The sequence below is a fragment of the Cryptomeria japonica genome, chromosome 1 (assembly GCF_030272615.1).
Source record: "Cryptomeria japonica chromosome 1, Sugi_1.0, whole genome shotgun sequence".
In the NCBI taxonomy this organism is placed as follows: domain Eukaryota; kingdom Viridiplantae; phylum Streptophyta; class Pinopsida; order Cupressales; family Cupressaceae; genus Cryptomeria; species Cryptomeria japonica.
The window spans coordinates 337223478-337295566 of NC_081405.1; the positions used below are offsets into that span (position 1 = coordinate 337223478).

Sequence of the window (72089 nt, forward strand, 5' to 3'; positions counted from 1 at the left end):
ACCCTTTGTGTTACCCCTAGTCATGCTCAATGTGAGTTGTGTCGGTCATCCGTAAGTTCTCTTTTTATTTGGTTTGTGGGTTATGTGCCTAATTAGGTTACTTAAGTTCATATTATGCAATGGGTGAAATGATTTAATTAATGTTAAGCATTTTAATTGGTTAAATGTGTTTATTGCTCATTCATAACTAAATCAAATTAATTATTACAACCCCTTTTAAATGATTAGTCGATAAATCAAATCGTTAAATTCAATTAACTATTGAGTTGATCAATTTAAATTGTGAAATGTAATTGTATTATGCATTTTGAATTTATAAAAATAAACTTTTTAAGAAAATTAAAATATCTCCAAAATATTTTACCATTGACTTTGAATATGTAAATTTGAAGTTTAATATAAAATTAAAAAAATCAAATTTTGGAGAGGAAAAAGCATTTCTGAATATTAAATTTGTGGAAATGATTTATTTGGTCAAAAATAATTTCAACCTAAAATGGAGTTTTAGGTCAAAAAGTTTCCTTTTAACCTATATTTTTCATGAAATTTGGGGGAAGTTGTTTTTGGGGATTGAAAATTTTTGGGGAAAGTTTTGGAGGAAATTTGGGCATCCTTGTTTGAAGAAATCTTCTAGGTTGTAGGTTGGGCTCTTCTTCAACTACTTCCAGGATTGCATATTGAGGTTGGATTCTTATTTAAATTCCTTTGTTTTTCTTTTAAAAGAAATTTTATTTGATCTGAAAGAAATCTGTGTGTGTGTTTTGGTTGAAAAATCTCTTAAATTTGTGGAATAAGAAGAGTTGTAATTAAAATTTGAATTTAGATCCTCATTGATTTCATTTCCAATTTCAAAATCAATTTCTTGTTTGATCAAAATTGGTTTCAAAATTGAAATTGGGTGTGGCTATTCACAGTGGGTTTTTGTCAAAAATAACATATGGATGCTTTCAAATTTTGTTTTCAATTGAGAAATTAGTTTTTGGATGACAAAATTAGAGTGGGGAATATTTGGAAATTGTTGAATTCACCCCTGTATGGGGTTATGCTAGTAAATTTTTTTCAATTTTTAGTTTTTGGGACTCATACTTTTCAGAATTGAAAACTATATTCCTTTCCTTTTTCTCAGAAAATTTTCCGAATATATTTGGTATTGGGAGGGATTGTTTTTTTTTAAATATAGAGAAGGAAATTAAATTTTGTTAGTTGTTAATTTTTGTTTTAGAACTCAAAAAAATGAGTTTGCTGTGAAGACTCAGAAAAAATTTCTGAGTATTCACATGTCTCTGTAAATGCTTAAAAAAAAAAAGGTATTTAATTTATGTGGTTGTGGGGGAGCCCGAAGGCTCGACCCCACCACCACATGTGGAACCCCCATGTTTTGGGGAGCGCTATCCCCAATGCATGGGAAGCATTGTCCCCATTTATGGGCAACGCTATCCCCATGCATTGGGGAGCGCTCAACCCTCATGGGTGGGCCAACCCCTCCTCCCCCCACATAGTGCACATCACTTTATAGTGCTTAAAAATTTGTTTTTAATAAAGTTTTTATTTATTTATTTATTTTTTAAATTTATTTATTTTTAATTATTTTGTAATTAATAAATTTTTTTGATTAAGGAAAATTAGGTCTTAAGGGACCCAAAACCCGCTTACATATCGAAAAGAAAATCAATTAGAGAAACTAGAGAAGACGAAACAAAGAGAGAAAGGTTGCAAAAGAACAACACAAAAGACAATAGCCAAAGTAAAGAACATCAAAAGGCTAGTGAGAGACTAGCACACCTAAAACAAAATTACATTTTAGGTGAAAATCTTTATAGTCTCTTCCACATCCTTGACCAGCATCATCATCACATTTGCTACCTCTTTCAGGTCTTTATTTTCCCGCATCTGTTGATTGCCTTTGGTCTTCAGCTCCAGCTCACTTGCATTTTGCCTAGTTCTGCATCTGGAGAAGTGTTGAACAGAACTAGAAGCCGGCTCATCATCAATATTCATAGTTTCTTTATTCTGCTTATCCTTCTCTAGGAAAGCAACCAACACATTCATGTTTTGAGAGGACACCTTCAACACAGCCAAACTATGCTCCATGAATTTCCTCAAAGCACTCTCGGTTTTTTGAATTCGATTGTTTATCAAACCATTATCAGACTCACCCTTTTCTTTGAAATTCCTCACCACATCCTCTAGGTGCTTCAAATCTCCCTTTATAATCTCACTTTCTGGCCAGTCCGGAATTTCTTTTTCATCCTCTGTAGCACTAGTATCCTCCGCATTATCCTCTTTACCTTTAATGTTGATATCCTTAACCAATTTGTCAATTTTAAAATCCCACTCTCTTTGTTTTTCTTGAATGATAGTGATGTTATCAACCACCCACTTTTGGAAAAAGGAAAATTTCCAGAGTGTTGTTTCTAGCAGCATTCATAATGGAATCCGCATTCTCCATATCTGGGGCAGAATCCTCAGAGCTAGGGTTTCCCTCCTCCATGTTATGTTGAGCATCATCCCTATTCTCTGAAAAATAGGGATTATCCTTCGCCTCTGACTCTTCAACATCCTCTTCTCTCTCCTCATTAACTTTGTCCCCTTCCTCACCCTCAACCTCCTTCTCTTGCTCATTCTCCACCTCTTCTTCCACCTCCTTCTCCCGCTCTTGCTCAGAACCAACATTCTCTTCAGTGTCTTCTTTAGCTTTTTCACTAACCCTCAATTTATTTCTAGGAGGAATATTAGAAGAATCCTCATCAGAGTCAGAGCTGTCATAATCCTTAGAAATATGGGCATTCTCCACAAAGGGATCATCCTTATTATCCTTAGCTTTACCATTAAGATGCTCATATATTAAGAAAATAAGGCCTTGGTGAGCAATGGGGTAGGAATTAGGTTTCTTAGCATGGTCAGCCAGACTATCATTAAGGGAGGAGGCCAAGTAGAAGGGCGGAGATATCTTAGAGCCATGACAAAAATGGTTAAGGATAACAAAGTGGTAATTGTAGAATTTTGAAAACCTACCATCAACCGTAAGATACTCCATTAACACTTTCAACATTTTCTACCAGAAAGATTTTACCTGGTTAGGGAGATAATAGGAAGCATTATCCTTTTTGGTGAGCAGAGCCCTTTCTTCTTCATTTTTTGGGAAATTCTTGATGGCTTCCACCGAGAACTTGTGATCTCTGTAAAACTTAATGCCATCCTTCTGCAAACCAATAACCTCAGCCATCAAATCTTCATCCACTTTCCAGGTCTAACCAAACAGAGTAACTTTATTATTTTTTCAGCCCTTGGCAAAACCACGGGAAATGGACTTCTTGCTCCCATGCAATTTATCCATATAATCAGTGAAGCCATATCTGTGCAACCTTCTCCAAATTTTCCTTTCACCTTTCTAGCTATCACAACTGGTAGGCTCATTACTGTTGAGATTTCCTCCCATAATGTGATAGTTGTTCAAGAAACCCTCAAAGGAGCACAAACTGACCAAATGCTGAAGAACAAAGACACTGGAATCGAAAACCAAGGTGATTTTATTGTTTTTCAAGTAGCCTTTTAAAACATGCAAATTAACCCAATACTTAATATGATAAGGCCCTTCACACCAATACTCATTATCGCGACGCCTGAGATAGGTAATCAACTGATAATCCACCTCACTCCAAAATCTATCATTGAAGTCCAAACCCAGAAAGGTAATAATGAAATTAATATGTACCATGGACTCTGTCATAAAATAATTGCTCTCGGACTCCATTCTTACATGATGATTCTCCCATATAATTAGCATCCTCTGCTAAAATGACCCCCTCATTGGCTAACAAATCGGCTACCTTGTTACCTTCCCTAAACGTATGGGTAATAATCACACTATCATAGGTGTCTAACAAATTTTTTGCATTATCAATGATATTTTGGATATTCCAAGAAGGGGAACTAATACCTTTAATAGCCTGAATTATATTAAGGGAGTCCCCCTCCAGCCAAATTATTTTAAAATTAAATCTCTGAACAAGTTGAAGACATTTTAACACTGCCAGAGCTTTTGCCACATGGTTGTTTTGAACTGCAAAGGGAGAGACAATCATAGCAACACAAAAGCCATAAGAGTTTTCGATGACCCCTCCCCCTCTAGCATTCCCTAGATTTCCTTTAGCTGAACCATCAAAGTTCACCTTAACCTAATCATGAGGAGGGAACCTCCACACAACATTATCTCTTCTACTCTTCATATTGGACTTCTAGACCTTGTGTATCAAATTCCATTCAGTTAGAAGTCTTTTCTCATTATCAGTCATCTCAATATAACTACACTACTTGTTACTTTTGTGAATGGTATTGATGTTTTCTTTAATAGCCCTATAAATCTTTTCAAAAACCACCTGAGAAGAACACTTAGTCTCCCTAAAAATTATATTGTTTCTCTCCTTCCAAATATGCCAACAGGTCATAGGAAGGACAAAGAACCAGAGGGTCTTAATCATGGGAAGCTTGGTAGGGAAAATCCAGTGCCAAAGGACTTCCTTAAAACTATTCTGCATTACCCAATCAACTTTCCATTGCGTCCACACTTTACCCAAGATCTCCTAGGTAAAAGAATAGTGAATGAACAAATGATCCATAGACTCAGCCTCTTTTTGACATAACTCACACCTATTAGGAATCATGAATCCTCTTCAAACCAGGTTATCAATGGTAAGTATCTTGTTGTGAGTTGCAAGCCAAAAAAACATATTAACTTTAGGAATGAGGAATCTATTCCAAAATTTAGTCCATATAGGGTTGCAGGCCTGAGTAGCTATTTTTTTATAAGCAGAGGAAACAGTAAACTTACCCCTAGGATTACTCTTCCATAAGAAGACATCATCAGAATCTTTGCTGATAGAAAAAGATAGCAAATCATGCTGGAGCAAAGAAAATCCAGCATAAACCGCATCAAGTCTAACCCATTTATTCTCCTCCCAATAATTACAGACCATAGAACCAAACCTCCTTTTATAGTCTTCAATTAAATGGTTACAATCCTGATTAAAAAGAGGCTCATCTTTGATCCAGGCATCCTCCCAAAATCTGATTTTGTTACTGTTGACTCTGAATTTTACTTTGGAAACAAATAGCCTTATGGGAAATTCAGTGATGGGGGACTGATTGCGCAGGGTTCACTGAATGACCTCCAGAATTGAGAAACCGACTCTTGGTGTTTCGAAGAAAGGGGAAGAAAGAAACACTTTAAAACAGTAAAAACTAGACTACTGATGTGATGCACCAGAGCATATTTTAAGAAGATATGAGTACATAAAAACCAACTACATATGATTTTTCTGAGCCCATTCAACAATATACAAGTCCGGATTAGAAACACAACCAAGGTTCAATCAGATCTTTCTGTAACATAAAGAAATACCTATCATGCATTCACCAGATAACAAGTGCTACACATAGTTCAATCGACAAAATCTTAGATATATATATTTATGAAGTCTTTAAAATTATAATAGAAGAGCACATAAAAGACCATTAATGCATACTAAGATTAAAGTCTCACAAAGGCCATATGCACAGTCTGATTGAAATTCTCCAGAAAACAATTAAATAGTTCTTCAGGCTGAAAAAACTACTAAGAAACTTAATTGTCCTTGCAAAGTTCTGAACCTCTTCAACAGGGAAAAAACTAAACTAAATAGAGCCTCAACTCCTAACAACCTTGGACTCCACCGCCTTTCTTTTTGCACATCGTGATCCACCTGTCTGATTTACCAGACAAATCGCCCTTGAAGTCATTAGTCCTTGAAGTTGTTAGTCCCACGACGCTCTGCTCTGCTCGCGCATGATGAAAGAGTCGCGATCAAAACAACAGGTGGAGGGACCAAAAAAGATGTTGCTATGTGAACAACCCACACCACGTGGTAGCCCGATGCTACTACAAAAAGAAAAAGGGAAAAGAAAGTGCACAGAACCCCCACCGAGCTGCCATCTATCTCACCTGATGCATGCAAGAGGGAGGAACAAAAGAGGTGGGGCCACAAAAAAAAAAGCAAAATGCCACCCACAGACTAATCTCAAAATAATGTTAACATTTCTTGGCGACTAAAAGGGGAATTCTACCTGCAGAAAGCTTAGAACCCAAAAACTCTAGTTTGCAGACCAGGCCTTATGGTAAAACAGGGCGGAGCGAGTTGAAGGCCTGTTGTATTTGCAACCATTCATCTTTAGGGGGAAACACCTGCGCTTCTAAATTCTGGAAATGCTGCTCCAGACAAATCACTTCATCAAAAGGAAAGGATGCTGACTTGTCCTGGACTATCTTTAGGAGAGGAAAGAGTTGGGCCAGAGGGTGTAAAAGATCATCAACCTCATCTGCTGAAATAGGATTGCCTAGACCTTGGAGGAAAGTTCTATCTTGTTGCAAATGCTCAATCTGGCTTAATATTTGCTCAATCCCTAGCACAGTACTATATGTGGGAAAAGGAGAAGGTAGGCCCAATAAAACAAACCTCTCTATGTGCTGCTTGATGTCCAGAACCAAAATTTATAGAGGTGCAAGAGCTTCTGAAGCCTGCATGATTTCCCTATGTCGGTTGATGAAAACATTTGTCCTTCTGATCAATTGCCAATGGTCCACAATCCCTTTTTCCTTTAATTCTTCATCTTGAGTAGAGTGCAACAAATCGACAAGATCTTGGGCCACTGGGAGCTTAGGACCGATGACAAGCATAGAGCTGCTTATGAGCGCACTGGCTTTGGTACAGAGGGATTGTGCGTCATTAAGGAATCTTAGCACAGGTTGCAGTGAAGGGCACTACTACTTCACCTTTTCCCAATGAGAAACATATAAATTTGTTAAAATAAGGGAAACTAGTTGCAAAGAATAGACTCTCTTTCTCTTCACTAAAATGAGTTTGCAGGTGTGGGCGGGCTGGACTAGCGCCTTCCTTTTCTTTTCTTTTGAATGTTTTGCCAACACAGGCGGTCTTGGAATAAGTAACTTGCTGTTGGTATGTTGGCATATGCACACTCCAATGAGACATTGTAGGTGATTGAAGGTTTTTTCATTGATGGCAACCTTACAATCCTATGGCACTGGCAAGGCGTTACACCGGTAAGGCATTACACCGGTAAGACATTACATTATACCGGCACAGAGAAAGGAAGCATACCAGCACAGAGGCCGACAAGATTTTTGATATATTATATTTTGTTTATTTTTGTAAAAACTTTGTAAGCCGACTTGGCAAGTTGTAAAATAACTCTTATATACAAGAGAGATCATTGTAGATATTTTGGAGGAGATAAGAAAAAGATATTAGGCAGACCTATTATGTGAAATATAGGTTAAAGGTTCTATGTAAAGAACAAAGCAGAAACTAGTACTGGATCTGACATTATAGATGCTATTGTAAAGCAGTACAAGATATTGGATTTGTATAATCCACATTGTAAGTCAGTGAGACTTCCCATTGAGCAGTGAGCTCTAGACAGTTGGCCTTCCTGCGTGTGCAGGCCCCTCTTGTAGTCGTAATATTCTCTTATTGGCCAGTAAGTGAATATTGTGGGTCACAAATCCCATCGAGGTTTTTCCCACATCGGTTTTCCTCGTTAAAACATTGTATTATGGTGTGTTTCTTATGTGGTTACTTTCATTTCTGTTTATTGCATTATTTCTTGCATACCGGTACACTGTTATAATGTTTTGTATATTTTAAGTTAAGAAATTCACCTCACCGGTTAGATACTGATTCACCCCCGTCCCTCTCAGTATCTGTGGGAATCCTAACAATTTTTTGCTATTCAATTTCTACCTTATTCTTCAAAGTCTCTTCCTTTATTTGCTCGATAGTCACTATGTTCTCAGAGATGTATTTACACAAAGTATCAAGTTATTTTAAAAAATCCTTATTGTCTATGTTATAGTTAGGAGCAATTACCTTCAAAATTGGGATTGTGTCATCTATAGCTTTATAAGCCTATGAACTACAATCTGTTATCTGAGAACACAGTGACTGTCGAGCAAATAAAGGAAGAGACTTTGAAGAATAAGGTAGAAATTGAAAAACAAAAATTCTTTGAATATCAGATAAAGAAGTGTACAAGGGAATTTGACACACTTCTACTAGAACTATGTAACTTATTGAAAGAATACAAAACTTTGTACAAAGATACCTGCAAGACAAACTTTTTGATAGTAGACATAGATAAGAAAATGAGCAAGGTACAAGATGAAATCAATAAACTTGCTGATAATTTTGTTAACTCACCTGATACATTATCAGTTTTTGAGCAAAGGATAACAAATTTTGACGAAGAGTTACTTAAGTTAGAAAGAGAAAATGAGAGAATAGTAAATAAGGCAAAGAATTTGAGACTAAAACTGAGTCCAACATTGGACTATCTAGCATCATTGTGGAAGGAAATATCTGAGGCACTGATACAGGGACAAAAAACACCAGCAGAGCATATGCAGCACCTCATCGGTACAACTAAAAGAACAGAGATAGCAATAAGAGATAGTAAGAAGTTTATGGAGAGTATAAACTTGATTTTGGCGGATCTATTTCAAATTGTAACTACCCAGTTACAAAGTCGAGACTACAACTCTACTGACATCTTGACAACCTTTGTCATTGATGCCAAAGGGGGAGTAGTATTATGAGAAAATAACCGGCAAAAGACTTATCTACTCAGGGGGATTTCTTATATTTTTGGTAACATATTTTTGGAAACATTTTTGGATTAAAGTTTTGGATACACTTTTGAATTTTCTCATGAGTGTTGCCATCAATGCCAAAGGGGGAGATTGTTGACATATGCACACTCCAATGAGACATTATAGGTGATTGAAGGTTTTGTCATTGATGGCAACCTTACAATCCTATGGCACCGTTAAGGCATTACACCGACAAGACATTACATTACACTGGCACAGAGAAAGGAAGCATACCGACATAGAGGCCGATATAATTTTTGATATATTATATTTTGTTTATTATTGTAAAAAATTTGTAAGCTGACTTGGTAAGCTGTAAAATGACTCTTATATATAAGAGAGATCATTGTAGAAATTTTGAAGGAGATAAGAAAAAGATATTAGACAGACCTATTATGCGAAATATAGGTTAAAGTTTTTATGTAAAGAACAGAGTAGAAACTGGTACTCGATCTGGCATTATAGATGCTATTGTAAAGCAGCACAAGATATTGGATTTGTATAATCCAAATTGTAAGTCAGTGAGACTTCCAATTGAGCAGTGAGCTCTAGGCAGTTGGCCTTCCTGCATATGCATGCCCCTCTTGTAGCAGTAATATTCTCTTATTGGCCAGTAAGTGAATATTATGGGTCACAAATCCCACCGAGGTTTTTCCCACACTGGGTTTCCTCATTAAAACATTGTGTTATGGTGTGTTTCTTATGTGGTTACTTTCATTTTTATTTATTGCATTATTTCTTGCATACCGGTACACTATTATAATATTTTCCTGTATGTTTTAAGTTAAGAAATTCACCTCATCGGTTAAATACTGATTCACCCCCCCCTCTCAGTATCTGTGGGAATCCTAACATGGTAGGCATCTGGGTTGGTAATAGCTTGACCTACAAATGCAGCACCAGGGGGAATTGCAAAGGGAAACTGGGAAATAGGGCTGTCAAAAGTGGTTTGGATAGGACACGACAACATCATGGGAGAAAATAATGGGATGAAGGGAGAGGCTCCTGGGAGAAATGGATCAGCAGGCACTGTTCCAACAATTGGGGGAGGAGTGGACTCTCTAAAACCAAGTCTGCGTGAGACGGTGGCTGCTTCTGACATCTGAGCGAAAAAAGTTGGGGATACGAAAGCTGGGGCTTGAAATGGGACTGGAACTTGAGAAAAGGTATCAAATGGGCCAATCGGTGTTTTGGCTAGTGCTAAGATAAGGGCAGTGGGAATTTGAGCATGCATATCTGCAATATGGGCAGCAAAAGAAATATTAGCTTGAGAAGAGGAAAATGGTGAGGAAGATTGTACTTGGGCTACGTGGGTCATCGACCTCAAAAGATCCAAGGGCTTGTTTGGGACTTGAGAGGATGAACCCTTCATTTGAGAGCCCAAATACTACCTTTTGCTGGGAGGGTCCTCCTGAAATTTCTTCTCAGCTTGCCTTTTACTAGTTTGGGAGTGGGACCTATGAGCAGAAACATCGAGAGGGGGGAGAGTACTAAGCTCGCTATCCCTCTCTTCAATATTTATAATTTCAACCTCTCACTGTTGGGCGACCTCGGGAGATGAATACCCATGTGGCGAGCTATCGCCTATTCCCTCATCAGATCCATTTTCCTAGCACCATTCAAGATCAAAATGTTCATCTGAAGGAACATTCCCAATGTTTTCTCTGGGCTGATTTATTTCCTGCTAGTAGATCCAAAAATCTTCCCACTTTCTCCATGGCCAAGCGTTTGTCGCCATGGTTTCACGCGTAGCTTGAGGAATGGGCTTCGCAGGGTTGTACCTTTTTTAAAATAGAGTAAAAACTCAACCAGGGGGGGTGCTTGAGCATGGTAAAATCATTGAGACCCACATACAAGCTTGGGTCATCCACCCATGGATTAGCGCATTATTCCATTACACTCCACAACTCATGCTTAACTGCATTCCTATGAGACATGCACCCATCTAGGTCATAGCTCCAAAAATCATCAATCACCTACAATGCTTTTTGAGTAGGGGCCGAAGAGGTAGCTTGAGTTTCCATCTCTTACTCGTGAAAAATCCATTTCTCAATTCTCTGCCCAGCTCTGACTGAAGGATGAGTTGATAGAATGAAAGAAAAACTAGTGGATCTCTCTCTTTAATGCATGGCATGCCTAGATCGCCGTGAAATAAAAGAACTTAGGAAAGGGCACTCGTTTCGCATGTATGCTAGCTCATTTTTTAGGGTTGAGAAAACTTATGAGGAAGACTGGCACCGCCATTTGCAATTACCAAGAAAGCGTTGGCGCTGCCTGTTGTTAGTTGAGCCACTTGTGATGATTTGCTTATACGAAGGACTTTTCCCCTTAATTAAGAAAATCTCATGCCCACCAGGGTGGCACGAGGTGAAGCGGTCTTGCAGGGATTTTTCTTTAAAAGCAATGTACCTTTAACAAAATGCGAGGCACTCAGGTACATGTCCACTCCAAATGAGGTACCAGCCTGGTAGCTTGCCATTTATGAAAACTTGTCAGCAGGTATCATTTCCCTTGTGCCAATTTATGCAGATTGGCTAGTGCAGCTTGGGGTTGGGAGTACTGGCATTGTCATCATTTGTCACCTGGAGTCAAGAAATCCTATAAATATGCCTTTTCGAACAAACCTTCTTATATCACCAACTTTAATGATGGGGTTTTTTCTGAAAGATGGATACTCTTATCTGGCTCGTCAGTAGTAAGGCACATGTTGCTTTCATTGGCAACATTTCTGATCAGAGGCTATGGAGGATGACGAAGAGGAAGAATCCTTTGATCATCGCCACCATCAAATGGGTGCTCAAAGAGGATTTCATAGATAATGCTGACCACTATCGAGTTAACTCGGACATTTTCTCACACTTCATGGCTTCTCTGCTCGATGCTGCGACTAGTGGGTACGAGTCCTCTGAGCTTACGAGAGCTCTCTTCTTAGGAGACTATCTTAGAGGTTTGGAGGAGGTTATAGCCTACTACATTCCTTTTCAAGGCTTACCTTTGGCGACAGACCTGCAGCTGTCCATTACATCTGGGGAAGAAGTGCCTTGGTATCCGCTCATTGGTGGACTGCGGACCATGATGCTATCTGCTCATCGCTTATAGATAGAGCTTTCCACTGAATTCCTTCTTTGTATTTATCTGATTGTCCCCATCCCAGCTGGTACCGACTGGTATACCAGCTTCAAGGACTATATATTTTCGCGGGTCCTGACTCTGGACGTTCTCCCTGACTTGGTCTTCATCATCACGACCGAAGCTTCTAGAATTGTAAGTGGTTGGGAGAGGAGGACATAGAAGATGAAACCGAAGACTTTGATTCCCTCATGGAGGAGCAGGAAGATGAAGATGATTCTGCTACGACATAGCCCCCACTCTTCTTGTTCTTCTCTCTGTTTTGATTTTTGCCAAATGCGGCCAGAGGCCTTTCTCAATATTTGTAAATCTTCGTATACATACTCAGAATATGATAATCTTATTTTTCTTTAGTAATGGAATATTTGAGTGTCTCTTTCTATTTATTAATAATAGCATTTTGAGTGGCAACATTACCCAAAGAGAAAGCAATAAATAAAAACACACACAAAAGTACTAATTACATTATGTACAATAGAGGCGTAGTTTTAAATGGAAACCGTTAACCAGGATCGTAAGAAGATCTCCCTGCATATCTTCTAGATCAAAAGTGTTGTGACCTTTACAATTTTTTATACGGAAAGGACCCTCCCATAGTGCATCAAATTTTGCATGCTGGTGGGGTTTGACAGCCCTTTCGTTGAATTTAAGGACCAAGTCACTCTGCAAGAATTGCGGGGGATAACTTTTCTTGTTGTCAAACCACCTTTTAATGGTTTGTTGACGTGTCTGGAGGGAGGTGACATCGCTTCCCTTGCTTCCTCTAGCTCCATAATTTCAGCCAACCTCACGTCCATAGGGCCATTCTCTGCTATTTCAAAAGACTTAAGTAGTTGCAAAGCTAGGATTTCCAGGGATATGGGGAAAAAAACATCTTTCCCATAAACCAGTTTATATAGGGAGGTCTTCAAAACTTGCTTTGGTGTTATCTAATCTATCCACAATGCGCTCCTTAGATGGTGATGCCAATCCCTTTTGTGCTCTGAGCCAATCCGCTTGATGAGCCTAATGAGATTCTTATTGGTAGACTCTGCGAGCCCGTTTCCTTGTGGATAGTAGTTTGAGGAGGTCTTTAGGTAAATACCTTTGCTAAGGGAAAACTGGGTGAGTCATGAGCCCATGAATGCACGCACGTTATCTAAAATTATGGTCTTCGGGGACCATAACGACACACTAGATCTTCCAAGAAAGGCAGGATTTCAAACTTGAATGAACTTTTCAAAGGGACAGCCTCAGACCATCAAGTGAAATAATCCGTAGCGGTTAAGATCTATTTGTGCCTAGCCAAGCTCGGGGGATTGATCATCCCTATGAAGTCGAGTCCCCATTGTGCAAAAGGTTCCTCCACCACTATGGGTTAAAGTGGCATTGCTGCTTTCCTGCACCTGCCAGTAAAATATTGGCATTCCTTGCACGCTCTCACCATGGCGTGCGCCTCCTTAAACATGGATGGCCAGAAATATCTGACATGTGTGATTTTGATGATGGTGGTTGGCACCAAGAAGTGACCTCCAGATGAACTGTGATGAAATTCATGAAGAATCTTGTCAGCTTGGGTTCGATTCACACAGCGGATCTGGACTCCGTCAAAATTTCTTTTGAAAAGGACATCAGTTATCAGTTTAAAACCGCTATTTTGTAACCTATAGAACCTCCTCTTTCCTAGGGAAAGACTCTCAAGAAAATTCCTGTCTTCATAAAACATTTGTGCTCTTCCACCCAACATGCCTCTGCTGGCTCTGAAATGGCCATGCTAGATTCGCTTGCGGCTACCTTGGGGTCTCGAGGTGCGAGATTCTGTGCTAAGTATTCACATAAACCTTTTCCACGGACTATCTTGGTAGGTTTGACATCAATGTCATACCCCAATATTTTGGTAATCCAATTAACTCTCTTCTCAATGATGTCGTCCTCCATGATATATTCTCTGATTGAAGGGTGAGCGACATACACTGTGATCTTGTTGTAGGCAATGAAATGCTTAAACTTCTTGAGGCCCTTGACTACTACCAGAGCTTATTTTTTGATGAAGTTGTACTTCACCTTATAATCCTTAAGAGTCTTGGAGTGGAAAGCTATTGGGTGCTCTCCATTTGTTTTTGCCTCCTTCTTGGTTAAGACCCCGACAATGCTATAAGGGCCAGAGAAAACATTCATAATCAAATCTTTGGCCATATCAGGATTGGACAACACAGGAGCTGAACAAATAGCTTCTTTGATTTTCTCGAAGGTGTCCTTCCCATCAAAAGTCAATTTAAAATGCATTTCTTTTTTAAGCATCAGGGTGATGGGCCTCACCATCCCTACAAAATTTGCAGTAAAGTGGCTAACAAAGTTAACCTTGCCTAGGAAGGATTGGACTCCTTTCTTATTTATAGGAAAGGGGATCTGTTTTATCACTTTGACTTGATCAGGGTCAGTGGAGACTCCTTCCTTAGATACAACATGTCCAAGCAATTTGCCTTTTGGGATGCCAAAAATGAACTTCTTTGGGTTCATAGAGATTCCAAATTCTAGACATTTTTGGAAAACCAAGCTCCAAATGATCAAAATGATCCTCCTTGTTTTTCGAAAACACAATGAGATCATCCAAATAAATGAGGATGATTTTTTTAGCAAACTATTTGAAAGCTAGGTCCATAGCCCTCTGGAAAGTTGCACTGGCATTTGACAACTCGAATGACATTTTTTGATAGGCGAATGTTCCCCATTTAGTTGTGAAGGCTATCTTATGCTGGTCTTCTCCTTTCACCAGAACCTGATGTAACCTAAGAAACCATCCAGCATTGAGAACATCTTCAATCCTACCACTATGCTTAACAACTATTCCATTGATGGCAGAGGGTAGTGGTCTTTTAGGGATGCTTGGTTTAAGTCCCTAAAATCCACACATAGTCAGATATCTCCATTCTTTTTCCTCACGGGCACCAAATTGGACACCCATGTGCTATGTTTGATGGGATAGATAATTTTTGACTCTATCAGCTTTCTTAGCTCTTGGGCCATGAGTAACTCAACTTTTGAATTAACAGGTCTCTGCTTCTATCGGACTGGTTTGGCTCCATCGGTAAGTTCGATAGTATGCTAAATGATATCAAGGTTGTATCCTTTCAAATCCTCATAGGACCATGCTAGCACACCCATGTATTTATCATAATATCAGACCAATTTCTACCAGTTTTGGAGTGAAATCTCCTTCCCGACTTTCAGGATTTTACCATAACCTACCGACATTTCGGTATAGTCTCCTTTATCAGCTGTGAGCTTCCTCTTATCACGTTTGGCATCATCCTTGTCAAAAAGATTCTCTAAGGTGATTAGCCCATTAGGGAGCTTGTTTGACTTCAACTGCATGATTTGATCCCCGTACGCCTCCTTAACCATGGGCTGTAATTGATGTGCAAACTCTCCTGAATTCTGAATGAACAGAGCAATTTGTTCATCATTCTCAAAAACCTGCCAGTGGGTATCATTATCTGGGATAGATAGTCGAATGATGATGCCAACTACTTGGGGGTTGACTAGGAAATCCATAGTGGGGTCAAAATTTGACCCAATAGTGGCCATCCGGTCAGCGGATGCATTTGCTTTGCGGGGGATTCTTTGGATGTTAAAAGAATCAAAGCTTTCGATCAAATCCCAAGTTCTGTGGTGGTAAGACCTCATATGGACATGCTTTGCACTGGAGATTCCCCAAATCTAATTGACAACAAGTTCAGAGTCCCCTAAAACTTTCAATTTCTTTATACCCATGTTTTCCGCCAACATCAGGCCCTGAATCAGTCCCTCGTACTTTGCTTCATTGTTGGAACATGTGAACTGTAAGTGAAAAGACTTTGGAATCTGCTCGCTCGAAGGTGAAGTAAAACAAATTCCAGCTCCTGAACCTACTTTACATCTTGCACCATCAAAATGTAGGGTACAAAGTAAAGAGGATAAATCTCCTTGGGTAAAGGGTTCTTTAACTAGTTTTGGGACAACTTGATCTTCATAAAAAATGCAGTAAGTACCAAGACCCATGGCATGATAATTTGAATAGGGGTCAGAGTCAATGAATTCTTCAAGAAAAACCTCTTGATTTGGAGAAGCATCTCCTATTATTTCTTCATCCTTGATGAATTCTACTATCCTTCTTTCTTTGCCGGAGATTGAGGTGTGGATTGGCTCAAAATTGAGGATAGCTTGATCTGCAACATACTCAGCATGAAGGGGTTCTGAGAGGATTTTGAGCCTAGTACCTTGCTTAGTACGGAGGATGAGGTGGGACTAGTCCAAGGATAGGTAACCTCCTATCTCAGCAGTAAAATCTCTAGAGAGGCAAAGACCAAAAACATGGGGAATATTGATAACCACTACTTCTTGAGACACTGTGACGCTAGGACATGCGAACAACATTAGCGGGAGGCTTTTAATGATGCCCACGATTTGTACCTTCTTCCCATCTAACTGCATGATGCCATGATTTAATGGCTCATACTTAATATTCAAAACCTCAACGATTTTCTTAGGCATGACGGTAGTGCTAGCGTCGAAGTCTATCATAGAGTTATGTAGCAGCTTATCCCCTACTATGAGGGTCAAATAAAAAGGTTTGGGCTTAGGCTTAACTTCTGATTGATATTTGGGTGGGACGTCTTGATTTTTCAATGTCGCTGCTGAATATGACCTATCTGCAGGATGCTGAGAAGCTTGCCCACTCGTCGGCAGAGAAGTAGCAGCCTTCCTACTAGGGGGGTAACCTCCTCTGACAAGGCCTCCTTCAAAAAAATCCTTTTCTCTAGGATCGCAAGAAGATCCCATAAGGATACATTAGCTGGGGCTTTCCTTAACTGCTCCACTACGTCCAATATTGATGGCAGAAACGCCTTTGTTTCTCTGGGCTTATAAGGAATGAAATCTTTCCTTGGATAAGTAACGGCGGCTGTGGGTTTCTCAGGAGCATTGTCGACGAAGGACTTCCCTGGCACATTTACATTTTCTCCTGTTAGCCAACTCTTCAATATGAGATTGTAATCTAATTGCACTTGAGGAGTCCATGAGCTCGACGATGCTGGATCATTAGTCATCACAATATCTTCTCCTTCCATCCAAGAGAAAAGTGCATGATCTGGGGCTATTTCTGCTTCCTGCTCCATCGACGTGCCCTGCATTTGTGCAATGAAGGAAGCATTATCCATACCAAGGGCCGCATAGGCTGAGTCGTTGGTTGCCATGCCTTGGCAATGCTGCTCTACAAGATTTTGTTGTAGATTGCCTCACGGACAATTACTCGGAGTGTGTGCGTTGTTACATGGAAAATACCAAGAGTTGGTATCATTTGCCAGATTATTTTGTCCTGCTGTCAACTCTTTACCAATGCTAGGGTAGACCATTTGCAATGGATTGGGCACGGGAACTATTTGACCAGCCGGTTGATTCGAAGCAACTTGATTATTTGAGTACTGGTTTTGTTGATAAGCAGGCCTCTTATATTGGTAGTTTTGCTGAACAGGGGGTCTAGTTTGTGGTATTTGAGATCTCTTTAGATTGACTATTTCATTAGAAAAAGACCTTAGTAAATTTTTGATATCACTAACCTCTATAGCTAAAGATGAGGGAGGAGGCGGATTTTCTTGTTGGGGTCTAGGATAAGCATACATAGATTGGGGAGCGGATGAACTGGCAACAACCATTTCTGGGATATTTAGGCCATTTGGCTAATTGGATAGATCTAGAAAGATAGACATAAGCGTCCGCGATGATAGTTTCCCTGCATCAATCAGGTTATTTTATACAAAGATGGCTAAGTTGAAAGCTTGAGGGAGAGTGTTACCGCCTAAAGATTGAATCATCACCGATATATCTGAGTTGAAAGCCTTTAGATAAAAACAAATGCCATATTGATGGGAGGATGAGAAGATAAAGGTATTCACTCCCAAGTCCTCTGAAAGCACAGATTGAACTCTATTAAAGATTCTTTTGGGGCTCTCTTTATTGTAATCAGTTGATGCATCAAAGACGACCTATCTGCTTTGTCGAAGAATCTTTGGAAAAAATGATTGCCTAGCTGGTCCCAGTTGCCAATAGAATTTGGAGTGAGGGATCTATACCAGTCCAAAGCTCTTCCTTTGAATGACGCCACTAGTAATCTGAAAGCTACGTTATGCTTGGTTATACTATGGACTATGCAGATGCTAGCTATGTCTTGCAAGTGTTCTTTGGGAGTCTTAGAACATTCCCCGGTAAACCTAGGAAACGCTTTCAGCGCAGCAGAAGGTATTTGGGCCCATGTGGTGGGTAAAACCAGAGGAATGAGAGGACTTCCATTATCCCATGTTACAAAATTTCTAGGTGGTATTTGAGCCATTACTGTGATAGGAGTAACTATAGAAGCGCTAGGGAGGCCCTGGGATGAAGAGGCAGCAAATTGATAAACACTAACCAGGGGTGGAAGAAGCAAATTGGGATTCAAAGCTGTCTGGCTCCTAGTAACAGGTTTGTGGCTCATATACTAGCCTGAATCTTGAGAAGTAAGGTCTCACCGGGCGTGCCAAAAAAAGAACTGTTGACTCTAAATTTTACTTTGGAAACAAATAGCCTAATGGGAAATTCAGTGATGGGGGACTGATTGCATAGGGTTCACTGAATGACCTTCAAGATTGAGAAGACGACTTTTCCTTGGTGTTTTGAGGAAAGGGGAAGAAAGAAACACTTTAAAATAGTAAAAACAAGACTATTGAGGCGATGCCCCAGAGCATATTTTAAGAAGATATGAGTACATAAAAACCAACTACATATGACTTTTCTGAGCCCATTCAACAATTTACAAGTCCAGATTAGAAACATATCCAAGGTTCAATCAAATCTTTCTATAACATAAAGAAATACCTATCATGCATTTACCAAATAACAAGTGCAACACATAGTTCAATTATGGAGAGCTCTTCTTGCCAAGCAATTATGGAGAGCTTTTGACATTAAGAAAGATTGGAGCCAAATTTGGTTTGACAAATGCATTAAGAATCAGACTATCCAAGGGATCCTCAATGATGAAGATATCCCGGTTGGATCTTTCATCTGGAATAGTGTAACCAAAGCCATAAAAGTTGCAAAAGCTGGAGCTGGATGGGTCCTTGGAAAAGCTGACAAAATAAGGTTTTGGGAAGACCCCTGGATGAAGAATGAAGCCCTATTTGATCAAAACAACAATCAAGTTATTGAAGAATGTAAAAGGAGGTTTGGGCTGATGGTTTGTGACTATTGGAAGGAGAATAAGTGGGCCAATCTTGAGGACATCCATCCTGGTCTTTCCTCTATTCAGAATGAATTGTTGTCCTTTTCCCCTAACAACAACTATGATGATGTTTTCCTCTAGAAAAGTGACCCTAAAGGTGAATTCACAGTTTCTTCTGCTTATAAAAACACTTTTTCTCAAATCCGCAATCCCTTTTAGAGTAAAGTTTGGAACAACATCTTGATCCCTAAAGTCAACATGTTCTTTTGGTTTGCTTCTCATAATAGTATCCTTACTATTGATAATTTAATTCAAAGGGGCTTCAAATTCCCTAACAGATGTGAGCTCTGTCAGAAGAAGGAGGAATAAATTGATCACCTATTTTTTCATTGCTCCTTCACTAGGGAAATCTGGTGTAAAATATGGGAAAAATGGAAAATTAATTGGGTCATGAACAAAAGCATTAAGGATATAATATGGCAATGGAATTATCCTACCAAATGTCAAATTATTAAAAACCTGTGGTCCCTGACCCTCCCCATGATATGCTGGGGCATTTGGAAAGAAAGGAATAACAAGATATTTAGGGAAGAAGAGTGTAATACTTAGGTTGTCTTTGAAAAAATATGCAGGGCTATAAAGGAGAACATCAACATCCCTCACAAGAATAATCAACAATGGGCTATTATAAATATGAATGATATGGAAAAATGCATTATTACTGAATGGAACCTGATTCATAAGGTCTATAGAGTGGATAACAAGAAGAAGAGAGAAAACATTGTTTGGAGGTGCCCTGATTATGACTGGATAAAGGTTAATTTTGATGGGGCCACCAAAGGGAACCCTGGAAAGGCTGGTGGAGGTGGAGTTATCAGAAATGCTCAAAGACAGTGTATTGCTGCTTTTGCTTCCCCTTTTGGAATCCAAAACAACCATGTGGCTGAAGCTATGGCCATGCTTAAGAGCCTCTATCTATCCCAGGAATTCAAATTTTAAAAAATATGGCTTGAAGGGGATTCCTTAAATATTATACAAGCCCTCAAAGGTATTAGTTCAGTCTCTTGGAATATTGCTAATATTATTAAAAATGCTAAGACTATCCTTAATAACTATGTTAGCATTATTTTAACCCATACTTTTAGAGAGGGTAACAAGGTAGTGGATATCCTTGCTAATGAAGGGGTTAATTTGGAAAAGGGGGTCAAATATATAGGGGAAGATCACATTAAGTGGGAGATTAAGGAACAATTATATTTTGATCGCCTTAATGGAGCAAGCAAATATTATGATTGAATTCTGGGGAACGAGTACCAATGACAGAGTTTGGGGGCGGATGAACTGCCAGTCGATGAGTGCTTCTCAGCATCATAACCAAGAACACATGTGTGCGAGAGGTAATTGTAATAATAGCCAGGTTTGTATGAACATGAATGGTAATCTCAAAATTGTGAAAGTCTCTTTTCAAGGAGAAACCAGAAACACAGAGTTTTACTTGCGGGCCGAGAGTTGTAACAGAGGTGATTGTGACCTGGAAAGCAGAATGGGAGGCAACCTTAACAGGAATGAACCGTCTGGCTATGAGCACTGGAAGAGCGAAAGGAAGGTGTGGAGAAGGCTCCACTGACATGGGTTCATGGACTATATGGAGAAGCTCCATGGTAGTAGAAGCTCTGTTTCTCAGGGGTTTGCAAAAAGCTGGAGCAATAACAGGGCTACCTTTTTTGGGGAAATCTGGCACATTGATGAAAGTCTGATCTCGGAGGTTACAGGGCTCAAGATGGAGGGGACCAAATTCTATAGGGATAGAAAGTATGCCATTGAGGCCTTCAAAAACTTCCCTAAGAAAGAGGATGAGAAGAGCAACCTGGAGAAGAAGGATAATACATCTTACTTCACCCCCCAACAGATAAAACCTTTCTGGCAAAAAATTCTTAAGGCATTAATGGAATATTTAACTGTGGATGGTAGGTTACAAAAATTTACAATTATCACTTCGCCATCCTGAACCACTTCCGCCATGGGGTGAAAATTTCTTTGCCATTCTATCTTGCTTCTTCTCTTAACGAGAGCTTGGTCGACCATATTAAAAAACCCAGTTCCTACCCTCTTGCGCACCAGGGTCTCATTTTGCTGATTTATGAATATATGAAGGATAAGACTAGGGCAACAAAGGATGACCCCTTAATTCTCAATGCTCAGATTTCTAAGAAAAGCATAGACTCTGGTTCGACTGAGGAGACCAGAACCCCTACCCATAAAAAAAGGAAGGTTGATATTGTGTAGGAAGAAAAGGATGTGCTTTGTGAGGAAGAAGAGGGAAAGAATAATGAAGAAATTTCTGAAAAGGAGATCAATAAGGAGGAGAAGAATGGGGAAGGAGAGGAAGGGGGCAATTCTGGGAATCGTCAACATAATATTGAAGGCTCAGAAACTGAGAAAGAGACTCTGAAGCCTAAGGAAGGTGAAAACCCTAATGCGGAGGAGATGGAACAAAGCAAGGATTCTACGGAAACCATTTTGGATATCGCCTGCAATTGCACCCTTGAATTCTTCAATTTTTAGAAGTGGGTGGTGGAAAACATTACCAGCATGCAAGGTAAACAGAGCGAGTTGGAAGTTAAGATCAACAAGATGATCAATATGTCTGATTCTGGGAAGTAGCACGAGGAGATGGAGAATAGTGAAGCGGAGGAAGAAATGGAAATGGAAGACTGGCTGGAGAAAGACTTGATTAAAGGCGACCTGAAACACCTAGAGGACGTCATCAAAATTCTGAAGGAACAGGTGGAGGAGGATAAGGACAATGTCAATGCCCGGATGGCCAGAAATGAGAAAGCCCTGAAAAGCCTTATGGATCATAGCCTCCAGGTTCTAAAAGTCTCCTCCCAGAACATGAACGCGCTGGTGAATCACCTGGAAAAGAAAAACCAGGAGAAGAACCTGGTGGTTATTGAAGATGCTCCTACTTCCAGCCTAAAACACCAGACCTCTAGGCGCAGAACCAGGCAGACTATAGCGGAGAAGGAAATGAAGATGAAAGATATCCAGACTACTCAGGAAAATACTGATTTGAGGGAAGCAGCAAAGGAAATGATGCTTTTGGTACAGGATGCAAAAGAAACCATGAAGAATTTCTAAATTTTGTTTTTTGTTGGGCTTGGGGCCAACTTCTTGCTGGCCTTTTGCTGTCCTTTCCTATGTTGCTGGTCTTTTTGCTGGTGTTTTGTTGTTGTAGTATTTTGTTGCTTTATTGAATATCTTTCTTATGTATCTGGGTTTTGGGTCCCTTAAAACCTATTTTTAATTAATCAAAAACAAGTGCAACACATAGTTCAATCGGCAAAATCTTAGATATATATATTCCTGAAGTCTTTAAAATTCTAATAGAAGAGCAAATAAAAGACCATTAATGCATACTGAGAGTAAAGTCTCACAAAGGCCATAGGTACAGCCTGATTGAATTTCTCCAGAAAACAATAAAATAGTTCTTAAGGTTGAAAAAACTACTAAGAAACTTAATTGTCCTTGCAAAGTTCTGAACCTCTTCAACAGGGAAAAAACTAAACTAAATAGAGCCTCAACTCCTACCAACCTCAGACTCCACCACCTTTCTTTTTGCACATCGTGGTCCACCTGTCTGATTTACCAGACAAACCACCCTTGAATTTGTTAGTCCTTGAAGTTGTTAGTCCCATGACGCTCTGCTCTACTGGCGCACGATGAAAGAGTCGCGATCAAAACGGTGGGCAGAGGGACAAAAAAAGATGCTTCTATGTGAACAACCCACACCACATGGCAGCTCGACGCTACTGCAAGAACAAAAAGGGAAAAATAAGTGCACAGAACCCCTGCCGAGTTGCCATCTGTCTCACTTGATGCATGCGAGCGGGAGGAACAAAAGAGGTGGGGCCACCAAAAAAAAGAAAAATGCCGCCCATGGACTCATCCTGAAATAATGTTAACAGTTACCTTTGCCAAGGACCCATCCAGCTCCAGCTTTAGCAACTTTAATAGATTTGATCATACTATTCCATATAAAAGATCCAACAGGGATATGTTCATTATAGAGAAGGGAATGAATGGGCTGATTATGTATGTATTTGTCAAACCACACCCTACTCCAATCTCTCTTAATACCATATGCCCTCCAAATCTATTTGGCTAACAAAGCTTTGTTGAAAGGTTTAAGAGATTTAATATGTAATCCCCCATTACTTTTAGGACAACAGACTTTATCCTAGGCAACCAAAGAAATCCTTTTCTTATCTTCCACACCAGACCAAAGAAATATTTTTGGAATTCTTTCTAAAGCTTCTGCAAATTTGACTGGTATACTAAACAAACTAAGAGCATAAACAGGTAGATTCTGAAGAGTGGCTTGAAGAAGTTGAAGCTTACCAGCCTACGATAACATAGAGCCTTTCCAACCAACCAATTTTTTGTTGAACTTATCAATTAAAGAATTCCAGAAAGAGTTTGGAGGAGCCAAACCAAGAGGGAGACCCAAATAAGTAGAGGGGAGCATCTCAACCTTACAACCAATTATGTTAGCAATCCTCTGCTGCCTCAACAAGGGGATGTTGATGAAGTAAATAATAGATTTCTCCCAATTAACCTATTGTCCAGTAGCAAGGGAATAAGATCTAAGAACACCTTTGAAGGTAGAAGCTTCGCTAACAGAAGAATATCCCAACAATATTGTATCATCAACAAAATGTTGATGTGTTTAGAAGAAATTAATAGAAGAGGGTTGCAACCCTTTGATGGTCCTATTCTCTTTCAACTTTTGAATCAATCTGCTCAAACATTCCACCAAAATAGTGAAAAGAATGGGTGAGATAGGATCTCCTTGCCTGAGACCCCTTGAAGATTTAAAAAATATGGACAGAGATCCATTAATAAGAATAGAAAAATTTGGTGTAGATATCAGCTCTCTAGTGATTTTAATAACCTTCTCAGCAAATCCAAAGGCCTTCATGATCCTAAAAAGAACCTGCCATTCAACCCTATCATAGGCTTTTGCCAAATCCAGCTTGATGAGAAATCCCTCTTTGTTTGTAGCATTAAGAGAGTGGATATTCTCATGCACAAGAAATATAGAATCCAAAATCTACCTGCCTCAGACAAATTCTTTTTACTCCTCAGAGATAACAAGGGGAAGAACAACTGACAATCTAGAAGTTAGGACTTTTGAAATTATCTTGTAAAAAGAATTACAAAGACTTATTGGCCTAAACTTACCCATAGAATCAGCTCCAACCATGTTAGGATTTAGAGCAATGAAAGTAGAGTTGATTTCTTTAATAATTCTTCTAGATCCAAATAATTCTTTGTCAGCGTTGGCCATATCAGCCCCAACAATGTGCTAATATTCTTGAAAGAAAAACATGGCGAAGCCATCCGAGCCCGGTGCCTTATCCCCTTGAAAGGAGAAAACAACTTTTTAAATTTCATCAGCTGAAGGGATGGCAGATAATATCATTTATGATTAGGTCCAATAATCTTAGGAATATTATCAACCAGATCTTGCTACTTAATAATGTCAATTTCCTTGCTACCTGTCAGGAGGTTAGAGAAGAACCTTACAACTTCATCACATATGTCATCATCTTTGACAAGAATTTTGTCATCAACAATTAATTTGGAAATTCTGCTTGCTACTTTATGCTTCATTGATGTCACATGATAGAATTTAGTATTTCTATCACCAGCTTCTAACCAAATAGCCCTGGATCTCCACCTCCAGTAAATTTCTTCTCTTGAAATAGTGATGTGTAATTTGGATAGAACCTCATCTTCTTTAGCCTTGGGGAACTTCTTATAACCATATTCCTGAATAGAGTTTTGAATCTATTCTAATTCCTCCTTAAGCTTCCTCTTGGATTCAAAAATATCTCCAAAAACCTTTTTATTCCAAATCTTAATGTTGTCTTTGATATTTCTTAATTTTTTTAACAAATTTGAACATGTTAGAACCATCCACAGTTATATTCCACCATTTGGAAATGGAAGCTTCCAAGGAAGGGTGCAAAATCCACATTTTTTCAAACCAGAATGGAAAGCAGCGTTTGCCCTTAATAGGGTCAGCAATAAAAGAAATGGGATAATGGTCCGATCCTATTCTGTTAATAACAAACAAAGAACATTTATACTTAAGGACCCAATCAGGAGTGATAAGGGATCTATCTAGCCTTACCTGAATAAGATCTCCTCCATCCCTTTGATTAGACCAAGTGTAGGAGGCTCCAAAAAGGTCAACATCAATGAGGGCATTGGCATTGATGAAGTCCATAAGATCAATCCTGCTATCCAGTTGAGCTTGGGTTCCTCCAAATTTGTCAATCTCTTGTAGAGGGGTGTTGAAATCTTCCATCAAAAGCCAACTATCCTGGGAAAAAATCCCTCTTTTCTGCTGGATTTTATCCCAAAACTTACTCCTAGTAGCTTTAGAGTTTAGAGCATAAATGTTGGTGACCACCCATTCCTGTCCTTCAGCAATGCATTTCACTCTCATAGAAATGATATTACCATCTTCATCAATCAAATCTCCATCAATAGTTTTATTATTCCAAAATATGGCAAGCCCACCAGACGCTCCATTAGAACTACTACCACAAACACCCCCCTGTTTAAAGAATTTAAAATTTTCAACTATTTCCTTACTCATTTTAGTTTCCTGAACCAGGATAATGTCCAGCTTATGATCTCTAATAAAATTCTTAAGCACATCCTGTTTATGGAGACCATTTAGGCCTCGTATGTTCTAGGAGATTATCTTCATTTGGAAACCTGGGAGTAGGATTCCTGAATGGTTTGCTACCTTCCATCAGCTATATTTTGTTTTCTCTCCTGGTCCCTATGCCACTTCATAGTTTTATGTCCCTATGGGGATATGGAAAGACCAATATCCACCTTAGACCTGGTTCTAGCTTTAACCCCATTAGAACAACCTGTTGTCTTGTTTTTCTTTTTTCCCACTCCTATTATCTCTTCATCTTCTTCATCTTTATATGCAGATTGTTTACTATTCCAAGGTTCTCCTTTTCTCTGAGAAGAGCTGGGCGAATCAGTTCCAAAACTCTGGAATAGAGAGTTAAGGTTAACTTGGGGTGATTTGAACTGGGTCTTTTTTTCAATGATAACATCTGGACCTTCAGAGTCCTTTGAACACACTTTATTACATTCTTGTTCTGTATCTTTTAGAGACTCATATTGTGATTCATTTATGTTGCCAATCTCACCATCTTCAAGAATTTATTCTATAAGTACATTTTCTTCCTCTTGAATCTGTAAAGCTTCAAATCCATTGATTGTTTTAACTTCAAATACATTCTCTTCATCCTTTCTGACTTCCTTCTGAGGAGTATCCTTGGAAGGACTAGCTTTCCTTTCATCCTTTGTTATATCTTTTGAGTTTCTAGGAAGTCCAATTCCTCCTTCTGATCTACCCTCAGTTTTGTTCATCTTCTCTTTCCAGATCTATTTGACATGATTATTGTGCTTTTGAGCATTCTTTGGGTTACTAGGACAAGCCTTTTCCCAATGTCCAGCTTTATTACAAGAAAAGCACACAAAAGGGAGGGATTCAAACTCTATAACTTGTTCCCACTTACTTAGCTTGGAATTTATTTCGATAGAGCTAGGAAGGTCCATACTCTGTGAGATATTAACACATATCCTCACATACACTAGTCTCTTTCATGTTGCTGTCATAGAGTCTATAGCCACAAGCTCCTCGAAGGAATTAGCAATACTTGAGAACACATCCTCCAACCAAAATTCAAGCAAAAAACTAGGCAACCGCACCAAGATTGGAGCAGATTCAAAAAAGGAATCATTGAGCTCCATTTTTGGAGACCATTTTCTTAAGGATAAAGAAGATTTCCCAAGCATCCAGGGTCCTCCACTCAGAGCCATTTCCAAATATTCACCACAGGAGATGGAAAAGACAAAGAAACCCTTTGACAAGGCTGAGACATCAACCTATCCTTTCAACCTCCATTTTATCTTCACAAAAGACCTAACAACTTCAATATTAGGTCTAGGTCCAACAAATTTCCCCACTAGAGAAAAAGCCATTAGAGAAATATTGTGGTCTATGACCACATCTGGTACTGCAATAGCTAATCTACCTACCTTTCTATCAAAAATATCTTCCACAGAGGGAAAGGTCGATTTACCAGTGGGCTTATTTGCAAATAAACTGTTCCAGGGTTTGAGAACCTTGACTTCAGCCGTCTTTTCCAACTCAGTGTTCAAGTTCTCGGGACCCAAATTTGAAGAATCTTTAGTATTTTTAAAGTCAAGAGGAGGGTCCTAATGCCGTGGGTCCCCATCCTTTTGACCATCCTTATCATCCATCGTAGATCCCAAAGAGACAAGTTGTCCTTGAGCTGCAAAGGCAGCAGAACCAGAGGAACCAGCCGAGTTGTTCCTTCCATTCATAGAATTCAAATTTCCCTCCAGCTGTGCTATTCCCTCCATTCGGCCTTGGTTGCAAAGTGGATTTGTAATTAATAAATATATATTAAATATATAAATATGTATATATATATATTTATATATTTATATATTTTTTAATTAGTGGTTTTAAAATATATCTTTTTGGGATTTCAAAATGTAAAATAGAAAATGGATATTTTAGAAATAAAAAATAAATAAATAAAAATATATTATATGGAAATTTGGAAAATAATCCATTATTGGTGAAATTTGTAAATTAAATCATATGTATTTGGGAACTTTTGAAATTATAAATTAGAGAAAGATATAGTTGGATAATTAATGATTTTCTCATTTTAGTGAAATATTGATTTTGGACGAATCAATACCTATATTAATTTATTTAATTTTATAGGTATAGTTCAAATGCATAAATGAATATTTCAGTGTTTGATTTATGGTGATTTTTTAAATGTAGTATTTTGGAAATTCGGATGGATTAGAAAACTTTGGCCAAATAGTATGTTAAATGAAATGGAAAAATTAACATCATATTAGAGTAGCAAAGATGTGTATTTTCATTTACTGTATTCGCATTTGCTTTTGAAAATGGCAAGTCCTTGGATATGTGTTTTAGTTGTTTCATGAGGTTGTTATCGTATCTGTTCATGTTTCTAGTCAGAGAATCATTAGTTGTTAACTCTGGGCAAGGGCTTGTTTGGCCAAGTGATTTTCTATTGCTTTGAACTCTGTATACTATTTCATGTGTATGCCTTGGGTTTGGGAGTTCATTTGATTTGTGGTTAAGTGTCATATGGGAGAGCGGCTTTCGAGTGGGGGCCGCACCCAAAGTGGTAAGTAGGATAACCCATCGAAATTCATTCTAAGAAAGTGATAACTTAATAATTTATTAGGGGGTTTGATAGATGAAAAACAATAAGTAAGATAATTGTGCCTCACACATGGGTTGAGTGATAGTATAGACCTAGGATGCAATGAGAAGGCATGGAATGGAAAACCAACAACCTTGTCCTCATGAAAGGATTGTTTGGGTCCACATGAGACTTGGATGGGGTTGGAGGTTCGGGAGAGGTTACCAGGGTAACCCAGTGGATGGGGGCTGAGATCTATGGAGGCATGCCAGGGTAACCATACCAAGCTATGTGATGACACTCTTCCCTTATGTTCACTAGTGTGCAATTTGTGTTTCTTTTCTTGGAGCACTATTGTGGGAGTCATATCTGGCTGTTTATGCTTTTTGTGAGTACCTGATATTCATGTTAGATCATGTGACGCTTATGATGGAATGCGAGGATTTAGTTTCGCTAGTGCTCCAATTGTTCTCTTGTATTTACTCCATGTTATGTTTGAAATGAATCCTTTTTCTTCTTCTTGGATCATCCATGTATCTCTTGGACCCTATGTGGTCATATGTATCATTTGTTTTTGTACGCCTCGATGGCAGGATGTAATTGATGTGAACCTTATGTATTTTCCACCTATTATTTATTAGAAGGGTCTTGCATTTGAAGCAGACCCAGAGATGTAGCCCATTAGGGGTGAACTCTGAGATCAATTTTGGTGTTGTATGGTGTATGTGTTCATTTGGTTTCTTTTTATTTTGGATGTATGAATGGCATTATGGTTTAAATGTATAATGTAATTTAGATGATATTAATCTTAAAGGCATGTCTAAAATCAATTAGATGCAGTAATATGGATTATGATGTAATATAGCTAATGTCAGATGTGTATATTCTAACATGCTTGTTAAATCACTTATGGAATTTAATTTCTATGTCCTTGTGGTAATCATTTTATCAAGAGTAGGTTTTGTTAATTGGATTAACAAACCTTAATGTTCATTGGATTAATCTAGTAATCTTCATTGGAAACCCTTTAGGTGTTTAAGTTAAGTCTTCCACTTGTGCAAATATTATTGCAATATTGAATTTAATGCATCTTAAGGTTCACCGATGTTTAAAAAATAAAAATTATTTGCACTCTTTTCGAGAGTTTTAGTTGTATCCTTTAGGGTTTCTTGGCGAGGCATTACATTTGGTATCAGAGCCAAAGGTTGCAAACACTAGGATCTATGGTGTATCTTGTGCCCTTATTTGGTGTAATGTGTATAGTCTTTATGTTGTATGCTTATCCTCATGTTGTATGCATGTGGTTGAGGCATAGGATCTTGAAGATCTTGAGAACTCATGCTCTGTTCTTTTTGCTTATTCTGTCGGAAAAACCCTAATTGTGTGTAACGTGTGTGCTCACACGTTGCTTTCACCTTCTTGATGTTGGTGCTTATTGAGTGATTTTATGTGGTTTGATTGCTTATTAGATATCTTGGTCTATGATTACTCTTATTACAGAGAGGATCATATGTACCTCCCAAATTGATGTTGTATTCTCTTGACTAACCCATTGGGTTGGACAGTGCTTGTCTTGAATCTGAAAGTATGAGATGTGCTTGTATTGTGATTATGATATGGCCTAGTGTCATGATATTGAAGAAATTGTATGGCAGATGTTGAGTGCTTATGATGTAGTGAATTGAATGTATATCAACCTTCCTCCTCTTTCTCTCTAGGAATTAAAATGTTTCTATATGTGTATTTATCACTTGTGTATGTTTTCTGATTGCGAGTGAATGTTGTGACTTCATGAACCCTTGTGTGAGCCTAATGATTCTACTATGCATTTGGATAATAAGAGGGCTATGGGTTATAAAGATTATAACGGATTTTGGGAGGAAATTCTATGTTTTTCATAAAGGAATTCACCATGTGTATTGTAGGAGTAACATAATGAATTTCTATCTTAAGCACTGTGCAATAATGTATGTACAGTTGACATGTGAAACTGACTTGTTTATAATAAGATGTGTAAAAGGGATCATATTATAGCGGTTGGGAGGGAATTGATGTGTTATCATTAAATATTTCATTATGTGTTTCATAATACCGACTCAAATGATGACCTATTTGAACAATGTAACTATGTACTTTCTTTTGGATATATATAATTGACTTAGTATGAATAGAAGGTGCAAATGAAAGAAATATTTTATGTGCATGCATAATTATTTATTATTTAGTTGATAGCTCCTCTTCCATCTTCTTCTTGTACTTTGATTTTCTATGAAAGGTTGCAAATAATGATGTATTTCGTATTGAGTAGGAGTAGTGAGTGTTTCACAAGAGCTCTTGCATGAAAGAAAAGATTGTCTGTCTTGATTTCATTTTTGGAAAATTAGGGCATTTAGTAGCATCCATAATATTTAGAAATGTCATGATAGGCCAATTGGCATTCTTCTAAAATGGTATTGAAATGAAAATCGTACAATAAAGATGATAGGCATATAGATAGGAATTTAAGCATGCTTGTGTGACCTTGTTGATTTATGTGCATATGTATGAAATGGGTCGACTAGCAAACTCTCTTCCTCTTCTCTCTATCTAGTTATAAAGATACAAATAAATGCTACTAAATAACGCATTGATTTGAATAGAAGTATTTAATTGGTTGTCAATAATTATTATAGGGAAATAATAAGGAATGTTTGATCAATTCTGCATTAAGAATCCAAAGTGTACATTGCATATTAGGATATCACGAAAAGTATGTTTACAGGTAAGTGGAATACTTTTTGCATATATATTATGATTAGTCATATGATTTTGTCGCTTAACATATCATGTTAGAGAAACTAGTATTGATTTAGATAGAGTTATGAATGACGTGTAGAATGTGTATAAAGCATATGAAATTGTATTTTTGTGTTTTGGATTCATGTGGAAAGATGGAAGTCTTAAGCTTCATAAAGAAAATTTGCATGGTTAGTAATGTGAATATGAATGCTGAGTAGAATTAGTGAAAGATATAGAAATGATGCTACTTCCTTATTTAATTTGAATTGTAAAGAATGTGTTATTTAATGAAAATCCTAGTAGAGTGGATAAATGGTGATAGATATAGTGCGTCCAAGTGTTATTAATTTTATTGCGAGTTTGGAAAATATTAAATAATTTGGAATTTATGCTTAAGAGTTTCTTGAAAAGGGTAATGTTAGGAATGTGATTACTTGGTAATATGATATCATGTAGAATGAAATTTACATAATGAGTGTATTCTCTGTTTGTGTGTAATTACATATTATTACCTCCCGACATATGTATGCCTACATAAAGGATAGTTAGATGAAATTTCATGTGTATACAAGATTGCATTAATAAAGAAATATAGTTAGTGTAATAGCCTTAAATGTCTAAATTTTCACTCTCTATCGCACTCAGGACATGTGATCTTGGGTTTTGCGTGGCAATTACTCCATAAGGTGTGACTAAAGATGGTTGCCTTGTTTTGAGTTTTGATTGTGACAATGTTTTAACTATCTTTTGACTAGTGTTGTGTGACTATGGGGCTAGCATTTTATTTTGAGACTTTTTATTATGGAATAACCACTAAATTCTCGTTTCTTTTTATTTTAATTATGACTCTTGTCATGTTTTCGATTTTGTTGAATTTCGAGATTGTTGGCATCTTTCTTTATTTTATTGTGGATTTGGTAATTTTAATTTGGAATTACTATCGCTTGGGGTGTTAGGTGGTCATTCTGAGCATTTGAATTAGCTAACCCTTGTTATGTGGTAAGTGATATTTCTATCATGTTCGTTAGAACCTCTGATAGTGTGCTAAGGGAGAACACCACATATAGTGGATTTAGGAATAATGAGGTAATCAATAGTGTTATATTAAATTAAGAAAATTAAAAGTGTATTTCTATGATGAAACTCATTTGTATCAAAGATTTATTATAAAGAAGTGTAAACTAGATTTAGTGAATTGTGTATTACGCCTTGGATAATTGGGAAGGATTTGCAAACTCATTTCTTTGACTAGTGTGTTGGAATGCCTACATGGATTCTATTTGAATTAAGTTGACATTAAGTGTCGTTGTATGTAAATTATATTCACATGCTCACTTAGATTGAGATTGTATTGTGCCTTAATTTTTGATGTTGTGGTGTTACCATTGTTTTAGTTTTATACCTTGAACCTTTATGATTTCTATGTATATACATTATGGACCCTCAAGGTAGTATGCTACCCTTTTAATGACAGAATTTGTGTACTTAACCTTGAGTATGATATGCTGCCCTAGTAATGTAGGAAGGAAAATATATGTGTAAGATGATATATCAGATGTGAAATTATCATCATTATGATGAGTGTTGATGTGATAGGAGTGTTTTTCATATTTGGGTAGAGCAAGTTATGATGTTGCACTCTGTGTTATATGCTTTGGATAAGAATTTCAATAGATATTGTATGACTTATGTGAATACTTAATGAAATTATGGTTCCTAGTAGTTGAATAAATAATTGGCATGCGTAACCTAGATGGTGAAAGATGATGTGACTAATATCATGCTTGTGTAGCACATTTCTTTTTAGTAATTAAGGATTGTGCAGGAAAATTTATTGAAAACCTATTTGAGTTAGAAAAGGATTGAAATAATTTTGTTAAGATAGTTGATTTGAATGTTGATCTCGTTACGTTAGTAGGCTGATTTTATAGATTGCAACTTTTTACATTAATATAGTCAAGATTCTAGATTATATAATGTGAGTACTTTGACTTGTGGTGTCCCTATGTTCCTACCCTAGACTTGTGACTTCCAGGAGTAAGTTGAACCCTAGGGGGGGAGGATGTAGTACCCCTTCCCTGATCATACTGTTCACGTGTGTACTTTGACTAAGTTTGACTTTTCAATACTTTTGTAGACCCCCCCCCTCCCTTGGTCATGATGTTTATGTGCATCTAGTATGCTATCATGATGACATATGCTTTAATGTGTGTGTGTTCTAGTTAATGATGATTATGCATTAATTTATTGATGATGATTAAATGTTGATTTCAATTACGCATTAATGATTTATCAGTTTCATCTGATTTATCATCATTGGATTCCTCATCGGCTATTAAGCATGTCTTTCTATCTCTTCTTCTAAAGTCTCAGTGTCCTTTGTAATGATTATCTTTCTGTCTATCATCTCGGTAATCTCTCTTTTTAGTAGAATCTTTGTCAGGATAGATAGAAGCCATATGTCCAATCTTATCGCAATTGAAACATTTCAAAGGTAGTTTTCCTTTATACTTACCTTTGCCTCTCGGTAACCTTTTGGCTAATAATGCTTCAAACTCTTCCTGCTTTCTAATTTCCTCATACAATTTGTGTACTTCTTCCATGTTCTTATGAAATCTTTCACTTGCTCCACTGTGATCTCCTTCAAAGTACTTGTACTTTCTTTCATTGTAATCATTAGATTCATCAAGATGAAAAGAACTAAATGTAGATTCAACTTTATTTACTGAAGATCCACTGTTATCAAAGTTACTTAACTCAAATGCATGTAGCTTACCAATAGTAGCATCTAAAGAAACTGGCATATTAGGTATAGACCTCAATTCATTGATTGCAGAGACTCAGATTGCATAAGCCGGTAGAAGGGTTCTTAACAACTTACTTGTTATATCCTTTTCTTCAATAATTCCACTTGCTCCTTTAGTTTTGTACTATACTGGGTTATGTTCTCACCTTCATTCATCCTCATAGATTCAATTTGTCCTCTTAGACTATCTACTTTTGCTCTTTGAACATGTTCATCACTGCCATATACAGATATGAGCTTGTCCCATATTGCCTTTGCATCATGGCAGCCTTCTAGATCATTAAACTCTGAGTCGATCAATGCAGATGTTATTTCAATCATTGCTTGGATATGTTCTTGCTTTGCCTTTATTTCTTCCATAGTCAATGGATAGGTGCTCAGTGTGATGAAATCATTCTCCAGATAATATACATCATATTCTCCAATTCCTGATAGGTGCAGCTTCATCCTTTTCTGCCATGTAGAGAAACTTGACTTGTTCAGCTTCGGTGCATCCCTCTTATACATCTTTGGATCTTTGCCTCAAGTACCTCTAAACTTTTTCTTCTGGAGTCCAAAGCTTTGATACCAATTGATAGTTCTGATACTTAATGTAAGTATAGATCCAATAGCCAACAAGATGAGAGGGGGGGGGTGAATCATACAAACTTAATCTTCCATAAAAACATTAGATTCAACCTCGGTAACATATACTTCAGTAATATAGCCAAAACTGCTAAACATGCAAACTCAAAAGCATATAAACATCATATCACTCATAACACTAGATTTAACGTGGAAACCCAAATAGGGAAAAACCACTGTGGGATTTCAGACCCACTAAGAAATATACTCTTCTAGAGTATGCTTGGTTAAAAGAAAATCCTGTTAAAGATTACAAACACATTGCTAGATGTAACCCGATTAAGGGATTTCCCTTAGATCTGTTAGGATCTTTACCATGTTAAAGAATTTCAAACACTCAATCAGAATGTCACCTTGCTAGAGGGTTTTACAAATAAGACTGTTAAGTCCACTCGATTAAGAGATTTTCTGTCACTTTCACAAAATAACAATAATAAAAATCTATTTGCAACTTCACATCTAAAATGCTAAAGCAGATTCTTATGTGTTCAATACAATCTAGACATAGAACTAATCTTGTCCATCTGCTGGGCTTCTATACTCTATTATTCAAACAGGTCTTCAAGCTTCTGTGCTCGGTAATCACTATGTAGCATCCCTGTGCATACATTTTCCCGCATACATTGTTTATCAACAGTTCCCTATTTATAAACAATTCACCAACCACTTAATCTCCTTGATCACACTTCCCATGATCAATCATAGCCATCAGATCTTCAAACTTGTCCAGGTTCAATGTATCCTTCGATCTGAAAAATGTTTTACGCCACCTAGGAACTTGCATACATTTCTTGGAACTTGTGCTAGGGTAATGCGGTTCAATCTATATTGTAGATCTTCATGCCGATTTTCCTTTGCCATAGATTCATTAACAAACTTCATGCATGACATACAAATCATTTAATCAGTTCCAGCTCATTAGCTTCCTTCATTAAGTAACACATGTAACCATTTAATGTATTCTATTGCATCTCAGTTACAACTCGGTAACAACTCGATAAATACTAAACTTCACTCGGTAGACATTCCGCCTTCATTAATCGATAGCAATAACCTTAGGGTTTACTGACTAGGTTCCTTAGGGTTTACCGACTAGGTTCTTTGCTCGGTAACACAGTATAGTATTAACCTTACAATTTACAACATATGTATGATGTTAAAACAATCTAAACATCATGATCTCATCATTGTCTGACTCGGTAACAGTTGCCCATTGAATACCTTATTCATCCCCTTATTCATCATATTCTTTCTGTGTCTTTTATCGACATCTTTATACTCATCAAATCATACTTCTCAAGATATGGCAACATCATACTAAATTAGAAAATCAATTTCTTGACATCAATGACAAAATAATAATAATAAGATAGTAAAGATCCTTAATCAGTTATATCCATAATCATCAACAACCTTCTCAATATCCTTATTGAAATGCCAACAATCTCCCCCTTTGGCATTGATGGCAAAACCAATTGATTTGACCTAATTGATTCGGATTGCTATGAGTTGTTTGTGAGATTTTGAAATGCTCTCTTCCTGTCATCAAAATTCTCCCCCATACATTAGACTTCTCCTCTTTTCTCCAGTCTTCTCCAGTCTTCTTCTTCAATCTTCTTCAGTCTTCTCCCCCTTTGACAACAATGCCAAAGTAAAGAACTAAAACATAATTTCTTCCTGTATGAAGTGAATTCCTGCTATAATGTGTCAACTTAGTCTCGGTCAGAGCATTTTGTCTTCAATTCTTGTTTCCTGTATTGTATCCTGCACTGTTTCCTATACACCTTTAGAAAACATCCTAAAGTGTGTAAATCAACATCAACTCTTAAAAGATATTCGATAGAGTCATCGAATTGATGCTTTCACCAAACTCGGTCAATGAGTAGAAGATAGGGGTAGGACCCCTAACTTACTTTTGAGATACTCAAAAGTGTCCCTTGGTAGTGGCTTGGTGAAGATATTTGCTATTTGTTCCTTTGTGCTAACATACTCCAACACCACTTTCTTCTCTTGAGCTTCTTCTCTAAGATAATGATATTTGATAGAGATGTGCTTTGTCTTAGAGTGCATAACAGGATACTTTGAAATGTTAATGGCACTAGTATTGTCACAGAATATAGTTACTGGCTCGGTAACTTTCTCATTTATACCTTCCAACAGTTGTTTGATTCATGCTATGTTGGTACAATTCAATGCTGCAACAACGTATTCAACTTCTGCTATTGACTGTGAAACACATCCTTGTTTCTTGCTAAGCCAACTCACTAGTCTTTCTCCTAAAAAGAAAGCTCCTCCACTTGTGCTTTTTCTGTCATCAATGTTGCCTGCCCAATCAGCATCAATATAAACTTTTAAATCAAAATCATTTCCTTTCTGATATACTAAGCCATAATCCTCGGTGCCTTTCAAGTATCTAAAAATTCTTTTGATTGCTGTCATGTGTGTTTCCTTAGGATCTGCAGAGAATCTTGCAACTATACCTACTGCATGTGCTATGTCTGGACTGCTGTGAACAACATATTGTAGCTTTCCAATCATGGATCGGTAAAGTGTCTCATCAACAGATGTAGATTCATCATTCTTTGATAGTTTACAGTTGGTAGTCATAGGAGTACTTACTGGTTTTGAATCCTCCATTCCAAATTTCTTCAAGATTTCCTTTATGTACTTGGATTGAGTAATGAAAATCTCATTTTTCATTTGCAGTATTTGTAAACCTATAAAATACTTTATCTCACCGATTAATGACATCTCAAATTGTTTACTCATTTCATTTCCAAAGTTCTTGCATAAAGAGTCATTTCCACAAAATATGATATCATCAACAAATATGGCTGAGATCAGTATTCCATTTTCATCATTCTTCATGTATATATTGTTGTTTTCACTTGTCCTTATAAAACCAATCTTAATCAAATAAGAGTGCAATCTTTCATACCATGCTCTAGGTGCTTGTTTCAGACCATATAATGCTTTGTTCAATTTACATACCTGATCTTTACTCTTGTCTTCAACAAATCCTTCAGGTTGTTCAATAAAAACTTCTTCTTCTAATATTCCATTTAGAAATGCAAATTTGACATCCATTTGATATACCTCAAAGTTTTTGAAAGCAGCATATGCCAACAATGTTCTTACTCCTTCAAGTCTAGCCACAGGTGCGAAAGTTTCACCATAATCAATTCCTTCTTCTTGGGAATAACCTTTGCAAACTAGTCTTGCTTTATTTCGAATGACCTCACCTTTTTCATTTAGCTTATTTCTGAAAATCCACTTTGTACCGATTACAGTTTTGTCCTTCAGTCTTGGGATTAGTGTCCATGTGTCATTCTTCTTGATTTGATCAATCTCTTTTGTCATAGCATTTATCCAATCTTCACTGTTAAATGCCTCTTTCACTATTCTTGGTTCAGATTCAGATATCAGACATGTGTTCTGTCTTAGTTTGTTCCTTGTCATCACTGGATCATCCTTATCTCCTATAATCTGACTTGGTGCATGATGTCTTCTGACATACTTGGCTAATACAGGCTCGGTAGGCTCTGTATGATCTTCTTCATCACTCGGTAACTGGATATTCTCTTCATTTTCTTCAACAGTTTTCTCGGTAGGACTTGTCGGTTGAACATAGACAAATTCATCATAATTTTCTGGTTCTTTGGAATTTCCTTCATCATTTCTTTCTACAAATTCATCAATTTTCACATTTGCACTTTCTACTATTTTGTTAGATGATTTGATCAGACATTTAAATGCTTTGCTTCTAGAAGAATAACCTAGAAATGTTCCTTCTTCACTTTTCTGATCAAACTTGCCATTTCTATCATCTTTGTGTACATAGCATCTACTTCCAAAGATTTTAAAATAACTTACATTAGGTTTCTTGTCATACCAGATTTCATATGGTGTCTTCAAAGTACCTTTCTTCAGTTGTACTCGGTTCAGGGTGTAAACTGCTGTGCTTATTGCTTCTCTCCAAAATGTTTGTGGCACTTTCTTTTCAATCATCAGGGTTCTGGCACAATCCACAATAGATCTGTTTCTTCTCTCAGTAATTCCATTTTGTTGTGGAGTTCTCAGTGCAAAGACTTGTCTTTTAATACCATGATCATTGCAGAATAAGTTGAACTCATCAGATGTGAACTCTCCTCCTCTATCTGATCTAAGACATTTTAGTTGTCTTCCTGTTTCATTTTCAACTCTTGCCTTGTACCATTTAAACAATTGAAAAGCTTCTGATTTTTCTTTTAAAAACATTACTGACACCATCCTTGAGTAGTCATCCACAAATAATATGAAATATTTATCACCATAATAACTTTGAACTTTCATAGGACCACAAAGATCAGTGTGCACAAGATCTAAAATTCCCTTAGAAGTGTAAGACTTACTTTTAAAGCTTGATCTTGTCATTTTACCCATCTAACATCCTTGACACATAGCATTCTCAGGTTTTTCAAGACTTGGTAGACCTCTTACTCGGTGCTTCTTACTTATTTTGATCAGATTATCAAAATTTACATGACAAAACCTTTTATGCCATAACCAGGTATCATCTATCTTTGCATACAGACACTTGTTTCGAGTTGAGTCAAGGTGAAATGTATTACCTTTTGTTTGTGTCCCGGTAGCAGCTAACTTTCCATGCTTGTCATGAACTTTGACAATTCCTTTCTAAAATTCTATTCAGTAACCTGTATTGTTTAGCTGTGCTACACTCAACAAATTGTATTTCAAACCTTCAACCCAATAAACATCATTGCATTTTGCATTGTCAAGAAGTGTTATAGATCCTTTACCTCTTACTGGACATGGTGCATCATTACCAAATCTTACATAGCCTCCATCATAATCTTCTAACACAACAAACTTGTGTTTATCACCTGTCATATGATGTGAGCATCCACTATCTATGATCCAAGAATCATTAGTATTTATGTGAGATATTAGGGCTTTTTCTTCATACCTTTCTTCATCTGATCCATTGTTGATAGCCATATAAACTACTTCCTCTGTATCAGTTTCATCTGATTTATCATCGTTGGATTCCTCATCGGCTATTAAGCATGTCAATCTATCTCTTTTTCTGAAGTCTCGGTGTCCTCTGTAATGATTATCTTTCTGTCTATCATCTTGGTAATCTCTCTTTTCAGTAGAATCTTTGTCAGGATAGTTAGAAGCCATATGTCCTATCTTATCACAATTGAAACATTTCAAAGGTAGTTTTCCTTTATACTTACCTTTGCCACTTGGTAACCTTCTGGCTAATAGTGCTTCAAACTCTTCCTGCTTTCTGATTTCCTCATACAGTTTGTGTACTTCTTCCATGTTCTTATGAAATCTTTCACTTGCTCCACTGTGATCTCCTTCAGAGTACTTGTACTTTCTTTCATTGTAATATCCTTATTGAAATGCCAACAATCTCCCATTGTCTGTTATAATGCCAAATGCCAACAAATGTATCATGTATGTGGATGTATGGGGTGCAAGGAGATGGGTTCTCATCACTCACTATGGTGAGACATGAGAAGTCATGATTCTCCTTCACCGGTGTATTTACCGTGTTTTTATGAATATATGCATGTGTGTATCGATGATGTAGGAAATTGCAGGTTTGAGTACCATGTGGGTACGAGGTATAGACTCCACCTAGTTTCATAGGTTTGAGCATACCTTATTGATTCGATGGATGTGAGAGAAGATAAGTTCTTAAACCCTTCGTGTTACCCCTAGTTATGCTCAATGTGAGTGGTGTCGATTGTCTGTGAGTTCTCTTTTTATTTGGTTTGCGGGTCATGTGCCTAATTAGGTTACTTAAGTTCATATTATGCAATGGGTGAAATGATTTAATTAATCTTAAGCATTTTAATTGGTAAAATTTGTTTATTTCTCATTCGTAATTAAATCAAATTAATTATTATGACCCCTTTTAAATGATTAGTTGATAAATCAAATCGTTAAATTCAATTAACTAGTGAGTTGATCAATTCAAATTGTGAAATGTAATTGTATTATGCATTTTGAATTTATTAAAAATAAACTTTTGAAGAAAATTAAAATATCTCCAAAATATCTTACCATTGATTTTGAATATGTAAATTTGAAGTTTTATATAAAATTAAAAAAAAACAAATTTTGGAGAGGAAAAAGCATTTTTGAATATTAACTTTGTGGAAATGATTTATTTGGTCAAAGATAATTTCAACCTAAAATGGATTTTTAGGTCAAAAAAATTCCTTTTAACCTATATTTTTCATGAAATTTGGGGGAAGTTGTTTTTGGGGAAAGTTTTGGAGGAAATTTGGGCATCCTTGTTTGAAAAAATCTTCCAGGTTGCAGAATGGGCTCTTCTTCAACTACTTCCAAGATTGCATATTAAGGTTGGATTCTTGTTTAAATTCCTTTGTTTTTTCTTTTAAAAGAAATTTTATTTTGATTTGAAAGAAATCTATGTGTGTGTTTTGGTTGAAAAATCTCTTAAATTTGTGGAATAAGAAGAGTTGTAATTAAAATTTGAATTTAGATCTTCATTGATTTCATTTCCAATTCCCAAATCAATTTCTTGTTTGATCAAAATTGGTTTCAAAATTGAAATTGGGTGTGGCTGTTCATAGTGGGTTTTTGTCAAAAATTTCATATGGATGCTTTCAAATTTTGTTTTAAACTGAGAAGTTAGTTTTTGAATGGAAAAATTATTACCCTTTATTTTAATAAATTAATATCAATTGACGCAATGTTTCATTTTAATTAATTCTTATCTAGTGCTATGCAATTATGCATAGAAAAACTGGAGGGATCATTTCTTCAGATCTATATTTATAGGGGAACCTAAAAAGAAACAAGAATATACATTCATTGGTCATTCTCTATCAGAATGGTTAAAATATTCTATGAAGAAATTATCCCTTCCAACTCGAAGACTAAAAGTCTAATCTTGCCGAAGAAATTCGATTGATTGGCCAAATACTTTTGGATCTTTACATCATTTTTATTCATCGGAGAATCAAAATGCCAGTTATCCTCAACCTCCATATTTGTCTAGACGATGCCGCTTTTTGTTTTGATTAAATAGATTCTATTTAATATTTTTCGTAATTCAAAATTGAATTCCAAATAGTATTTATTCCATACTTTTTGTAATTCCAAATAGTATTTATTCCATACTTTTTGTAATTTCAAATAGTATTTATTCCATACTTTTGTCAATTGAAAAGAATATCTATTTAATGTTTTTACGAATTCAATATAGAATCTTTTCAATACTTTTTTCCATTCCAAATAATACTTCTGGAATGATTTTGAAAAAGCATACTCATCCAGTACAATTTCGGATTCTAAATCATCCAATGTAGTTTCAGATTCTAAATCGTCCAATACAGAATCTGATTTTAAAGAATACTTAGAGTATTCATTAAATACTTTTGATAAAAAGACGTTCTTCAACAAATGGAATCTCTTAAACGTTTTTTCAAAATGCTCGTCAATTTGAATCTTGTATTTATTCAATATTAGTTGAATGAAAATTTCGATGTTATCATCCTTTTCTATTTGATTTGTATATTTATTATCTTTATCAAGAATATTGAGTAGCATAAAGAAAGAATGATGCTTTAATTTATCTCTGTAATTGAAGATCTTGTTCAATAATATATTCTTGTTAAGTTCATATAATTCATTCATGCGATAATCCACATCCAGGACAATTTCATTATAGTAACCCTGATTAGGCTTAGTTATTGATAGAGTAAATTGATCTGTTATTTTAAGAACAAATTTTTTCAATTGAAAATCATCATTTAATGTTAATTCTTCTTTATTTTGATCACCGAATGAAGAAGATCTGATAAAATATCATAATTTACAGAAGGATTTTTAAGAAATGTTTTGATCCATAGAGAATGACCAATGAATGTATATTCGAAACCAAAAGGAATGTATAAACCAATGCTTCCATAGATTCGATCATAGTTTATAATTAATAGAGATAGCTTTCATACTAATTACAACATTTTCCATAAAAAAAGTGGAATAAAAAAATTTTGATTCCTGAGATGCCATTTCTCACTATTGCATTAACGAACGGAGCAATACCATATTATACCACTTGTCTTTTAGTAGTTGGATCTCCCAGTTTTTGGAATGTCCCAAATTCTACTTGAGCATCCAAATCTGGATCAATACCGGCAAAAACATCTCTGAATAGAGTTCTAGCACCATGCCAAATATGTCCAAAAAAGAAAAGAAGAGAAAATGTAGCATGCCCAAAAGTAAACCAACCCCTTGGGCTACTCCGAAAAACACCATCCGATTTCAAAGTAGCACGATCTAACTCAAAAATTTCACCTAATTGTGTGCGTCTAGCATATTTTTTGACTATAGCAGGATCACCAAAACTAACTCCATCAAGTTCACCACCATAGAACTCAACAGTTACACCTACTTGTTCAACACTATATTTTGATTCTGCTCTCCTAAAAGGAACATCGGCTTTCACAATTCCTTCTTGATCTACTAGAACGACTGGAAATGTTTCGAAAAAGGTAGGCATATGACGTACAAAAAGCTCATGTCCATTTTTATCTTTGAAAATAGGGTGTCCTAACCAACCAACAGCAATTCCATCTCCATTGTCCATTGCACCCACCCTGAATAACCCCCCTTTAGCTAGATTATTCCCAATGTAATCATAAAAAGCAAGTTTTTCGAGAATTTTTGACCAAGCTTCTGATAGACTCAGATTTTCAGCTAGACCGGCACGAACTCGTCGATCTATTTCTTGTTGGAAGTATCCCTGATCCCACTGGTAACGAGTAGGACCAAATAATTTGATCGGAGTGGTTGCGGAACCATACCACATTGTTCCGGCCACAATGAAAGCTGCAAAAAACACAACAACAATACTACTGGAGAGGACAGTTTCAATATTCCCCATACGTAATCCTTTGTATAAACGTTGGGGAGGATGAACACTGAGATGGAATAGACCTGCTAATATACCCAATATACCTGTTGCAATATGATGAGAAGCTATTCCTCCCAGAACAAAAGGATCAAAACCTTCAGCTCCCCATGCCGGATTTACAGGCTATATTTTTCCAGTTAGTCCATAAGGATCAGACACCCATATTCCAGGGCCATACAAACCCGTTACATGAAACACTCCGAATCCGAAACAAGCTACTCCTGAGAGGAATAAATGAATTCCAAAAATCTTAGGCAAATCTAAAGAAGGTTTTCCTGTACCGGAATCACAGAATACGTCTAAATCCCAATATACCCAATGCTAGATAGCTGCTAAAAAGCACAAGCCAGAACCGTGACCATGAAAATGGCTCCTTCTTTAGTGAGATTATATGAACAAATGCTTGAACCAAAATATGTAATTGCTATGGGAGCCTGTACTATTATAGGAGGAATGTTTAGTACAGATTCTTATAGTACTATTTGCGGAGTAGATAAGTTAATTCCTGTGGATATCTATTTGCCGGGTTGCCCTCCTAAACCAGAAGCTATTATAGATGCTATAATAAAACTTCATGAAAAAATAGCTCAAGAAATATCTGAAGATAGAAACGAGTTTCAACAAGGAAAGAGGTATTTCACTAGAAAACATAGGTTTCATTTTGGATCCAGTATTCTTATTGGAAATAAGGAGGAGAAGTTTTTTCATCAATCTTATGAATCTCGGTTTGAGTCGACTTTAGAGATAACTCCCAAAACATCTGAACCCATTTCAAAGATATCATACCCTTTTAAAAATTTGAAGAAAATACGAGAGGTTGCTGGCGAATGAATAATCGTTAGTAAAATACAACATTAATAAAAATGTTTTAACCTTCCATAGATCAACTATTCTATTCTTTTCTAATCCCCTGAAATATTGAAAAGCGTCTTGCCGCCCTTTCAACAATTTGAATTTTTCACTAGGTTTCTTAGTATAATTAATACTTATAGGTGATTCATCTATTGACAAATCATCAAAGAACCCTTTGAAAAATTCCAATTCTGAAAAGGAATAAGATTCTCTTATTCGATCTGATTCTTCTTGTTCCATTTTTTCTTGTTCCATTTTTTCTTGGAACATTTCTTCTAATATTTTCTTACATTTATCCCTTATTTCCTTGATTTTTTGCAGTTGCTCTTTGTAGTTTTCGATTTCTTCAACTCTTTCTTTCCTTTTTGAAATTATGGAACCTTCTGATCTTGAAGAGAAATCAAATTCTTCTGTTTGAACTAATTTTTTTTCTAGTTGCTCAATTTCGTTTTCTAGTCCCTCAATAATTTCGTTTTTATGAATTATCGATTCCCTCCATTCATAAAGGTTTTCAAGTTCTTTTTCAGGTTCCCAATATTCGTTTGGAATCGAATTAAAACATGAATCAATCTCCCATTCGACGCCATTCAATTCCTTCTCTGAAGGACTTTCCCAACTTATTGTTTCTTGCTTCTCAGATATTCTATCATCTATCTGATTCAGATTTGTGTTAGAACTTGATAAAATCCAAACATGTTCTTTTGGATTGAGCAAGCAACGTTGATATCTCCTTTTGCCTTTTGGAAAAGACATAAAAAGATGCGGAACAAGCAACAAATTTTTCTTTCTAGCCCCAAAATGTTGTACAGATGGAAATATCTTCATCAAATTATATGATGATTTGTCTCTTTCAATTAAAGCTCGAGTATTTAAAAAATAGAAAAGTAATGGTAATGCTATTATCATTACAACTTTTATTGCTTTCCCTTTTAAAATAAATATACGTATATCCCATATAAGTAATGTACTAAGAATCCGAAAGTCAAAAAGCTTAACAACACTTTCTCGACCAGAAAATATTTGACTTAGCAATCTCACCAAATTGGATTCGTTCCATGGAACGAATATTTCCATCATGTTATCTTTCAATTTCGACTGAACGCTAAAGAACCAAACTATTTCTCGGTTCTTTCCAATAGGGTCCGTAGACCATGGGTTCTCATGTTTTTTCATAGAGTTTTTTTGTATTGTAAATAATATAATGTAATTTTGTAAACGATAGAATGTGATTATTACTAATCAAATTGAATTATAATAAGAAAGATGCAATTAATGCAACTTATTCAACTAACTTTGTGCAATTAATTTGTACAAAAAAATTTCTTGTTATTTATAGAATAGATAGAGGTGAAGACGATTTGTCTCCCCTGTTTACAGAGAGAGAGTTTAATTAGTAAACAATGCAATATTTAAACATTAATAATAATACCTACAGAAGAGAGGAAGATTTTTTGTGGATACTTTTTTTAAAAGGGCAAAAAATAGATAGGTATCTATTATATGAAACCAAACATACCAAAAATAAAATAGGATTTTTAGACCCTATTTAGAATGATACTTCTTTCATTCAATTTTCATTAATTTAAGAATCTCTATTTGTACCCCGCAATTAGATCTTATCTATCTGTATTGTTCCTTTAATTAGCATTTTATCCTATAGAAATTGCTAACAATCCCAAATCTCTATCTTATTGAAAATTAGAAACATAAATTAGAATTCAATTTAAAATCAACTTTTTTAATTTCTGCTTTACCATGGCATCCATGGCTGAATGGTTAAAGCACCCAACTCATAATTGGGAAGTTGCGGGTTCAATTCCTGTTGGATGTACTACAATAAAAAGTTATTTTGCTCTGCTCACAATAACTTTTAGATGAAAGAGCAAGGTTATCTCGATTCAATTAAGTGTCGAGATTAGATTATCTACGTCCATGTTTTTGTAATTCTTTTCTATTTAAAATAGAACAGAATTACAAATATTTTATTTACACATGTTTGAACGACTTTTTCTCATAATGAAAATGTATATTTATGGTACAAAATGAACTTCTAATTTAATGATCAAGTTGATTTTGTAATTAGAAGTTCATCTAATAATTTAAGCCTATTCCCTGCAATTTTAAGAATATGAGGGCAATTCTTACTTTTTTCAGTAAGTAGAAGATTTATAGAAATAAATTTCTAAAATAATGTATCCTGGGCAATTGCAACAATTGGATTCATTACTATTCCTAGTAAAGTAGATGCCATTACACATACAATCATACTAAATTCGATAGAATTTTTTGAGATTGAAGAAGATAATCTATAATTTTGCACGTAGGGAGTTATTTCTTTGTTTCTTTCAGTCATTAATAACTTAATTATTTTCAGATAATAATATATTGAAATAACACTCATAAAGAGCCCTATCGAAACTAATAAATAGGAACCTGCTTGCCATCCACACCAGAATAGATAAAGTTTTCCAAAAAAACTTGCTAATGGGGGAATACCTCCTAGAGATAGTAGACATAAAGATAAAGACAAAGCTGAAAAAGGGTCTTTCATATATAATCCTATGTAATCCCGAATGTTATCTGTTCCTGTACGTAGACTGAATAATACAATACAAGCAAAAGTTCCTAAATTCATAAAAATATAGAGCAGCATATAAGTTATCATACTTGCATATCCATTATTTGAGTCTCTATCAATTATTCCAATAAGGATATATCCAATTTGACCTATCGATGAATATGCAAGCATACGTTTTATACTTGTTTGAGTAATAGCAATTAAATTTCCTAATATCATGCTAAGAATAGCTAATATTTCCAAAAGAAGATGCCATTCGTTCAATGAGAAATAAAAAATAATATCAAAAATTCTAGTGGCTAAAGCTGAAGCAGCTACTTTTGAAATAACTGAAATAAAAGAAATGACTGGAGTGGGGGAGTTAGAGTCGAAAAGAGGAATTCCCCCTCCTTTCTCTCATTCAAAACTAAAACTATTTTTAAAATATTGGTTACAGGTGTTTTCTTCTGAATCTGAACTATTTAAAAAAGGATAGCAAGAGTTTTTGTCAAAATTGACAATTTGTGGGCTTATTAAAGGAGTTTTATAAATATCATAATTTGTGGGCTTATTAAAGGAGTTTTATAAAGTTTTTTTAATCCTTCATAATCATTCAATTGAGCCGAGATATCTCCTTCTTCCAATTCTGCCATTGCATAGCGAGGTTCTGCAAAAATCATTACTCCAAGTGCATTTTGCAGAAAATAACCGCATGTCTTTGTACCCACAACTAAAAAGAAACTATCTTCAATCTTTTGATATAACCAAGATACACAGGTAATTGGACAAAAAGTATGATAATTACCTGTCTCACATTCGACAGTGAGAGTTTCATCAATTTTCACTGACATAAATGATTATAACTATGTTGATTAAATCGTCGTAAATCCAAGTAAATTTTCCTTATTATTTTTATGTTTCCCCTCATCAATAGGATTGAGATAAAGGTCAGAGAGAAAACTGAATAATTCCCGATCTAGAATCTCGTTTGGCACAATACCTTCTGGTTGGGACAATATTTGATCCTCTATGTCTAAATAATATTCACATACATAGTTAAGTGATGGTTCGGATCCAATCATTTCAAATAAGGTTTTGCCCTTGACTCTCGAAACTCAAATATCTTCAATAAGAGGTAACACTTCTATTACAGGCATTGGACATGCTTCTACATATTTATTGATAAGATCTCTTTTAGATGTATGATTTCCAACCAAACCTGCTAATCGTAGTGGATGTGTACGAGCTTTTTCCCTGATAGAAGCAGTAATACGATTAGCTGCAAATAATGTATCAAATCCATTATCTGTAATAATGACACAATAATCTGCATAATTCAACAAAGCAGCAAAACCTCCACAAACCACGTCGCCCAATACATCAAATAATATTATATCATATTCAGTGTCAAGCAGTTCCACTTGTTCAACCTGAGAAGTGTATTGTCAGAACTGGATTGGAGGGTCAAGCAGCTCTAGATTCAGGAAGTGTAGCTATAGCTAAGCAAGGGGGGAAAATAAAGTATATTGATGGTGAAAATATCACCATAACTTCATCTGTTGCTCAAAACAATATAGAAACAGAATTGATTCTATATCAACGCTCTAATAGCGATACTTGTATGCATCAAAAACCTCGAGTTCACCAAGGGGAGTATGTAAAGAGGGGACAAATTATAGTAGACAGTGTAGCTACAGCAGGGGGAGAACTTTCTTTGGGAAAAAACATCTTAGTGGCCTATATGCCATGGGAAGGATACAATTTTGAAGATGCAATACTTATTAGTGAACATTTGGTATATCAAGACATTTTTACTTCTTTCCAGATCGTAAGATACGAAATTGGAGTTTATTTTACGAACCAGAGCCCTAAAGTAATAACTAGAGAAATACCTGATTTAGATGCTTACTTACTTCATCATCTGGATGAAAATGGCCTTGTAATGATAGGATCTTGGATAGAAACAGGTGATGTATTAGTAGGTAAATTGATACTAGAAGTAGAAGAAGACTCACTATTAAATACTCCAGAAGGAAAATTATTAGAAGCTTTATTTGATATTAAGGCACCTACTGGAAAAGAAAATTGTTTTAGAGTCCCTAAAGGTGTAAAAGGTCGAGTTATCGTTGTGAGATGCTTTCAGGAGTTCAAGGAAGACGATTATCTCAGCGATATTGTAGAAAAAGTTCATGTATATATTTTACAAAAACGTAAAATACAAGTAGGCGATAAAGTAGCTGGAAGGCATGGTAATAAAGGTATTATTTCAAAAAATTTGCCCAGGCAAGATATGCCTTATTTATAGAATGGAACACCAGTGGACATGGTATTAAATCCATTAGGGGTACCTTCACGAATGAATGTAGGATAGATCTTTGAATGTTTGCTTGGTTTAGCAGGAAAACTAATGAACAAACATTACAGACTAGCACCTTTTGACGAAAGGTACGAGTGAGAAGCTTCTAGAAAACTAGTCTTCTCTGAGCTTTATAAAGCTAGAGAGCAAACAACTAATCCATGGGTATTTGAACCTGATCATCTTGGAAAACATAGATTAATTGATGGAAGAACAGGAAAGGTATTTGAACAACCTGTTACAATAGGAATAGCTTATATATCGAAATTGTGCCATCAAGTTGATGACAAAATTCATGCACGTTCCAATGGACCTTATACACTGGTTACACAATAACCTCTCAAAGGAAAATCCCACCGAGGAGGGCAACGAGTAGGAGAAATGGAAGTTTGGGCTTTACAAGGTTTTGGTGTTGCTTATATCTTACACGAGATGCTTACTTTAAAATCTGACCATATGGATACTTTAATCCTTCATAATCATCTTGGTAAGAAGTTTGAATAAGATCTATGTTGGAACTAAAACTATTTTTAAAATATTGGTTACAGGTGTTTTCTTCTGAATCTGAACTATTTAAAAAAGGATAGCAAGAGTTTTTGTCAAAATTGACAATTTGTGGGCTTATTAAAGGAGTTTTATAAATATCTTCAATCGATAAAAAATCTATATTACTATGAATAATAGAGTTCAATTTATTAAGTAAATTAGACGATTTATGAAAATCATGGATTAGCACTTGGTCACGTAAATATTGATCCAATAATTGATTTACTTGTGACTTTATGAGTGAGATAGTTTCTTTCTCTGAGTACACAGCTCTCATCTCACCAATACACAAAGAAAATAGATTGTTATGAATCGTTCCGTCTGGACCGATAGGAAAAGGAGCTTCAATTAATTGACATTTTTCACATCTTATCAAAGTTGTAGCTGTCCGACTCAAAAATGGGTTAACACCACAAACATAAACTCCATCACCCAATGATGGAAGATAGGTGTATTTTTGAGCAGGTAACCAACCTGATACCTTGATGGATTGACGTTTTAATTCTAGATTTAGTTGAGAAGCCACATTGGATGGCAAAGATCCAAAAAGAACTAAGGAGGGGTGATTTGCATATTCAACCAATTCCTCTTTTTTTCTAGAATGAGAAATGAAATTTTTTTGTATAGTTTCTTTTCGTTCACGAACAGAGAATTCCGGTTCTGGACAACGATGTGCCATCGTAGCTAACACAGTATCTTCTCCTTGAGTAAAAGCATAATCGAGTCCATTCACTCTTGCCACTAGAATTGGGATTCCAATTTCCCATTCTAGCTTGGGTGCCATACCTTCCAAATCCATTTTGATTATCTCTATAGTACAAGTACCTATCCATATGATCATGCTGGGGTCTCTATATTTTTTTATTCGAATACAAAGTTTTTTTAATCCTTCATAATCATTCAATTGAGCCGAGATATATCCTTCTTCCAATTCTGCCATTGCATAGCGAGGTTCTACAAAAATCATTACTCCAAGTGCATTTTGCAGAAAATAACCGCATGTCTTTGTACCCACAACTAAAAAGAAACTATCTTCAATCTTTTGATATAACCAAGATACACAGCTAATTGGACCAAAAGTATGTTAATTACCTGTCTCACATTCGACAGTGAGAGTTTCATCAATTTTCACTGACATAAATGATTATAACTATGTTGATTAAATCATCGTAAATCCAAGTAAATTTTCCTTATTATTTTTATGTTTCCCCTCATCAATAGGATTGAGATAAAGGTCAAAGAGCAAACTGAATAATTCCTGATCTGGAATCTTCTTTGGCACAATACCTTCTGGTTGGGACAATATTTGATCCGCTATGTCTAAATAATATTCACATACATAGTTAAGTGATGGTTCGGATCCAACCATTTCAAATAAGGTTTTTCCCTTGACTCTCGAAACTCGAATATCTTCAATAAGAGGTAACACTTCTATTACGGGCATTGGATAGGCTTCTACATATTTTATAACTCAATTTGAAAGGGCGGCAAGATGCTTTTCAATATTTCAGGGGATTAGAAAAGAATAGAATAGTTGATCTATGGAAGGTTAAAACATTTCTTAAAAATCCTTCTGTAAATTATGATATTTTATCAGATCCCGGATGGAATCTCAGAAAAGAGATAAACCAATTAAATTGTATTCGATTTCTGAATCAGAATTTATCTTCAAGATCTTCTTCATCCTGTGATCAAAATAAAGAAGAATTAACATTAAATGATGATTTTCAATTGAAAAAATTTGTTCTTTAAAATAATGGATCAATTTACTCTATGTATCAAAAAGAAGGAGATTCGTTAGCTCGTTATTTGCTTCGAATCGGGGAAATGAAAGAATCTATAAAAATAATCAGATAGGCCCTAGAAGTAATTCCAGGAGGTCCCTATGAGAATTTAGAGGTTCGGCGTTTAAATAAGGGAAAAGATTCGCAATGGAACGATTTCGAATCTTGATTTATCAGTAAAAAACCTTCCCCTACTTTTGAGTTATCAAAACAAGAACATTACGTGAGAGTAGAAGCTCCCAAGGGGGAACTAGGAATTTTTTTTATAAGAGATGATAATATTTTTCCCTGGAGATGGAAAATTTGACCACCTGGTTTTATTAATTTGCAGATCCCTCCTCAACTGGTTAAAAGGATGAAATTTGCATCTTGTTTGGGCTACTGGATTTATGTTTCTTATTTCTTGGCGTGGATATTGGCAAGAACTAATTGAAACTCTTGCATGGGCTCATGAATGCACACCTTTGGCTAATTTAGTTCAATGGAGGGATAAGTCGGTAGCTCTTTCCATTGTTCAAGCGCGATTAGTTGGATTAGCTCACTTTTCTGTAGGCTATATATTCACCTATGCAGCTTTCTTAATCACCTCTACATCAGGCAAATTCGGTTAATTCTTTTTCATTTTATTCTAATATTTAGATTTTCTATCTAATCTCTATGCATAAAAAGAAAGAGTAATCCACGTAATACTTCTCCATCTCAAATTTGATCTATATTATTTATATAAACTAGCTGAACCATTATGGCAAGAAAAAGTCTCATTCAAAGAGAGAAAAAGAAACAAATATTGGAAAGGAAATATAATTTGCTTTGCCAATCTTTGAAAAAAGAGATGAGCGAAGTCTCATCACTGGATGATAAATTGGATATTTATAGAAAATTACAATCTCTACCACGTAATAGTGCACCTACACGTCTTCGTTGACGTTGTTTGAAGACTGGAAGACCCAGAGCCAATTATAGAGACTTTGAATTATCCGGATATATAATCTGTGAAATGGCTCATGCATGTTTGTTGGCTGGGGTAACCAAATCGAGTTGGTAGGTTCAAAAAAATTGCTTAAAGTTATTATTATGCTATCCTCCCTCCCTATATAGGAGGGAGAATAGCATACCCAAGGGATTGCTCGATGTACCCATTTTGGGGTATTATAACAAAGGTAATATGTGGGGATAGTGTGGAGTAGAGCAGTTTGGTAGCTCACAAGGCTCATAACCTTGAAGTCACGGGTTCAAATCCCGTCTCTGCAAAGACACAATAAGTTTTTATATCCAAAAAGGATGGTTCATCCCATTTATCTTGGCCTTATGTATAAAGAAGATAAAAAATATGACTAAATGAATAACTAATTCATAATTCTATTCTATCCTATAGATGGGCGGGTAGCAGGAATCGAACCCGCATCTTTTCCTTGGCAAGGAAAAATTGTACCATTCAACCATACCCGCATTTGACTCGATATATGGGTATAATATATACCCATATATTACCATTCTATGTAGGTTAATTTTTCAATTTGAATAGACTGATTGATCAATTATCAATCATACTAATAAAAAAAACCTCTCCCTTGAGTACTCTCATTACCTGGTTTTTTCAAATTTATCATAAATTCCCTTGTGAATAATTTATGATGCCCCCTAGAGAGGGGGGAGAGGGAAATTTGAAACCCAAAAGATCTTAAAATATATCTTAAGATATGAAAGAATTTAGAATACCTACTAAAAAGACTGATCCAATCCATAATGACACGCCTGAAAATAGTACATTTTTGTTATTTGACCAACCATTAGGAGAGGCAAGTGCGACAGGTACACCAATCACTAGTAGAGTTGAAATTGCAATTAATGCAAACACAAATGATTGGAACGCAATAGTCATGGTTGTGATCTTAAAAAGTTTCCAACAGATTCAAAAGGCTATACCATTCGATCCCTATCCGGTCAATTTTGAGTAAAATGCACTATGGATTTTTATTTGATCATAAATAAATCGAAATTCTAAAATTTTTCTTTTAGTATAAAAGAATCAATTTTATTTTTATCATCATGATATATATATATCACTGATAGCCCTATAGACAGATATTATCTGTCAGCATAAAATGAGTTATGCTAATTCGGGAGAGATGTCCGAGTGGTTGATGGCTCTGGTCTTGAAAACCAGTATAGTTCAAAAACTATCGAGGGTTCGAATCCCTCTCTCTCCTTTGGTTCTTCGAACAACTAAACCTAACTTACAAAAAAGAAAAATCCTAACCTGGTCAGTACACTATTTCTCTTACACATTTTTCTTCGAGTACTTAGGACTCATTGTGGATGTACAAACCCTGATTTACTATAGGGAAAACTTCCTTTATCGGTTACTAAAAGGCTCTTAACTTCCGATTAGTAAAGGGAATTCCTCGTTGAAATGAGGAACAGAAGCTCGTTCTTCTGGTTTTACTTATGATTCAAGCCATCCAGCTTTATCCATTGACTCACTTGACTTAATCACTCGCACTCTCAATTTATTTGATCTTATTTTAAGATCAATCCAGTTTAGAATGAAATGGACATTAAGATCAAATGTTTGACGTTTGATAGAGGAGGTGAATTTACATCAAATGAGTTGAACAAGTTTTATGAAGATCATGGTATTATAAGATATATGTGTAGCAACCTAAATTGTACTCCCTTACAATTTCATCCTTGTTTGGATCCTCAACTTGGTATTCATGTCCTAAGGCCTAATCGAAGCCCTAATTCTACTCACATTATACAAACCTGTCATTATTTTCATCCTATAGTTCATTTCTCCTCATTTTCTGGTGCCTAATTGGTCAAGATCCCTAGGACCAGAGTGCTTAGTGCCTCGGTCCTCCCAATTAGAACCTATTTTGAGGCCCCTTAATGGTCTTAATATTTTGGCGGGGACCTAGATCAAGTGTCAGCTCATGTTGAAAAATTAAATTGTTTTTCGACGAGTGAGTCTAAAAGGAGGTCAACCACTCTCATTTTAGACACATACACATCAATTCAATTTGAGATCAAGCAATCAAGAATTAAATTTCGAGTGAGAAAACAATTAGTCTTCTTTCAAGAATTGGAGCAAAGAAGAGGTCAAGATTCAAGCATTGGAGTTGACATTCATGTTCTATGTTGTTGAAGACTTCATGAAACCCTAATTTCGTGTGGACACAAACAAAAATTCACAAGGAGGTATATTATAAGTGTTTCAATCATTATTCAATATCTCCCTCAAAAGGAGAACATTTCTATTACTATAGTTCAATATTATTTCATTTCTATTGTTGGTACGGTTGTCGTTGCACCAAAAGGTCGACCTGTCAATGCCCGCTACAACCACCAGACATATAGAATCTGTTGGAACCCTAATTTTTTGTAAAAATCTAAGGTTTCCTAAATAAGAAAAAGAAGATATAAAACCCTAAAATTGCATCCACTGTGAAATACCATTATAATTTTAAATTTGAATGAAGATTGGTATTTTAAATTTTCACTATATGTGGGGTAAATGCGGCTCCCACAAGGGTAGAGCTCAACATATGGTGTTATAAGAAATTATGAAGACAATTTATCTAAATTTTATTATTTAGATCAATTTGGTTAAGTAATAATGCATCCCCAAAGCTAAATCTAAAATCTAAGACATGTGCTATTTAAATCTTTGATTTAAATAATAATGTGGAAGTTGGAAAATTTGTCTTGTAGAGTAAGGCGAGAAAATGCATCATCATTTAAATCAGATAATGATTTAAATAATAATATTGTCGTATTCCTAAAAAATGGTGTTAAAAAGAGGTCACTTAAAATCATCTTTTAAATATCACTATGGTGATAAAAATAAAATTATCTACAAGGAGGAAAATAAAACATAGTGAGCCCAAAAATAATTCTTAAAAGGTAATGAAATAACTCATTATACTATATTGCAGTAATAAAAGAATAAATGTGGGCCCTCCATTATATCTCATCGCAATTTCGTGGCCCTAAGTTGTGTGTGATACTGCGAAAAGCTTATTTCTATTTCGCTTGCAACAAAGATGAAAACCCTAATTCGATGGCGATATTGTGAACAAAGATGAAAACCTGATGGGAGCACCTAAACATGGATATGCATTGATGATATATGATTATCCAATAATTTGAAGCCATTTAGCCATTACCATTATGGCATTGTGAGGATTAATGGTGATGCTGAAAGAACTAATTTAAAAATAATAATAAAAGTAATAAGGGAATATGTAGTGGTTTTCTGTAGAACAACAACAGAGTCAAGGTCTAGAAGCTCATGCAGATGTATTTGCAACATTTAAGATTGCAGGAAATGAAAATCCTTCCATCCTTATTCCTTTGCTTCTAAAACAATCACTAGAGGGCAGCTGACTTCAAAGCTACACGTGATTGAGCTTGGTACGCAACCAGGTAAGCCAGGCTTCACAAAGAAACAAGCGAATCTATTTTTCCCACCAGATTTTGTAGTATCCATGCAGATATCACATCAATACAGTCCTATACATGTCATTTCAAAGCTGAGATTTCTATTTGTTTATGATTTAGAAACAACAATAGTAGTTTACAGGAATTGGATCAGTCTCGATCCAATCTTTTTTAACATCCGAAGCAACTAGAGTTGGTGGGTATACACACAGAGCGAAGATTGATCACCGAGAGCACAAATTCACGCTAAATTGCAATGATTACAACAGTTGCAGAGATTTGGTTGCAAAATATGTGAACATAGGCATGGTGCGGTTGATGAATTCATTGAAAAGGGCTTTTAAAACTATCAAGAAAATGCAGTTAAAAGATATAAAGCCGAAAACCATAGCCGTTGCCACCACTTCTCCTTGCTTGTACTAAAAAAGTGGCATTGGAACAATTTATGAAGCATAAAATATTTTATCATACGTTGTATTTACAAATGTCATATATAATATGTCGAAGCACAGTTAAAACAAGTGAATTTTTTACATCAAGATACAAAACAAGCAAGTCAAAAATGCTTTAGAAATTCTCAAACAAATGCAATAAAAAAAGGAAATAATAAAAGAAAGTGCGATAGGGGTGGGGAGCCTTTTTCTATTTCATGGAGGGTATGAAAAGAAACCCTAGAAATGATGAGAAATCACAATAAGAAATGGGGAGCTTTTCGCCATTTTGTGAGAGGTATGGAAGAAAAACCTAGAAGTAGTGCGAAATAGCGATGCGTTTAAGGTGACTAGTCATCATACCTATATAATAATGCGTGCAGATTTAAACCTTGGGACAGTGCATGAACAACGTGTGGACATCATCAAAGGGATGTGAAATGTTGTTAAATGTTGCAGTTGTAATTACTATAGTTGACACTTATGATAAATGTGGGAACATACAGAGGTCGTATGAATTATGGACAAACTGCCTCTTGGGAATATAATCTCATGGAATGTGATGGAGCACGATATACACAATGCAATTTTTTTGGATTTACAAGGAAATACAATTAAATGATGTTAAGGGCCAGATTCCACAATCTTTACCTATGCTAAAAAGGTAGCTTTGAACATTTGTAGACGTCCATCAAACAATTAAAATGGAGGAATTAAGTTGTAAAAATGCCCGGTGGATATGGATGCAAAAAATGAAGATGAGCAAAGTGTTTTATTAGATGTTGAAGTTGCAACGCCCTAGTATGCAAAACATGAAAGCATAGACATGGCATGTGAACTGTTTGATGTCGTGCTCTCAGAAATGCATCTCACAGATGGAATGATTGCAGGATATGCACAAAATGAATTTGTTGAAAAAGTTTCAGAAACTTCCAAGCTGATGCAATTGGCAAGATATACACAAATTTGATTTGTTGAGGCGTCTTTAGAAGCTTTCGAGTAAATACAACTGGTTGGTGTAAATCCAAGATTCAACAACCTTTGCTGCCATCTCTTCCCGTATGTGCTAAAACTGTAGCTTTGGAAAAGGTCATAGACATTTGTCAAAGCATGACGAATGCCTCGAAGGAGTGAAATATAACAATTACATGATAGCAACGATTTGTTGAAGAAGTTTTAAAACTTTCAAGCGAATGTGATTGGCTGATGTAAAGATGAATTCCACAACTTTTCTAGAATCCTTGCCTACATTAAAAACCAAAATTTTGGACAATATATGGACATTCATCATAGCGTGGTAACAAGGGGTGTAGCATATCCAATTTGGTTTCACTATTTTTGCAATTACAACAATTTTGCTTGTTCTTCACCCAAGTTACATATTATTCCAACACTAGAAGAAAAAAATAAAAGAAGGAAAGATGAAATTATGATGGAGGTTATGGAAAGGTAGATAGGTAGCGAATTCCTTTGTCCAACAACTATGCCATTGAAAATATCTTAGGTCAACATGGAATAATCTGTATTGAAGATCTTATACATGAAATCATTGTCGATTCACCCCGACTTCACGAAAGCCAACAACTTTTTATGGCCATTCAAACTTAGTACTCTAATATGGTGGATTGAAGAAGAAACATAACCAGTACATTGAAGACAATGATAGGGGAAGAGCACCACTAGCCGTCATAGCTAACTTCATGCACCTACAGATCCTAAACGGTACATCGGATTTCAATTTTTTTTTTTGCTTGTCTTCATATGTGACTTAACTGCTTAAATCTATTGATCTGGCTTTTGGGTAGTAATGATCTGATCTCTATGGGTCGTTATGTGTCGAAATATCAAAAAGTGGTCATTTCAAAGTGATGACTGATACTTCACCTCTTTTGCACCAATACCCTATTAGGAACCGGGAAGGACAACTGAGAGGGGGGGGGGGGGGTGAATCAGTTGTCAATAAATTACAACCCAAAACAAATTATTCCAACTTAAAAGTCAGTGTTAGTAAAATAGATTAATAGTTATAGTATTATCGGTATAACTTAATGCATGAAATAGAAAGGAAAACAACATCCACAACACATGACACAAAGATTTTGACATGGAAACCCTGTAAGGGGAAAAACCACGGTGGGAAAACTTACCCACAATCAGATGATACTACTACAAATAGTAAGTGAATAGGATAATGGGGTCTGCACATACAAAAAGGCCAACTCCCTAGAGCCCACTACTCAATCACAAAATAGAAGTCACACTGACTACAGAGTTGGATGGTTAAATCCAATAATCAATGTACGACTTCAATATAGAATCTTCAATGCTGGATTTAGTACTAGTTTAAGCTTTGAGTATGAGGATCAAACACATTCATAACCTTTGACAATCTTACTTCAACCTCTAGATGATATCTGCATGATTCGCACAAGGATCTTCTTATTTTCACTCTTCACAATGATCTCAACATGTACGCATACCTCATACATCTTCTAGATAAGATCTTACAATTATTTATACAAAACCTAAGACCTCATCATTAGGTCGGCTCCCTAAAGATATTACATTTACAAAATAAGTCTTGGTGCAATACAATATGTTGGCTTCAATAAATTTACACATTATCCAATCAATAAACCATTTCCAAAATGTATCATGCTGATCTGGAACATGATATCTTGTACCGGTCCATAACCTAGACCTATCTGCTGGTTAAGGCAAATATGTGAACCCGATTAGACCAATATACAAAATGCCAAATGCAAACATCCAATCCATGTCTTTGACATAACCAAATGATCTCCAAATGATAACAAGTCATCATCAACTTCCTGAGCTGCCGATGAAACATATACCGATAACTGTGCATAAGCCAATATCCATGTCGGGACCACAATGTGTCAGTTCAACAACAAACCAATATAACCAGAGTGCCAAATCAACAATGTAGACCTCCATAAGGATAAGTGTTGACATCAATGATAAAACCAATGCAACACATGATGAAGTCATCCATAATACCAACAATCTCCCCCTTTAGAATTGATGGCAACACTAGATAGAAAAACATTTAAGTGCCAAAAACAAAATGCCAAATACCAGCAATCTCCCAAAATAGATAAATACAAAGTTATGTACCAAAACCAAAATATATCTCTCCAAAAATACATCTCTCCCCAATCTTCAAAGTACAATGTTTTTCCATAGATATCTCTCCCCCTTTGACATCAAATGCCAAAGTAGTCAAGAATAAAAAATCAGAACATAACATACAACTAACTACTCCCCCTGCGTAGTAGCTCTCCTTCATCAAGTCGGGAAAAGATTTTTCTATTAGTCCCTGCTAGTTTGATGCCAAACTTCATCATTCAAGTCTCTGTCAGTGGGGTGATTACCCCAAGCTTCTCTCTGAGATATTCAAATGTTTCCTTAGGCAAAGGATTTGTAAAAATATCTGCAATTTTCCCTTTAGTATTCACATAAACCAATCTCACTTCATTTGCTTCAACATTTTCTTTCAGAAAATTATACTTAATAGAAACATGCTTTGTTTTAGAGTGAAATACCAGATTCTTTGATATATCTATTCTTGCTAAATTATCACAATAAATAATTGATGGTTCTTTGCATTTTACCTTGATATCCTTCAACATTTGCTTGATCCATAATACCTGAGTGCAATTAGTTATTGGTGCAACATATTCTGCTTCTTGCCGATCCATGAAATTAATCTTCTGCCAAGAAAAAATGCACCACCAGTGGTACTCTTTCTGTCATCCACATCTCCTGCCCAATTTGCATCTGTATATGCACATAACTCAAAATTGTCACCCTTAGGATACTATAAACCAAGATTTGTTGTGCCTTGCAAGTACCGAAAAATCCTTTTTATTGCAGTTTCATGATTTTCTTTAGGATTTCTTTGAAATCTTGAAACAATACACACTACATTCATTATATCAGGTCTAGTTTGTGTCAAATATAGTAACCCTCCAATCATAGATTTGTACCTTGTCAGATTTATAGGAGTTGAATCATCCTTAAATATCAATTTATCAGTTGTAGTCATAGGAGTGCTTACCGGTTTGGAGTTTTCCATTCCAAATTTTTTTAAGAGTTCCTTCAAGTATTTTGTTTGACATATGAATATGCCTTTATCTGTTTGAGAAATCTGCAAACCTAGAAATTTTTTGATCTCTCCAATCATAGACATTTCAAATTCTTTTTGCATCTTGTTTGCAAAGTCTTTACATAACTCCTCTTCTCCTCCAAAAATGATATCATCCACAAATACTACAATAACCAAAATATCACCATTGGTGATTTTATAATACAAATTACTGTCAGCATTACCTTTTGTGTATCCAAGCTTTAAAATATATTTATCCAATCTAGCATACCAAGCTCTGGGGGCTTGCTTCAATCTATATAAAGCTTTCCTTAACCTGCAAACCATATCCTTATCATCTGTTAATGAAAATCCATCAGGCTACTCAATGTAAACTTCTTCTTCAAGATCTCCATTCAAAGATGCACATTTTACATCCATCTAATAAACCTTATAGTTCTTGTGAGCTGCAAATGCAAGAAATAGTCTTACCGCTTCAATTCTGGCTACCGGTGCAAAGGTTTCATTATAATCAATTCCTTCTTTCTGAGAAAAACCTTTACAAACTAATCTTGCTTTTTTTTTTGATTACTTCACCATCTTCATTAAGTTTATTTCTAAATACCCATTTAGTTCCAATTACATTTTTGTCTTTAGGCCGTAGAATTAATGTCCAAGTATTATTCTTTTCAATCTGTTCTAATTCATCTTCCATTGCTTTTATCCAATGTTTATCCTAACATACTTCAACAACTGATGCTGCTTCAACTTGAGAAATTAAACATACCTCTTCATTTGCCAATATTCCTCTAGTCATAACACCTTGATTTTTATTTCCTATTATTTGATTTTCTGAATGATTCAATCTTACATACCTAGGTTTATTCTTGTGTGGGAGAAAAAGTGACACTAAGCAAACATGCCCTAATCTCACTTTCAACCACACACTTGTGGAATATGAAAGAGCCTAGAGGTATCACACAATTGGCTACTTCTTCTTCTGGAAGAGAGAGCCACGGGCTACCTATTAGGATTTCTATTCCTTTGTTGCAATTGAAAGATGAAATGATGCAAGTTCAATCCCTAACCCCAAAGTACAAGTATGAACTAATAACAAGATTGCAGAATTGAACTTAAACAATGGAAAGCTGTAAACACAAGGACAAGACAAGAATGCAAATGCGTACCCGGAGTTAAAATCTGACTAAAAATGTTCGGGACGGGGGCGCGGGCGCCACTGTCCTGATTCTGCCCCTGAAACTGCTCCGAAAACTGCTATTTTGCAAAGCTGTCAAAAATGCTGAAAACTGCTGTCAGAAGGACCAAGGCGCCCAGTGCCCCTGTCCCAGGGACCAGGGCGCCCAGCGCCCCTGTCCTGGCAGGACCAGGGCGCCCCACGCCCCTGTCCTGGTCTTTCGCTCTGAGATTTGGTGTGAAGTTCGGTCTCCGTCTGCTTCTTCCGGATCTGTAACTTGCGGCGTCGTTCGAATTCTGAAACCTGCACTTATGTCTGAAAAGGTGTGGTGGGTGGCTATATAGGGTTTTGCCTTAGTTAAACCCCCGCTTCGGTGATTTCCACCTCCACGAATAGCCAAGTTGTATTGTAAAATGTATTGTGTGTGCAGACCTAGTGTGTGTGCAAGGTCCTTAAATGCAAGAAAGCAAACTAGAGCAACCTAGAAAGTAAACCCTAATTGCTTGTAAATGATAATGTAAATGCTCTAAATCAAGATGCAAAGTAATCTAAAGCATGAATAAAGGATATATTGAAGCTTATGCAAAGACATGAAAACAACATGAAATCATACCCAACCCTCAAGGGAGGAGTACAAGCCAATCTTCAGTCGGTAATCTCCTATTGTTCTTCAATGTCTTCCAAGCCCTAAATGGATGAATGAAATTGATAAATGCTTGATAGAAGGATGTTGAATGTTGTTGAAGTCTTCAAAGATTTTCTCTTTCGCTGCATATGAGGTTCCTAAAAACGAAAATCGGATCCCTTCAAATGAAGAAAGAGAGCTCTTATATATGAAACCCTAGGTCTTAATTTCGACTTTTGGCCGACCTAGAGATTGAATATCCCGCCAATTTCTTGGGGTTAAGCTTTATTTTATGATTGGATCGCGCTCCTAAAATTTCGGGAAAAATGTCTGGGACCATGTTGCACTCCGGGCGCCATGGTCCCGACAACTTTTCACCAAATTTTCAGGACTGTCGGATATGATGATTTTAGAGAGAATCCCGAAGTTACAGGTGATTTTGAGATGTTTTGACCCTCGAAATCAAGCCCCCAAGTTCAAAATAGGACATAATTAGGGTTTTTGATTAAATGATGTATTGGAGGAACAAAATGAAAGGGGCACACTTTAATGAAAGGGCCCAACTTTATGATATGGGAGATGATGAAATAGGACCTTAGACCTAATTAATTTAATTAATTAAGTGTTAAAGGGGAAATGCAATGCAAAATGCAAAATGTGCCAAGGCGGGTGCTAAACTAGGTGTGAAATTGTACCACCCTAGCAAGTGCGTACAATTTACGACGCTACAATTCTGATTTCCACTTACAGGTTGTTGTTTTTCAGCCACAGTTGAATTCTTTAATGATGTCGATGTGACTGGTTCTTTATTCTGTTCTGGTTCATTTATAATCATTTCAACTACTGGTTCAAAGCCTATAGATCTTGATTCTCCTCTAAAATGTTCATCTATCTTCACATTAGTACTTTCAATGAGTTTTTGCAATCTTTTATTATAACATCTATATGCCTTGCTTCTAGTTGAATAACTAAGAAATATTCCTTCATCACTTCTAGGATCAAATTTTCCAATAGACTCATCTCTCTTAATATAGCATTTGCTGCCAAATATTCTGAAATATTTAAGAGTAGGAGTATGACCAAACCATACTTCATAAGGAGTCTTACCGGTTTCACCTTTTATGTGAACTCTGTTGAAAGTATAAACCGTTGTATTCACTGCTTCTCTCCAGTACATATGAGGTAGATTTGCTTCCATCGTCATGGTTCTTGTTGCATCCAGTATAGTTATGTTCTTCCTTTCCACAACTCCATTCTGTTGGGGTGTTCAGGGTGCTTATAGTTGTCTTTTGATTCCATTCTCTTCACAGTATGCATTGAATTCCCTAGATGTAAATTCTCCTCCTTGACCAAATCTCAAACATTTGATTTTCTTTCCGGTTTCATTCTCTACCATTGCCTTGTATATCATGAATCTCCCAAAAGCTTCTGATTTTCCCTGAGAAAAGTAACCCAACACATTCTAGAATAATCATCAATTATTAGCATAAAGTATCTATCACCCTGAAGACTCCTTGTTCTTGTTGGACCACATAAATTAGTATGAATTAAATCAAAAATATTATTGGATTTCTCATAAATCCTCTTAAATGTTGTTCTAACTTGCTTTCCCATTTGACATTCCTTACATACTGGATAATGAGGTTTCACAATATTAGGTAAATCCCTTACTGCCTTGGTTGAACTAATCTTTACAATGCAATCAAAATTCACATGACAGTTTTTTATGCCATAACCAACTTTCATCAATCTGAGCAATCAAACATGTCTTATCGTTGGTATTAAAATGAAAGATATTACCTTTAGTTTGATTACCGGTTGCAATCTCCAATCCAGTTATGTTCATGATTTTGCATTTTCCATTCTTGAATTGTTGTTGAAATCCTTTTCCCACTAACTGACCAACACTCAAAATATTATGCTTTAAACCTTCAACATTATAAACATTATCAGTATTATGCTTACCATCCAAAGATATCGTGCCTCTTCCTTTGATTAAACAAGCTTTGTCATCTCCAAACTTTACTAGACCTCCATGAATTTCTTGTAATGATAAGAATTTTCTTTTATCACCAGTGATATGATGCGAGCATCCACTATTAATGATCCATTCTTTTTCTTCATTTTTTCCTACCAATGCCTGCTCTACCAGTTTGACAATAGGTGCCGGTTGATCTTCGTTTAATGCAACAAATGCCCATCCACTATGTTGGCGTTCTACACTCTTATGAGAATAGTTGATGTTGTCATTGATGGCAACCAACTGGCAACTCAACAGAAATTGGTTTCTACATGCTTGACATCACAAACTTCATACATCGGCATTTAGATTACATCGGCAACAAAGCATACCGACACTCTAGCCGACATGGGATAAAGTTTTTGTTTATATAAATTGTTTTGTAATGTAATTATCTCTTTTAAGTCGAAATGGTATATTGTAAAAGACTCATATATGTATGAGATCCTATAAGTCATTTTGATTTGAGTGAGAGAGATGAGGAATTATGGTAGGTGATGAGACAATTTTATTGTACAAGGTGATGTAGTTGACAACGAAGGTTTTGGTTATTGACTGAGCTTAAACCAGTACTGAACCTGGCATTAGAGATGTTGTTTTGAGTAGTACATTGTGAGTAAATATTGTGGGTCACAAATCCCACCAAGGTTTTTCCTGCACCGGGTTTCTTCATTAAATATCTTGTGTTATGGTGTGATTCTATGTTGTCTCTATTATTTTTGTTTACTGCATTAATTCTCATTTACCGGTACACTATTTTGGGATGCAAAGTTATTAGTAAGTTTAAATATTTTGTTAACCAGTTAGACACTGATTTACTACCTCCCCCCCTCTTAGTGTCTTTGGAACTGTCATTGAATCTAACAATTGGTATCAGAGCTTGGTCCTCTATTTTCAAAAGCCTAACAACTTGAGTAAGATTCTGACACTGGTACATATGGAGAACTTAAGAAAATAGTTGGAAGGAGCTCTTGAAGATTTTGGTGCATAAAAATTGAAGAATATCAAACTTGAAGATGATCTGAGGATTTCACAGGAATTCATTAAAGGACTTCAGGAGAACTTTGTTACAACACAAAATAAAAGAAAAGAACTTCATGAGAAGATGCAAAATGATGATGATGAAAAAGAAAATCTTAGAGATATTGCAAACAAGTTGAGACAAGAGAACAATAACATGAAGAATGAAATACAAGATATGAATATGAGGTTATGTAAGGATATTGAAGACAGGAAGAAGAATGAAGAAGACATGGGTAGGAGACTTAATGATGCTAGAAATGAAAATCTGAGACTTGGTCATGAAAATGATATGTTAAAGATAGATCTGATTCACATGCAACATGATAAAGTTGAGCTTGTGAGACAAGTTGGAATTCTGGAAAATGAGTTTGCTACTGCAAATAAACACAAAGACAAATTCAAGAAAAGTTCAGAAGAACTTGATGACATGCTTAAAACACAGAAACCTGATGGAGATACTAATGGACTTGGATTTGAACATGGAGAAAGTTCTGGTACTGCAAACAATCAAGATCAGAACAAACCAGTAAGACAACCTAATGCTTATAAATTTAATGGCAAATGTTTTAATTGCAACAAATATAGTCACAGAGAAAATTAGTGTAGATTTAGAAATAATCAAATTATGAACTCACCCACCGGTCAATGTTCCAAATGCAACAAAGTTGGTCATAATTTAGAAAATTGTAGAATGAATGTAAAATGCTATGTTTGTGGAAGATTTGGGCATCTATCTAATCAATGCAGATCACAAACCGGTCAAGGATATGGAAAGGCTATTCAGAGGAATAATGTAACTTGTTATGCATGTAACAAGATTGGACATATTGTTAAATTATGTAGAAGCAAGAATACACCGACAAACAACAAAGGATCTAGTTTAAAGGGAAAATAAAAGGTAGATGAAGTTAAGCAAGAATTTTCAAAACAATGGATTAAGAAGAGTGATCAGAGAACTGATGAAACTATCTCTGCACTGGTAGAGCAAAGTAATCCTCCACTGGCAGGAGATTCTTCATCTAACTGAGGAATAATCCTTAGGGGGTATTGTAGCAAGTTGAAAATCATGCATTCTACCCTCGGTTGATGGTGAGAAGATACATTTTTTCTTTACCGGTGGATGTGTTAAGTTTTTAATTAACCGGCGAGCATTTAATGAAGTTTAAAGAACCTTTTATGGCTATAAAGCACAGGGAAACCCTCATTTCAAACTCACCGAGCATTCAAATGATCAAAGAGCATGAAATTAAGCAAAGGCATTCTAAGGCGAAGCTGTGAAGTGATTTTCAAGCATTCAGAATTTTGGTTTAGAGGTATTTTTCTTTGAAATGGCTTCCTCATCTTCTGTTCTAGAGTTTATTTCAAACCCTATCATTGTGGAAAATGTTAAATGCCCTAGACCCATATTCAAGATTATCCCCAAGATTGCGAAACAAGATGACTTTGTAGGAGCTTTTTCAAAAATACCAAAGGGTGTAGCATTTGCAGAAGACCCTAGAATTTACATACATTGCAACATAGAAAACCTAGGGACTAGGGAGTTGAAGAAAATGTTTAATGAGGTCATTACTGATGAACATGGTGTGATCAAACCCAAACATAAGGATGTGGAAAATTTAGGTTTTGTAGAGATTATGAACATTCTCGAATTTCCAAATGAAGTTGTCAGACTTGTATTAAGTGGATTCCATGGAGAATTCATGTGGTTAGAGTCAGTTTGCAAGATAACCAAAGATGCAATTAAGGCAGTTACCGGTTTACCTTCAACCAGTAGTAGACCTGATAAAACCAAGAAGATACCTAATAGGGGAATCATGAATTTAACCAGAGCAACATCTGATAACAGGTCACTTAGAGTGAATGATGTTAAGGATATCAATGTGAGATATGTGAGTATGGTACTAGGTTACAAAGCTACTCACGCAAATGGATTAAATTCTATTTCTAGTCTATGTATTCATAGTGCATATGAGATGGTAAACAATAATGTTAAGATTGATGTGTGTGAATGGCTTAAGGATGAATTAATTGACAATTTGAAAAAGATTAAGGGAGACAAAAAAGGTACTTTCCATTTTGGAAACCTTCTAGTATGCCTAATGTTGTACTTTACCAAGGAGATACCTGACCTAGGTCAGAAGGATTTTGGTTATGAAATCTCGTTAGGAAGACATGTACAAGATGATTTCACTGGTATGGGCATTGACAGTATTAAGAACATCACAGACTATTTCAAAACATTCCAATCTAAGATGAGAGCAATGGAGAGACTACAACAAAGCATAGTTGAGAAATATGACAAGGAAATTTTCTTTGTGATTAAAAGAGATAAAACTTGGATGGAAGCAGCAAGTCCTAGAACTATTTGGGTTATAGAGATGGGATATGAGGTAGACCTATCTATTTTGGAAACTTATGCTAAATCTCTACTTGATGCACCAAGAGAGCTCTATGAGAATTTTTTTGGAAATGCAAAAACCATAGAGAGAAATGTATCTATACATAAAAGGACTAAAAGAAGAGAAAAATTCATTAGAGATGCCTCCAAGAAGGTAAAGGAAATGAAAGAAAATGTCATGAACATCAGTGGTATATCTGCTAGTGAACTTGAAGGACTACAACTTGAAGCACATGTTTCACCGATTGTAACATCCTCCAATACTGACAGTTGGAAGGTTGTTGAGTTTAAAAGAGTAGAAAGGAAGAGAAAACCCTCGCCGATACCCTCTCCTTCACCTAAGAAAACCAGGACGCTAAGAAAGAAACAATAGGCAGTTAAAGAACCAAAGAAGAAACTCACACCTAAGAAGAAACAGACACTAGTTACCCTCACATTGAATGATTTACTGAATGAGATAACAGAGGAAGGTAATCTATCTAATGTGAATAAATGGTATATTTCTTCTAATGATTCTAACAAAAGCACAATTGAAGAGAGTATTATTTTGCACTTAGACATTTACAAGAAAGCGTTGATAGAAGTGATTGATGAGATTCCAAATGATCTATACATGAGACTAGAAGCCAAAAGGCTATTTGAGATAGAATTGGATAAGAAATTGAAAGTTGAAGCACTCTTAGCTGCACATCCGGTAAACTCCAAAGAAGAAATAGATGGACTTATTTCTAAAGCTAACTGATCTGTATTTGTTAGTGGACACCGACAAGTGAGCCTGATGGATGGAAGGGTAAAAGAATTGTAGATGAGACTGTAGATAAATGGGATATATTCTTTGTAGAGAAGGAAAAACAAGAGGAAAAGAGCAGACCTAAAAAGACATTCAAAGTATATCAGAAAGACAAGGACAAGGGTAAAGGAAAAATTGGTGGTATTCCAAACATAAAGGTTACATATAATCTTCCACTGCCACCTTTGGATACACCACCGGTACACACAGAAGATCCATTGGTTATTGATACTGAAGGTATAACTCTTGACAATACTAATCTGGAGTCTGAGATACACTTTACAATGAATGTGGATACTCAAGAGGTAAACATTATTGTGGATAAAGATACTTCAAAGGTTAAGACAAATAATGTTGATAATAGCAAGATTTTAGAGAAACTAACACAAATAGTTGACTCTCAGGAAACTGAGATACCAACCCAAACAGAGCAATCGGTATTAGAACGTTCAAAGAAAGAAACAGAGGAAGAGGTTCATGTTGAGAATGAGAAACCAGCAGTTATAGAGACACTGAAACAATCTGAGAAACCATTAAAGGTTGAGGTGCAAACACAGATAGATCCACCAGAGGAAAATAAAAGCAAAATGGATACATCTGATGGAAGTAAAGAGGATACAGTTAAGGTGATTGGTCAGACATCTGTTGAGATGAAATCTACAATAGAACCAAGTACATCTATAGGTGAATTCAGACCTACCAATATCACAGAGGTACTTTTGGATTCTATTAAGAGGATAACTGATTGCAATACATTGGCTTTTAAGGAAATTGATAACACTTTACCTATTCTAAAAATGATTGCACCTACATGTCAGATAGATCACATTAAGGATTCTTTAGGTAAATTGGACACATTGTCCAAATTCATTTATGATATTGTTATAACTATAGACAAGGTGAATGAGGATATCATAAAGGAGAGAGTTGAAAAAGAGAAAAACACATTCTTTGAAAAGACCATAAAGAAATGTATCGATCATGTAGATACACTTTTACCAGTACTTAATTCTACAATTTTGGAGTATAAGGAGCTATATAGGGAAGCATGTAAACCTCACTGTTTGACCAAGGACATTGATGATGAAGTCAAGAAGACATAGAAGGAAATTGATGACATTGCAGACAATATTATAAGTTCATCTAGACTTATATCAATTTTTTAGCAGGAAATGGCATTTTTTGAGGAAAAGTTAGAAAAACTTGAGAAAGAGAAGGCAGGAATAAGGTCTAATGCCTGGGAACTAAAAGATAAACTTGGTTCGAGGTTGGATAATATAATTACTCAAAGAGCTGAATTATCTAAGGCAACGGTACAAGGAGAACGATCACCGGAGCAACAAATGCACTATCTCATTGATATGATCTAGCAGACTTAGGCAACTTTAGATGACAATAACAAATTTATGCAGAGTCTGAATATGATTTTGGTGGACATCTTTCAGATCGTGACCAACCCATTACAAACCTTGAGGTAGAATTTTTGTACTCTTTTGATTATTTATGACATCCTTTGTCATTGATGTCAAAGGGGGAGTAGTGGAGAGAAAAATGCATGTATAGAGGAGATCACTTGCTCAGGGGGAGCACATCTTTTTGGATAACAATTTTGGTTTTTTCTCATGAGTGTTGCCATCAATGCCAAAGGGGGAGATTGTTGGCATTCTACACTCTTATGAGAATAGTTGATGTTGTCATTGATGGCAACCAACTGGCAACTCAATGACAATTCGTTTCTACATGCCCGACATCACAAACTTCATACACCGGAAGACACCGACACCGACAGACACCATCAGCATTCAGATTACATCGGCAACAAAGCATACCGAAACTCCAGCTGACATGGGATAAGGTTTTTGCTTATATAAATTGTTTTGTAATGTAATTATCTTTTGTAAACCGACATGGTATATTGTAAAAGACTCATATATGTATGTATGAGATCTTATAAGTCATTTTGATATAAGTGAGAGAGATAAGGAATTGTGGTAGGTGATGAGACAATTTTATTGTACAGGGTCATATAGTTGACAATGAAGGTTTTGGTTATTGACTGATCTTAAACCGGTATTGAACCTGGCATTAGAGATGATGTTTTGAGCAGTATATTGTATTGGATTTGATAATCCATTTTGTAGTCAGTGTGACTCTTTATTGACCAGTGAGTTCTAGGTTGTTGGCCTCCCTGCATGTGCAGGCCCTTCATTGTAAGCAGTATTTATTCATTGGCCAATGAGTAAATATTATGGGTCACAAATCCCACTGAGGTTTTTCCCACACCTGGTTTCCTTGTTAAATATCTTGTGTTATGGTGTGTTTCTATGTTGTCTCTATTATTTTTGTTTACTGCATTAATTTTCATTTACCGGTACACTGTTTTGGGATGCAAAGTTATTAATAAGTTTAAATATTCTATTAATCGGTTAGACACTTATTCAGCGCCCCCCCCCTTTCCCCTCTTAGTGTCTTTGGGACTGTCATTAAATCTAACAAACTATCTACTAGATCTTCATTAGAGTCATCTATAACACCTTCATCTACATAGTAACCTGACTTATCCATCTTTTTCTTAAATCTGTATCTCTGATATTCAGGGTTAGGTTTATATGTTCTTTTTGCTTCCTCTCTTAATTCATTCAATGTCTATCAGGACACCTAGATGCCATATGACCAACTTTATTACAATTAAAACATTTGAAAGGTGCTTTACCTTCATACTTACTTCCTGCTGGACCTTTAGGCATCTTCCTTGCAAATAGTGCTTCAAGTTCTTCATTTTCTCTTCTGATATCTTCAAGTTCTTTTGCATAAAGTGCTTTCCAATGAGATTTGTCAGATGATGATGATGATGATGCTAATGATGATGCTTTGAAGGCTATATCAGTCTTGACTATAGCAACAAGACCAAATTGTTCAAGCTCAAATGTTGAAAGTTTTCCAACCAAAGTATCTCTAGATACTAATGTATTAGGCATTGTTCTCAACTCATTAATAGCTGTCACTTTCATTTTGTAAGCTGGTGGCAAATCTCTTAAGAATTTAGAAACAATTTCATCTTCACTCAAAGATCCTCCACAACATTGTATTCCTAAAACAATTTCATTAACTCTTTCCATAAATGCAAAAATTCTTTCATCTTCTTCCATTTTTAAATTTTCATACCTGACCCGGTAACATTCTAGTTTTGCAATTTTGACAGTGGTATCTCATTCATTCAATGTTTCCAATTCATCCCAAATAGATTTTGCAGTAGATCTATATGGTAATCCCATGATTTGTTGATCTGATAATGCACTTAGAAGTGCTTCTCTTTCTTTGCAATCATTCTCCAAGTCTTTAGTTAAGGTTGGTGGATCAGGATTATTTTGATTAGGAGCAACATAGCCATTCTATGTAACATCCCATGTATCTCTTCCAATGCAATTCAG

At 36.0% G+C, this 72089-nt stretch overlaps 2 protein-coding genes, 3 non-coding genes and 2 pseudogenes across 5 annotated transcripts; 3 read left to right on the forward strand and 4 right to left on the reverse strand.

Moving 5' to 3' along the window:
• Window positions 1-14450: 14450 nt before the first annotated feature.
• Window positions 14451-15397, reverse strand: LOC131857409 (uncharacterized). Its single transcript, XM_059209952.1, has 2 exons — window positions 15059-15397; window positions 14451-14708 (listed from the first exon to the last, which is right to left on the reverse strand). The coding sequence occupies exons 1-2, from the start codon at window positions 15395-15397 to the stop codon at window positions 14451-14453; spliced, it is 597 nt and encodes a 198-aa protein (XP_059065935.1).
• Window positions 15398-42663: 27266 nt separating this feature from the next.
• LOC131857412 (photosystem II CP47 reaction center protein-like) lies at window positions 42664-45459 on the reverse strand (annotated as a pseudogene).
• Window positions 45460-46137: 678 nt separating this feature from the next.
• Window positions 46138-49244, forward strand: LOC131857413 (DNA-directed RNA polymerase subunit beta-like). The gene is made up of 2 exons (XM_059209955.1): window positions 46138-46210; window positions 48355-49244. Exons 1-2 carry the CDS (start codon window positions 46138-46140, stop codon window positions 49242-49244), a joined length of 963 nt encoding a protein of 320 aa, XP_059065938.1.
• Window positions 46141-46213, forward strand: TRNAM-CAU (transfer RNA methionine (anticodon CAU)). Its single transcript has one exon. It is a non-coding gene; the product is annotated as a tRNA-Met (tRNA).
• A 487-nt stretch (window positions 49245-49731) lies between the features above and the next one.
• On the reverse strand, window positions 49732-50979 carry LOC131857415 (light-independent protochlorophyllide reductase subunit N-like; annotated as a pseudogene).
• A 1823-nt stretch (window positions 50980-52802) lies between these two features.
• Window positions 52803-52876, forward strand: TRNAM-CAU (transfer RNA methionine (anticodon CAU)). The gene has a single exon. It is a non-coding gene; the product is annotated as a tRNA-Met (tRNA).
• A 127-nt stretch (window positions 52877-53003) lies between these two features.
• On the reverse strand, window positions 53004-53074 carry TRNAG-GCC (transfer RNA glycine (anticodon GCC)). The gene has a single exon. It is a non-coding gene; the product is annotated as a tRNA-Gly (tRNA).
• Window positions 53075-72089: the final 19015 nt, after the last annotated feature.

Coding starts and splice junctions, on each gene's coding strand:
- LOC131857409 (XM_059209952.1), bottom strand. CDS start 15,397: ATGGCCACTATTGGGTCAAATTTTGACCCCACTATGGATTTCCTAGTC. Junction 14,709..15,058: donor GAGACTATACCGAAATGTCG/GTAGGTTATGGT, acceptor TGTGGATTTTAG/GGACTTAAACCAAGCATCCC.
- LOC131857413 (XM_059209955.1), top strand. CDS start 46,138: ATGGCATCCATGGCTGAATGGTTAAAGCACCCAACTCATAATTGGGAA. Junction 46,211..48,354: donor GGGTTCAATTCCTGTTGGAT/GTACTACAATAA, acceptor AGTGTCAAGCAG/TTCCACTTGTTCAACCTGAG.